At 36.6% G+C, this 72089-nt stretch overlaps 4 protein-coding genes and 1 pseudogene across 4 annotated transcripts; 3 read left to right on the top strand and 2 right to left on the bottom strand.

Moving 5' to 3' along the window:
• The first annotated feature begins 35649 nt into the window (after positions 1-35649).
• Positions 35650-38254, top strand: LOC140875390 (uncharacterized). Its single transcript, XM_073279055.1, has 3 exons — positions 35650-36235; positions 36806-37153; positions 37300-38254. The coding sequence occupies exons 1-3, from the start codon at positions 35807-35809 to the stop codon at positions 37939-37941; spliced, it is 1419 nt and encodes a 472-aa protein (XP_073135156.1). The 5' UTR covers positions 35650-35806; the 3' UTR covers positions 37942-38254.
• Positions 38255-40104: 1850 nt separating this feature from the next.
• LOC140865739 (uncharacterized) lies at positions 40105-42058 on the top strand. Its single transcript, XM_073270485.1, has 2 exons — positions 40105-41866; positions 41958-42058. The coding sequence occupies exons 1-2, from the start codon at positions 40105-40107 to the stop codon at positions 42056-42058; spliced, it is 1863 nt and encodes a 620-aa protein (XP_073126586.1).
• A 6745-nt stretch (positions 42059-48803) lies between these two features.
• Positions 48804-50025, bottom strand: LOC140865733 (glutathione S-transferase T2-like). Its single transcript, XM_073270476.1, has 2 exons — positions 49529-50025; positions 48804-49482 (listed from the first exon to the last, which is right to left on the bottom strand). Exons 1-2 carry the CDS (start codon positions 50023-50025, stop codon positions 48804-48806), a joined length of 1176 nt encoding a protein of 391 aa, XP_073126577.1.
• Positions 50026-50520: 495 nt separating this feature from the next.
• Positions 50521-51728, bottom strand: LOC140865726 (uncharacterized; annotated as a pseudogene).
• Positions 51729-53647: 1919 nt separating this feature from the next.
• On the top strand, positions 53648-54346 carry LOC140865720 (stellacyanin-like). Its single transcript, XM_073270453.1, has 2 exons — positions 53648-53825; positions 54069-54346. Exons 1-2 carry the CDS (start codon positions 53648-53650, stop codon positions 54344-54346), a joined length of 456 nt encoding a protein of 151 aa, XP_073126554.1.
• The last annotated feature ends 17743 nt before the right edge of the window (positions 54347-72089 follow it).

Genomic DNA, 72089 nt, shown 5'->3' with positions numbered 1-72089 from the left:
CTTCGTCCAACTCTCTGAAACGAACAATGCTGTTAACCCTGGGCTTGACAAACTTCAAACGAATCTGTTCAGATACAAATCAAAGATCAATAACCATGATCAACTTACAAGCCAAGTTCAACACTCAAAAACGGTTCGAAATCCCAAAACTCAAACCGACTGCATAACGGCTAAAAACTGAACAAACCGACAACGCAGACAGCAGTTCAATAGCGATATAATCTCATAACAATGCTAATACAACAACAACAAGGCAATCCCAACAAATCTCAAAACTCAAACTTTCGAAAATGGCTTCCAAAAATCACAACAAATCCGAACGTCGCTCGAATTCAAAACCGACAGATAATAAACGATCAGAACTCCGCCAAGAACAACATACTAGAATCTAGATCGATTCTAACAACCTCCAAAAAACAAAACATATCTGATCGGAGAAATACTTACGGTATAACAGAGCTCTCACTGCAGTGATCGATAATCGAGCTCGGGAGGAAATCTGGAAGATTGAAATCCAAAAGGGGCGCTTCAATGGAGTCTCTCGGTTGTGTGGAGGAGGAGGAAGACTTTAGAAATCAATTTCAAGTGTAGATAATATATAAAAATCAATATTTGCATTTTAGTCCTTGAAATTTCAAAAATTTGCAAAAAGGACCCTGATCAAAATCAAATCGGCTCGTGAACTCTGCAAACTCTGATTAACTCAAATAAACTCATTTAAGATAAAAACAGGGCGTTACAATTCTTTCCCACTAAGAAAAGATTTCGTCCTCGAAATCAACGAGAACCACAACTCATAAGATAGAAAAAAGAACTAAAGATAGTAAGAAGAACTCACGTCATCTGAATAACTCCGGAAAACGCTGGCTCATGCCAAACTCTGTCTCCCAAGTCGCTTCCTCGACGCCGTGATGGCTCCACTGCACTTTCACCAACGGAATCGACTTGGTCCTGAGTTGTTTCTCCTTCCGATCAAGGATCTGAATCGGTCGCTCAAAGTAGCTCAGAGTCTCGTCTAACTCGGCTTCGTCAGGCTGAAGGATATGTGAAGGATCTGGATGATACTTTCGCAGCATAGAGACGTGAAAAATGTCGTGAATACCAGATAAAGACGGAGGAAGTGCAAGCCTATAGGCAAGATCGCCTATCTTCTCGAGAATCTCGTACGGCCCGATGAATCTCGGAGATAATTTCCCTCTCTTACCGAATCTGACAGTGCCTTTGAACGGAGAAATCTTCAGAAAGACTCGGTCTCCCTGATCAAAACTCAGGTCTACGCCTGACATTTGCATACTTCGCCTGTCTATCTTGAGCTGACTTCATTCTGATCTGAATGATCTTAACCTGCTCTGCCATATCTCTAAGCATATCTGGTCCCAAATCTGGTGACTCGGACAAGTCATCCCAAAACAACGGAGATCGGCATTTCTTACCATACAAGGCCTCAAAAGGCGCCATACCGATACTCGCTTGGAAGCTGTTGTTGTAAGAAAAATCGACAAGAGGCAAAGAATCCTGCCAACTAGTGCCAAAGTCTAGCACTACCGCTCGCAGCATATCCTCTAATGTCTGGATAGTCCGCTCTGACTGTCCATCGGTCTGAGGATGATAAGCTGTACTCAGATGCAATCGAGTACCAAGTGCCCCCTGAAGACTATGCCAGAAGTGAGAAGTGAATCTAGGATCTCTGTCTGAAACAATCGACTTCGGCACACCATGCAATCTCACAACATTGCTAATATACAACTCAGCCATCTGATCATGACGATACGTCATCCTGTACGGAATAAAACACGCAGACTTCGTCAATCGGTCGATCACTACCCAAATAGCATCGCATCCTCGAACGGATCGTGGTAGCTTCGTGACGAAATCCATGGAAATGTGATCCCACTTCCATTCAGGAACAGATAGACTGTGCAACAGACCTCCTGGTCGCTTCCGTTCTGCTTTCACCTGTTGACAATTCAAACACCGAGATACAAACCTCGCTACGTCGCTCTTCATTCTCTTCCACCAGAACTGGTTCTTCAGATCATTGTACATCTTACGACCTCCAGGATGAATACTAAACCGACTGCAATGAGCCTCTCGGAGAATACGCTGTCTCAACTTCGAAATATCAGGCACAACAATACGGTTATTCACGAACAAAACATCATCTCTAACCTGGAATTCAGACTGATGACCCGATCTGACTTTCTCTACTGAAATCTGGATGCTCGGCTCAGACTTCTGTGCTTCTCTGATTGCAACAAACAACTCTGGCTCGGCTTGAATAACAAACACTTTGATAGTCTCCCTATCTGTTTCAAACTCTAAACCAGAAGTGCAACAATCATCGATCAACTGAGAAACACCGATAGTAGAAAGAGATAAAGAACAAAGCTTTCGGCTCAAGGCATCTGCCACTGCATTAGACTTCCTCGGATAGTACTTGATTTCACAGTCAAAATCCTTCAACAGATCTAACCATCTTCTCTGTCTCATATTTAGCTCTGCCTGTGAAAACAAGTACTTAAGGCTCTTATGGTCAGAAAAGATCTCGAAAGACTCACCATAAAGATAGTGACGCCAGATCTTCAGAGCAAAGACGATCGCAGCTAGTTCAAGATCATGAACCGGATAACGAGTCTCGTGCGGTTTCAGCTGCCTTGATGCATACGCTATCACATGCTTATGCTGCATAATAACACAACCCAAGCCTCGGTTAGAAGCATCACAATAGACTGTGAAACCTCCAGTACCCTTCGGAATAGAAAAAATTGGAGCACTGGTCAGTCTCCTCTTCAGATCAACAAAGCTAGCCTCACAATCTGGAGTCCAAACAAAAGGCGCATTCTTCTGAGTCAGCTGGGTAATAGGCTTGGCAATAGACGAGAAACCCTCGATGGAACGACGGTAATAACCAGCTAAACCCATGAAGCTTCGGATCTCCGGCACTGAAGTAGGTCTAGGCCAATTCATAACCGCTTCAATCTTGCTGGGATCGACAGAAATCCCATCTTCAGAAATAATATGATCGAGAAAGACAACTCGATCTAACCAAAATTCGCATTTCAACAGCTTGGCAAACAACTGCTCAACTCGCAAAATCTGCAATACGGTCCTCAAGTGCTCTGCATGGTCAGTACGGTTTTTTGAGTAGATAAGAATATCATCGATAAAGATAATGACGAACTCATCTAAATAACGCTGAAAGATACGGTTCATCAAACCCATAAAAACTGTTGGGGCGTTAGTCAAACCGAACGGCATGACTATAAACTCAAAGTGACCATACCTCGTCCTGAATGCGGTCTTAGGAACGTCTTCCTCTCGCACTCTCAACTGGTGATAACCTGACCTCAGATCAATCTTAGAGTAGACAGAAGAACCCTGCAGCTGATCAAACAAGTCATCTATTCGGGGTAAAGGATACATGTTCTTAACTGTAGCCTGATTCAATTGACGGTAGTCGATACAGAGCCGCATAGAACCATCCTTCTTCCGAACGAATAGAACAGGAGCACCCCAAGGAGATACACTAGGTCTGATGTATCCCTTGGCAATCAAATCCTCAAGCTGCTCCTTCAACTCTATCAATTCAACAAGTGCCATACGATAAGGAACTTTTGAAATAGGTTGAGTACCTGACACTAAGTCAATGCTGAATTCGATTTCTCGAATAGGCGGCAATCCAGGAACATCTTCCGGGAACACATCCGCAAATTCTCTAACCACCGGTAAATCTACCAAAGCTGGGCTAGATTTCAGTACATCAACTGCATACACCAAAAATCCTTCTGTACCTTTCTGTAGCAAACGAGTCATAGATAACACTAAAATCAAAGGAATTCTAGATTGAGAACCCTTACCAAAGAATTTCCACTCGTCTGCCATTTCCGGTCTGAACCTGAAAACTTTCTGGAAACAATCGACTGTCGCCCTGTACTTGGTTAAAGCATCTATCCCGACAATACAATCAAAATTTGACAGTCCAAGTACAATAAAGTCAAATTCTAACAATTTTCCTTCAAAACACAGTTCACAGTTCCTGAATAATCTGACAGAAACAATTCCTCCACCCAAAGGTGAAGTAACAGCTACTACTGTAGGCAACAATTCAGTTGGCAAAACATGCAATAATACGAATTTCTCAGAGATAAAAGAAGGGGAAACACCTGTATCTATCAAGACATGAGCAGAATAACCAAAAATTGAACAGTTACCTGCTATAACATCGTCAGGTGCTGCTTGAGCCTGATGCTCTGATCCTCTGTCAGAGCAAAGACTCGTGCTTGCTGTCTCGGAGGCTGATTTGCACTGGTACTACCTCCCTATCTGTTCTGCTGCTGAGGCTGGAAAGAGTGCACTGCAGAAGACTGCCTCTCAGGCTGAGCTGCAGGTCTAGATAAACTCCCACTCTGAGCTCTATCTCTGTTACGCTGTGGGCACACTTTAGAGAAGTGTCCCGGTTGCTGAAAGGTGTTACAATTGCCGAAGACTCCCACACACTGATCCGGTGAGTGTCTTCCTCCACACTTACTGCAGTACAAGGATGATGACCCAGAACTCGGTCCTGAACCGAATTGCTTCGAACCACTGGAACTGGACAAACTGTTCCCCTGCCTCTTGAACTGTTTACCTCTTGCCTTGTACTGATCCTTTCTGTTTCCCCCACTGTTACCACCTTCATACCTCTGCTGCTGGTTCTGATGCTGAGGTGGCTGATTTTGATACTGAGAGGGTTGGTTCTGATACTGCCTCTGCTGCTGAGATGCTACCTGATTACCTCTTTGCCTCCACAAGCCTGCTTTTGCTCCCTTTGCGTGATTCATGGCATCCGCAAAGTTGTCTGGCCTAGCAGTGTTCACCAAAGTGAAGATGTCAGGATTCAAGCCATTTATGAAATGATCTGCCTTAGCTTCTTCATCTCCGGCAATTAGTGGTGCAAAACGCAACAGACTATCAAACTTGGCAACGTACTCTTCGATGTTCAGATTCCCTTGTCTCAAATTGGCAAATTCTGCTCCCTTGTCGTTACGGTACGAGATAGGGAAAAACCGCTTATAGAATTCAGATTTAAAAAGAGTCCAAGTAACTTCCGTACCTCTATTTTCTATTGCTTTCTTTGTCATGATCCACCAGCTCTTAGCAACCCCACGTAGCTGATTAATGACTAACCTGATTCTGCGGTCATCTGTGTAATCAATGAAATTGAATAGCTGATTAATATCATCCAACCAACTCTCGCAGTCAACTGGATTTTCTGAACCCATCAATAATGGCGGATTGAACGACTGAAACCTCTTCAACAAGGTTTCCATAGGCGTTGCTGAAGCATCCAACTGATCAACTTCAGTGCTAGCTTGCTCAGTTGCAGGGATAACTGGCGGTGTGTTTCTGTTTATCACTCGATGAGGACCCATCTGATAATCAAAGGTTAGAACACGAGATATCTCAATCGCTACAATCAGTGCCCTTACAACCGCTTGGAATATCGGATACCAGTCGATAACAGAAACAGTTATATTTCAAGTAGATCATGCTTTATAAATTAAATCACATAACCATGTAATTCAATAATTCTCAATAATAAAGCATGCTCGCATGGAATTAAGCACACAGTTAAAATAATTCAAACACATGCGAGGAGCCAATACACGCAGACTCGATCTACCCGCTCACTCTAGTTCGACCAAGAATCTTAACTCTCTGATACCACTTAATGTGAGACCTCGGTTCTAAACAACAATTAAAGGAGTAATTCAATAAGTAAGCAATTAAAAGCCAAGAGCATTTTTTTTTAAAAGGGGACGCGCGGGCGCGCAGCTTGAGGCGCGGACGCGCATGGCGTCCTGCCCAAGCCCTCGCGCGGGCGCGCCACCCGAGGCGCGGGCGCGCTTGAAGCTCTGCCCAAAACTTCCAAAACGAAGTGTGGGACGCGCGGGCGCACCACCCGAGGCACGGGCGCAAATGGCCTGCTGAATTGGCTCAAAACAAGCCTCCAAAAGTGCAATAACATAACTAAAAGAACTCTAACATGATCCAACTAATATATATCCAACAACATAGCATTTAAATACATAAAAGTGAAAAACACGCATCTATGCTAGCTATTACAAGCCGAATACAGAATACAAGAGTTCTAACCACAAGCAAGACCACTTCCAATCCAAGTTCAAGTTCTTAACATGCTTCAAAATATAAGCTAGATTGTCATGCTAACAAGACTTCTAAACCGAGTCTCACTTCTACATCATTCCCTCAAAGCTAACCATGCCTCTTCAGACTTGATCCTGCCCCACCTGTTGCCAAGTACACATACAAAACAAAGCAACAACCGGATAACAGGTGGGAATGATAATCCCAGTAAAAGCAACATACAAGTAATACAACAACAAACATGCTTTCAAAACAACAACGAAATCAATAACAACGTAATGAAATGCATGTCTTTAAACCAGGATATCAAATCTGATAAACGAGGGATTTCTGCTATGCTTTTGGGATCCCGAGGATGAGATAACGTAACCACTCACCGACTCTCCCAATCGAGATGGTGCCACGTATCCCACTCCTCTAGACTTTGAGCAACTATAATGAGTATGCTAGCACTATGCGAAATGACTACGACCTAGGCCACTCAATTATAGTTCCCAAACGTCTAAACAAAAAGGGCGGTTCTGCCCGCTGAAAACAAGATTGGCTCAAGATGAATGCATAACAGAACATAAAACATAGCCATATAACAAAATCTCAATCAAAACAACAGAACACAAGTTCCTCATGCTAGAACGAGTGTAGATGCAAGTATGTGCTTTTAAGGGAAACTCGAGAACCAACTGTCCCGAGTATGCTATCCTGCTATCGATGTCTGCTTTTACCTTTCAATGTCGTAGATCCAACTCCGGACAAGCTACAACAAAATATTGTATCAACAACTATACAACCTAAACAACAAACAACGGTTCAAGGAAATCTCTTTACCGATCTTCGTCCAACTCTCTGAAACGAACAATGCTGTTAACCCTGGGCTTGACAAACTCCAAACGAATCTGTTCAGATACAAATCAAAGATCAATAACCATGATCAACTTACAAGCCAAGTTCAACACTCAAAAACGGTTCGAAATCCCAAAACTCAAACCGACGGCATAACGGCTAAAAACTGAACAAACCGACAACGCAGACAGCAGTTCAATAGCGATATAATATCATAACAATGCTAATACAACAACAACAAGGCAATCCCAACAAATCTCAAAACTCAAACTTTCGAAAATAGCTTCCAAAAATCACAACAAATCCGAACGTCGCTCTAATTCAAAACCGACAGATAATAAACGATCAGAACTCCGCCAAGAACAACATACTAGAATCTAGATCGATTCTAACAACCTCCGAAAAACAAAACATATCTGATCGGAGAAATACTTACGGTATAACAGAGCTCTCACTGCAGTGATCGATAATCTGCCTTCAGAAATAATTTCTAACGGCCGGATCGAGCTCGGGAGGAAATCTGGAAGCTTGAAATCCAAAAGGGGCGCTTCAATGGAGTCTCTCGGTTGTGTGGAGGAGGAGGAAGACTTTAGAAATCAATTTCAAGTGTAGATAATATATAAAAATCAATATTTGCATTTTAGTCCCTGAAATTTCCAAAATTTGCAAAAAGAACCCTGATCAAAATCAAATCGGATCGTGAACTCTGCAAACTCTGATTAACTCAAATAAACTCATTTAAGATAAAAACAGGGCGTTACAATTCTCCCCCACTAAGAAAAGATTTCGTCCTCGAAATCAACGAGAACCACAACTCATAAGATAGAAAGAAGAACTAAAGACAGTAAGAAGAACTCACGTCATCTGAATAACTTCGGAAAACGCTGGCTCATGCCAGACTCTGTCTCCCAAGTTGCTTCCTCGACGCCGTGACGGCTCCACTGCACTTTCACCAACGAAATCGACTTGGTCCTGAGTTGTTTCTCCTTCCGATCAAGGATCTGAATCGGTCGCTCAAAGTAGCTCAGAGTCTCGTCTAACTCGGCTTCGTCAGGCTGAAGGATATGTGAAGGATCTGGATGATACTTTGGCAGCATAGAGACGTGAAAAACGTCGTGAATACCAGATAAAGACGGAGGAAGTGCAAGCCTGTAGGCAAGATCGCCTATCTTCTCGAGAATCTCGGAGATAATTTCCCTCTCTTACCGAATCTGACAGTGCCTCTGAACGGAGAAATCTTCAGAAAGACTCGGTCTCCCTGATCAAAACTCAGGTCTACGCCTGACATTCGCATACTTCGCCTGTCTATCTTGAGCTGACTTCATTCTGATCTAAATGATCTTAACTTGCTCTGCCATATCTCTAAGCATATCCGGTCCCAAATCTGGTGACTCGGACAAGTCATCCCAAAACAACGGAGATCGGCATTTCTTACCATACAAGGCCTCAAAAGGCGCCATACCGATACTCGCTTGGAAGCTGTTGTTGTAAGAAAACTCGACAAGAGGCAAAGAATCTTGCCAACTAGTGCCAAAGTCTAGCACTATCGCTCGCAGCATATCCTCTAACATCTGGATAGTCCGCTCTGACTGTCCATCGGTCTGAGGATGATAAGCTGTACTCAGATGCAATCGAGTACCAAGTGCCCCCTGAAGACTGTGCCAGAAGTGAGAAGTGAATCTAGGATCTCTGTCTGAAACGATCGACTTCGGCACACCATGCAATCTCACAACATTGCTAATATACAACTCAGCCATCTGATCATGACGATACGTCATCCTGTACGGAATAAAACACGCAGACTTCGTCAATCGGTCGATCACTACCCAAATAGCATCGCATCCTCGAACGGATCGTGGTAGCTTCGTGACGAAATCCATGGAAATGTGATCCCACTTCCATTCAGGAACAGATAGACTGTGCAACAGACCTCCTGGTCGCTTCCGTTCTGCTTTCACCTGTTGACAATTCAAACACCGAGATACAAACCTCGCTACGTCGCTCTTCATTCTCTTCCACCAGAACTGGTTCTTCAGATCATTGTACATCTTACGACCTCCAGGATGAATACTAAACCGACTGCAATGAGCCTCTCGGAGAATACGCTGTCTCAACTTCGAAATATCAGGCACAACAATACGGTTATTCACGAACAAAACATCATCTCTAACCTGGAATTCAGACTGATGACCCGATCTGACTTTCTCTACTGAAATCTGGATGCTCGGCTCAGACTTCTGTGCTTCTCTGATTGCAACAAACAACTCTGGCTCGGCTTGAATAACAAACACTTTGATAGTCTCCCTATCTGTTTCAAACTCTAAACCAGAAGTGCAACAATCATCGATCAACTGAGAAACACCGATAGTAGAAAGAGATAAAGAACAAAGCTTTCGGCTCAAGGCATCTGCAACTGCATTAGACTTCCTCGGATAGTACTTGATTTCACAGTCGAAATCCTTCAACAGATCTAACCATCTTCTCTGTCTCATATTTAGCTCTGCCTGTGAAAACAAGTACTTAAGGCTCTTATGGTCAGAAAAGATCTCGAAAGACTCACCATAAAGATAGTGACGCCAGATCTTCAGAGCAAAGACGATCGCAGCTAGTTCAAGATCATGGACCGGATAACGAGTCTCGTGCGGTTTCAGCTGCCTCGATGCATACGCTATCACATGCTTATGCTGCATAAGAACACAACCCAAGCCTCGGTTAGAAGCATCACTATAGACTGTGAAACCTCCAGTACCCTTCGGAATAGAAAGAATTGGAGCACTGGTCAGTCTTCTCTTCAGATCAACAAAGCTAGCCTCACAATCTGGAGTCCAAACAAAAGGCGCATTCTTCTGAGTCAGCTGGGTAATAGGCTTGGCAATAGATGAGAAACTCTCGATGAAACTACGGTAATAACCAGCTAAACCCATGAAGCTTCGGATCTCCGGCACTGAAGTAGGTCTAGGCCATAAAAATAAAATGTATTATCATAAAAAATAATATTAGATAAATATATATATATTATCAAATTCGAATTTATGATATGAATAAATTTAAATCTGATGATATTGATACATTGCTATATATATATATATATATATATATATATATATATATATATATATATATATATATATATTATGTACGAAGAGTTTTATATAACATTTTCAAATGTATATGGACTTTAACAATTAATTGTAATTAAATAAAGTGATGACAAAAAATCAAATTTTGAACTAAAAATTAATATATTATTATATATATGTGAAATTAGTTATTATCTATTTTTTAACACAATTATTATCTATTTTTATTAGCATACATTTAATCAAATTATGAAAATCTTATTCAATAACGTTTCAAAATTTGAAATTTTTTTAGTGTAAAAATTACATGTGTTATGTATACATAGTAAATTAAAAATTACATATGTTTAGTATACATTTAATCAAATTATTTAAATAAAAATTATTACCATTTTTAACCTAAGTTTTTTGGCGAGATTTTACTATGTATAGTGAAAAATCCACTTTTATATATAATATATACTAGTATTTCACCCGTGCAATGCATGAGATATTATTTTAATAATTAAGGATACATATTAGTAAGTATTAAAATTTTAAAAAATAAATAAAATGAAAATTAGTTAAATGGATTATATATTATACAATTAGAAAACAAAATCTTCCCACAAAGTATATGGTAACTTATTATTATTGACAAAAAATAAATATATATAAAAATAACTCACAACCAATAAAATGAGAAAGATAAGAAAAATGAAATTTAAACTAAATCTTCAATGAAGAAATTAACAATTTTCTTACAACGACATTAAATTCTCTATTTTGGAGAGAATTTGTTGATATCATTTTGTCAATGTCTAGAAAAAAAATTAAAATAATAAAAAATGTGTTAGATTAATAAAACTTAAGTAAAAAATTACAGCTAATAAAAAACTAAAAAATAAACAAAAAAATTATATATAATGTGATATATTCATAAAGCAAGAAGACAAAAACGTAACAAAAAGTTTTTTTTCATCGATGACATCCATGTTCTTCAAATCTATAATGCGTGTATATGGATGTGTGCATCCCTTTTTATCATTAATATTGGGCAACTTGACATCGTCCAAATATTTTAATTCTCATGTGTTGTTTTTTAACGACAAATTCTTGAAAAATCCCTAATGCCAAAGATTTAGTTGCTGACAGTCCCTTTGTCAGCAATTTTGATTTTTTAGTCTCTGAGCCATCTCATTTATGTGTTTTAGCTATACATGTCAAAACGGGCCGATGGGGCGGGCCGGCCTGCCATTTGGGCGGGCCTCCAAATGCTCAGCCCAACCCAACCCGTCTTGGGCCGCGGGTTGGGCGGGCCGGCCCGCCTAATTTTTTATTAATTTTTTTTATAAAATAAATGTTAATTTTTAAATTCAAAAAAAAAATTAAAAACACTTTAAATGGTAAGAAAATGAAAAATAAAGTTTAATCAAATAGTTTAATCAATATTAAAAAGTATTACTATTAAAATTTAATACTATATAAAATTAATTAGTAAAAAAATATGAAAAAAATTTAAAAATACTACATAGTTTATTATCATCAAAATTCATTCAAAATAAGTTAAATAAAACTAAAAAATATGTATAAAAAACACTAAAAAAAATACAATTTTGCAAAAAAAAAAATAAAAAATATTTGGCGGGCCAGCCCAACCCACGGCCGGCCAGCCCACCCTAACCCGCGGCCCGCGCGGGCTCAGCCCGTTTGGCCCGCCTCCAAACGGGCTGAGATTTGGCCAACCCAACCCAACCCAACCCAACCCAACCCATTTCCATGGCCCGACGGGCCTAGCCCAATTTGACAAGTCTAGTTTTAGCTCCTAATGACCCTAAATTACCAATATACCCTTCAATTTATTTTTAAAATATATTTGCATATTCTATTGGATATTTGTTGCTCTCATATTCGACAAGTTCCTGGACCATCTTCTCCAACTCTTTTCCCCTATTCATTAGACACCCTATCTTATCTCATATCAGAAGCTCAAACGATAAATAATTCTTCTCTACCCAAAAAGGCGAAAAAAATTCGGGAGTTGATCATAAGCAGAAGCTTTCGATGAAAGCTCTTACGGATCCGAAATCGAAAAAATCAATTCACAGCGTAATGTTCTTGTGAATTTGAACCCACTTAAGGAATTCTTTTGAGTTCTTCTTTGTTATTTGTGTGTTGTTGAGTTTATTTTCTTATCTCATATTCTAACAAATTTATCCCCATATTCTAGGTTATGTTTTTGTTGATGTCGTAATTTGTTCGTTTTTGTTCTATTTTTGCTATTAAAATGATTATTTCTTATTTTTGATGAAGTTTAGAAATGAAGTTGTATAGTGCTCTGTTTTTACCCAGTTATTTCCAATTTCTAGGGTATTTATGTTGATATGAGAATTCAAAATTTTAAATTGCTCGTCTATTAGCTTTGTCTAATCTTATTAGTGATACGACGACTGGTCATGTTAAGAATGCACTCAAAATTACTTGCTCAGTCGAGAATTTGAATTATGCTGCATGATTTAACTTAACATCTGTATAGGTTCTCATCATCGAATTTTATTTTGAAGGAAAGCCATTTGCGGCTTTGAATATTGTGTGTGTCAGCGTTAGGGGTGTAAACGAGCCAAGCTACTCGTGAGTAGCTCGTGAGTAGTTCGGTCAAAACTCGACTCGAGCTCGATTTGACCGAGCTCGAGCTCGAGCTCAAGAACATACAATCGAGCTCGAGCTCGAGCTCGAAATATATGTGTTCGAGTAGCTCGCGAGCTACTCGATAACACATATAAATATAAAATATAATATAAATATATATAGAAATATAATGTATATAATATTTTATTTATTTATTTATTCATATAATTATTTATTTATATATAATTATATATAATTATATATAATTTTCGAGTTCGAGCTCGAGTAGCTCGAGATATAGACGAGCTCGAGTATGAAATTAACTACTCGATCGAGCTCGAGCTCGAGCTCGAGTAGTTAAATATGAGTCGAGCTCGAGTAGTGTGCTACTCGACTCGGCTCGACTCGATTACACCCCTAGTCAGCGTATGCGGGTGTGTTGATGTATATTGATGATTTTAGTTAAAGGACTCTAATTTGGCATATAATATGAGATATTATATTATAATTAAGGGGAGACGATTTTGGTCTTTGTATACACATGTTACACTATAATAACAATATATAATGCTCAATTTTAATGGTTTAATTCTATAAAATATTTGTGCAAGGTGTAATTTTTTTGTTTATCAAACTTCTGGTTATCGAGCAATTTTCGCAAGTTTATGTGTATTTGTTTTGTATTTTTGCTGTAATATATTTGTGCTGGTTTGTTTGTTCAATTTTTTGATGTAGTTTATTGTGCGATTTTTACAAGTTTCTATTTGATTATGTTGATCTCATGGAATCTTGTTTGATGATATCTTTTAACTTTTTTCCGATATATACCTCTACGTCACTTGAAATTGCAAGAGCATATGTCAATGCTCATTTAATCTCAAATATGTTGTTGATATATTTAAATTATCGTAGTTGATATCTTTAACTTTTTCCAATATATGCGTCTACGTCACTAGGAACTGCAAGGTCATATGTAAGTAAGTACTCAAATACTCATTTAATCTTAAATACATTGTTGATAATTTTAAAATGATCGTTGGTTTCCATTAGGCAAAATTTTTAGTTGGGTATATGAAGATTATGCTCGGTTATGACATGGAGAAGCTGTGAATCGAGTTTTCTGTAGACAACAAGTTGCAGAGATTGTGGTGTTTACACATATTTATGGACATATTGTTATGCTCGTGAGTATGACGGAGAGTGGATCTCTGAAAGAGATTTCAGAGCATGTATCGCAACAACAATTTATCAGACAATAATGGGGTGTTCGGTAAATAGTCATGTGGATTTAAATTTATTTTATGTTTAAGTTGACAGTGTTTTGTTTTTTAAATATATAAATGATGGTAAGAAGTTATTTTTCCAAGTATTACGCATTAATTCGATAAAAGAGTTCAAAAGAATATCGCATTGTTCTCCGAATTTTATATGCTTGGTTTTCTAAATCCTACATTTTGTACATATATATTGTTCTATGAAGTTTATATGTTTGGTTTGCTATGTTTTGTACCTCTTTAAGTACTATTTATACCGAATTCAGACTATTCTGTACCAAAAACAAGTTATTTTGTGTCAATAATTAAGTTGACAATTTTTGTTCTTGATAGATAAATTTTTTTTTTCTAAGTCTTATGCATTAATTTGACTGGTCTTATGCATTAATTTACCTAGTACTTGAGGCATACGCGTTGCGTATGTAATATAATAAAAAAATATCATATATGACATAAATGTCATGTATTTATATTTTTAAAGCGTTTTCATATAAATAATGTTTAAGATTGAAGTCTAAAAATCCAAAAATATTATATTTTTGTAAAACTCTTAGATTTTGTATCAAAATAAAAATGTTAAAAATTATTTTTTGTAAATTTTCCATATTTCTCATTTTATCAATTAAATAATTGAAATAACGTGCATATTTAAGTACATTAAGTATACAAATATTACAATAGGATACACATTTGGGACATTAGAGAACATATGTATCAAATATGAGTAGCCAATCACTCCAGATATACTAATGCCAAATTGATAAAATGAGAAATAAATAATCAATTACTTGAAATCAAGTACAACTTGAAGTATATCCAGTACAAACATGTTAAAATAAGGTACACATTGAGGACAATAAAGTACATGCATATGTATCAAATATGAGTGCTGAGAATTTTTTACCCAACCCACGCGGATGTGTATATGCGCATGGGTCTCATATGAGTTTTAAGAAATTTTCTGCCCAATCCACGCGAACGTGGGGATGCGCGTGAAGGTGATTAGTTATTTTAAATATTGAATTATTAATGAGATTTTCACACAAGAACATATATTAAGATTAGCAAACATGTGATCAACTTCTTGGTAAGTGGTTCATGAATGTCTATGGAATGTTTGTATGCTATAGTTTCAACTAGAGATCACCAATATCCCAATTTTCAACCATTAATGGGGCGTATATATATATATATATATATATATATATGTTTGAGATACTAAAATCATATAATAACTACTCAAAAAAGTTTCACTTATATCAATTGTCAAATATAATCTAAAGATTTAATTACTCACTTCAAGATGGTACCTTTTCAAGTAAATAAGGTACAATAACATTAAAATAAGGTACATAACGAGGTGAATATAGCACATATTTCTTCAATTTGAGTATTACACAAAAAACTACACTAATGTCAATTGATAAGTATAAAATAAAATAGTTAAACAAGGTACATATGTAAGTAAACTAGGTACATCAAAGTACAAATATGATACATATTGGGGTTAATAGAGCACATTGTTATCCAATTTGAGTATTCGGTGGAAAGGTTGTTGTATCCACCGAACGTGAATGTGATTAGTTATTTTAAATATTGAATTATTAATGAGATTTTCACACAATAAGATTAGCAAACATGTGATCAACTTCTTGGTAAGTGGTTCATGAATGTCTATGGAATGTTTGTACGCTATAGCTTCAACTAAAGATCACCAATATCTCAATTCTCAACCATTAGTGGTGCGTCTAGATATATGTTTGAGATACTAAAACCATATAATAAATACTCAAAAAAATTTCACTTATATCAATTGTCGAGTATAATATAAAGATTTAATTACTCGATTCAAGATGGTACCTTTTCAAGTAAATAAGGTACAATAGCATTAAAATAAGGTACATAACGAGGTGAATATAGCACATATTTCTTCAATTTGAGTATATTACACAAAAAACTACACTTATGTCAATTGATAAGTAAAAAATAAAATAGTTAAACAAGGTACATATGTAAGTAAACTAGGTACATCAAAGTACAAATATGGAAATATTGGAGTTAATAGAGCACATTGTTATCCAATTTGAGTATTCGGTGGGAAGATTGTTATATCCACCGAACGTGAATGTGATTAGTTATTTTAAGGGTAATTTATAATTCAGTCCCTAGATCTAAACTTAAATTGGTAATCAGTCCCTGTCAGAAAAAAACTTTGTTTAAACTCCCTGGGCCCACATGTTTTGTTTCGGATGAAATTTGGTACAAAACACGAAAAATATGGTACAAATACATGATATTTGAGTATCAAATATGTTAGATCTAGTATAAATATATGATTTTAGAGTACTAAAAAATATTGATATTAATAACACATTTATCTTATTTGGATAAAAATCGATACAAAACATTGAAAATATGGTACGCATATGTGATTTTTGAGTACCCAATGTGTTAGATCTGGTACAAATATATGATTTTTGAGTACTCAAACACATGTTGCAAGTTCACATTAATAAAGATGTTTAGATTTTATACTCAAAATTATATTTTTTGTACTCGATCTTGAACAATTAGTGCTCAAATATCTTGTATTTGTACCATATTTTCAATGTTTTGTATTTAATTTTATCCGAAAAAAATAATGTGGGCCCAGGGAGTGCAAACAAATTTTTTCTGACAAGAGACTGATTCTTAATTTGTTTTTGGATTTAGGGACTGAACACCAATTCACCCTTATTTTAAATGTTGAATTATTAATGAGATTTTCACACAAGAACATATATTAAGATTAGCAAACATGTGATCAACTTCTTGGTAAGTGGTTCATGAATTTCTATGGAATGTTTATACGCTATAGCTTAAATTAGAGATTACCAATATCCCAATTTCCAACCATTAGTGGTGCTTATAGATATATGTTTAAGATATTAAAATCATAGGGCTAATTGCATCCACACCCCCTATGAAAAGTCTAAAAGACATAAAACCCCTTAAGAAATATTAATAGGCTAATGCATCCCTCAGTTTTTTAAAATGTAGTACATTTCACCCCTATGTTATACAAACCCGGACACATTTATACCCTCTCATAGGGGTTTTTATGCTAATTTTTTAAAACATAGGGTCTAACATGCTATTAATTTTACACAGGGGGTTTTATGCCTTTTAGACTTTTCACAGGGGGCATGGATGCAATTAGCCCTAAAACCATATAATAACTACTCCAAAAGGGTTTTACTTATATCAATTGTCAAGTATAATCTAAATATTTAATTACTCACTTCAAGATGGTACCTTTTCAAGTAAATAATGTACAATAACATTAAAATAAGGTACATAACGAGGTGAATATAACACATATTTCTCCAATTTGAGTATTACACAAAAAAAACTACACTAATGTAAATTGATAAGTAAAAAATAAAATAGTTAAATAATGTACATATGTAAGTAAACTAGATATATCAAAGTACAAATATGGTACATATTGGAGTTAATAGAGCACATCGTTATCCAATTTGAGTATTCGGTGGAAAGATTGTTGTAACCACCGAACGTGAAGATGATTAGTTATTTTAAATATTGAATTATTAATGAGATTTTCACACAAGAACATATATTAAGATTAGCAAACATGTGATCAAATTCTTAGTAATTGGTTCATGAATGTCTATGGAATATTTGTATGTTATGACTTCAACCAGAGATCACAAATATCCCAAGTTTCAACCATTAGTGGTGCGTATAGATATATGTTTGAGATACTAAAACCATATAATAACTACTCAAAAAAGTTTCACTTATATCAATTGTCAAGTATATTCTAAAGATTTAATTACTCACTTCAAGATGGTACATTTCCAAGTAAATAAGGTACAATAATATTAAAATAAGGTACATAATGAGGTGAATATAACACATATTTTTCCAATTTGAGTATTTACACAAAAAACTACATTAATATCAATTGACATATTAATAATGAAAAAACTAAATTAGGTACATATGTAAGTAAATCGGGTACATCTAGATACAAATAGGGTACATATAGGAGCCAATCGAGCACATCATCTGGTAAATTTGTTCCAACATAAGGTACATACTTTACTAAATCATGTACATTATAGTTCAATAAGGTACATATAAGAGCCAATCAAGCACAACTATTGTAACGCCCCGTTTTTATCTTAAATGAGTTTATTTGAGTTAATCGGAGATTTCAGAGTTCACGAGCCGACTTGATTTTGATCAGGGTCCTTTTTGCAAATTTTGGAAATTTCAGGGACTAAAATGCAATTATTGATTTTAATATATTATCTACAACTTGATTGGCTTGGGAGTAGTCTTCTTCACCTCCCTTCATCTCTCCCAACCGTGTACCACCATTAAAGGCGCCCCAAAACCTCTTCCAAGCTTTGTGATTTTGATTTTCGGTCGATCCGTCCGTTGGAAATTATTTCTGAAGGCAGATTAGCGATCACTGCAGCGAGAGCTCCGTTATATCGTAAGTTTTTCTACGATCAGATACATTTTAGTTTTTGGACTTTGTTAGAATCGTTCTAGATTCAAGTATGTTGTTCTCGACAGAGTTCTGATCGTTTATTATCTATCGGTTTTAAAATAGAGCGACGTTCGGAATTGTAATGATTTTTGGAAGCCATTTTCGAAAATGTGGGTTTTGAGATTTGTTGGGTTTGCCTTGTTTTGGTTGTTTTGGCTTTGATATGAGTTGATATCAGTATTGAACTGCTGTCTGCATTTCCGGTTTGTTCAGTTTATAGCCGTTATGCCGTCGGTTTGAGTTTTGGGGATTTCGAAATGTTTTTGAGTTGTGATCTTGGCTTGTAAGTTGATCGTGGTTATTGATCATTTATTGGTATCTGAACAGATTCGTTTGGAGCTTGTCAAGCCCAAGATTAACAACATTTGTTCGTTTCAGAGATTTGGACGAAGAACGGTATAGAGAATTACCTTGAGCCTTGTTGTTGTTTAGATTGGTTAGACTTTGATACAATTTTTGTTGTAGCTTTCCAGAAGTTGAAACTACTGCCTTGAAAGGTAAAAGCAGTCATCGTAGCGGGATAGCATATTCGGACTGTTGGTTCTCGAGTTTCCCTTTTTAAATCACATATTGCATCGATACTTGTTCTAGCATGTGGAACTTGTATTTTGTTGATTGATTGAGTTTTGTTATGTGGCTTATGTTTATGTTTCTGTTATGAATTCATCTTGAGCCTACTTTGATTTCAGCGGGCAGAACCGCCCTTTTTGTTTAGACGTTTGAAAACTATGATTGAGTGGCCTAGGTTGTAGTATTTCGCCTAGTGCTAGCATACTCATTATGGTTGCTCAAAGTCTAGAGGAGTGGGATACGTGGCACCACCTCGATTGGGAGAGTCGGTGAGTCGTTACATGATCTCATCCTCGGGATCCCAAAAGCAGAGCAGCACTCCCTTGTTTATCAGAATTGATATCCTGGTTTTAAAGACATGCATATCATTAGCTTCGACTTGAATATGTTGTTTTGATAGCATGTTGTATATTCATTACTTGTTATGTTGTTTTTACTGGGAATGTCATTCTCACCGGTTATCCGGCTGTTGCTTTGTTTTGTATGTGTACCTGGCAACAAGTGGGGCAGGACCAAGTCAGCGTAGGCCTGGCTAGCAGCAAGAGGGAGAGTTAGTAGTGAGACTCGGTTTAGAAGTCGTGTCAGCATGTCTAGATAGTTGTATTTGAACATGTTTAGATATCGAACTTCATTATGTTATTGTATTGTTTATGCGAGCTGTGTTGAAAGTTTGTCGTTACAAATCCAATACTTTTGAGCGGTTGTGTAACCCTAGAATTTCAGATATTAGTTGGAGAACTTGTGATTGTAATGCATGATAAAATGTTGTTGGTTTTGGACTCAAGTTTCTAGCATGAATTCTGCTGTTTTTGGCTCTGTTTCTGTCACCGCTTGATCCGCAAGATCTTGCGGATCGAGCGAGGGCAAGCTGTGCAGTCCTTTGTTTCAAATTTTTGTGGCTCGCTCGATCTGCAAGATCTTGCGGATCGAGCGAGGGCTGGGTTTTCCGGGCAGTAGCTTTGGAAAAAGTTGCTCGCTCGATCCGCAAGATCATGCGGATCGAGCGAGGCACTATTTCAAAAAAAAAAAAAAATCTTATTGCTTTTAACCTTTGGTTATTGTATACCTTATTGTTGTTTAATCCCGAGATTAGTTGTTTGGAATCGAGGTCTCACAACTATAGTAGTTCTGGTACATTAAAATTTAAATGGGGGTACATATAGGAGTCAATCAAACACAATATCTCCTAAATTAGTACGAACATAAGGTACATACTTTAGTAAACTGGTATAAATTAAATTTGAAATAAAGTACGTAATTTAGTAGTTCAAGTACATTAAAATTGAAATATGATATGTATGGAATCAGTCGAGCGCATAATCTATAAGATACTTACTCTAGTAAATCAGGTACATTAAAGTTAAAATAAGGTACACAATTTAGTAGTTCTCGTACATTAAAGTTGAGATAGGGTACGTATAGGAGTCAATCGAGCACAACATCCGATAAATTTAATTGTTACAACATAAAGTACATATTTTAGTAAATTATGTACATTACAGTTGCAATAAGGTACATTTAAGAGTCAATCAAGAACAATTAGATCCAATTTGAGTAATTGGTTGAATGATTGTGGTTGACATCGAATATGAACTTGATTGAGTACACAACACGATTACCAATACTTGATTTATTATTGAATTAATGATAGGAAATTCAGACAAGCACTTGCGTTAAGATTATCAAGCATGAGATAAACGTTTTTGTAAGTAGTGGACGAATGACTATGGAATGAACATTTGCATAACATGACTTCATCTAGAGATCAACAATATCCAAACCACAAGGGTATCTGTGGAGATATATACGAGATATACAAATCTCAACATATTTAGTATAACAAGCTTCACTCATATCATATCATATCACAAGTATAATCTAATATTCAACTAATTGTTACTTAATGATACAAATTCAAGTAAATCCGGTACATTAAATTTGTAATCGGATACGCATAGGAGTCAATCGAGCACATGATCCAGTAAATTAATACCAATATAAGGTACATAATTTAGTAAATCCGGTAAATTAAATTTAAAATAAGGTACATGATTTAGTAGTTTAGGTACACAAATATGGTATATATAGGTGTTGATCGAGCACATCATCTACTAAATTAGTACCAACATAAGGTGCATAATTTGTAAATATGGTATATTACAGTTAAAATAAAGTGCATAATTTAGTAGTTCCGGTACATTAAAATTGAAATATACTACACATATGAGTCAATCGAGCACATAAATTGAAGGCCCAGACCCCGTGCAAGGTCTGTACGAGAAAAAAATGGAAAGACCCTGGAATTACATTTGTGCCATATCCGTGCGTCGACCGATAATTTTTTAAAAAATTATGAAGGCGTCAACGAACCCTGTACCGGACGTGTAGATTAAATATACCTGATTTCTTAGTATATGTACTTATTTTCTGTCAAAAATCCGACATGTAATTTTCATTATAAAACTAACCATATGCACACAAAAATAATGATAATAACATCATCAGTGTTAATGTCTCCAATACATCAAATAACAACACCATATATGTTAAATGTATAACAAGTATAACAATAAGTTGTACTCTATACAAATACTACATATGAACATAATATACCAAACAAAAGTTAACACAAGTTTGGGCTTAAAAACAAAAGATAAACAGATTTGTTGTAAATTGTATTTTCTGATCCCAAATATGTTATCTGAAAATGAGTGTCATATAGCAACATAATAATTTTTAATATATGTCTTAATTTTTGCAGCATCCTTGAATGTTTACCCCACCGACAGATGCAATGAAACCAAGAATCCAGGGAGTTTTTTTACAGCGGCCTTTTCAAGCTCGTCATCAACTTTGGATTGTCTGTCATCTTCCACATCCCTTAATAATTTCATAAACATAATTTCAAAATTAACATGTCACGACTATGGTTTTGTATATAAATATAATCAAAACTTTTAATGATGTACAAATAATTTAATACACATCGTCGTAGCTCACAAAGAACTAATCAATCAAATAAAGTAATAACTTCATGACAAATAGACAATGATATACGTAATATGTATATCATATCACAAAAAAAACATCAGCAAAGTGTCACTAAATATAAACTTTAAAACACAGTTCAAGACTATGCATCTTTCACTAAAGATGATAACTTTTTGTTTTTTTTTAATCAAAATCATCTGCAAAGTCATTGTAAAATAAAATTAAGGATCAAATGAATTTTATCCCTCAGTATTTAAACCTCCAAGAATATGCTTTTTTTTTCTCTCGGTTCTCAATTCAATCATAGTAAACCTCATACACATGTGTAGATATATCATATTACAGACGTCATCGTCATTGTTGAAGATAACGAACATCTAGTACTGTGGAGTTATGTATTGTAATGACATAGATTGAGGATTAATTTGTTCATATTTGCTCAACAAACTTTGAAATATATCATCCAAATATATTTGCTCGTAATTGAAATTACAAAATGTCAGTCACTGCACTTGCAACAATCCAAAAATGCAAGTTGGAACAAGACCCGACTAAAGAGTCCATTCTACACCAATGAGTGCTGTTTTGATAAATAAACAAGTTACAAAAAGAAATACAATATACATATGGTGCTAGAAGATTTTTTTCTCCCCTATTCGAGAATTTAACTTACAGCTTCAAGGTTCTTTAATTGTAGTTCTTCGGAGTAGAAAAGAGATGTTTTGATACACGGCTTGAAAATACAAGGCTTTCAATAGCTTCAATCTTCACCGACAAAGCTCCCAACGGATTCGGCTATGGATAATTTAGCTTCAAAGCAGGTTTCGATTCTCAAAGAAAAAACTTCCAATAACTTCGATTTTTGTTAATTTTGACTCTAAGAGGGTTTATATTCTCACAGGAAAAGTTTCTGACGCCTTCCACTTGATAATTATGCTTCAAGTATTACAATTTCAGATAAGGGTTTTGAACAATTTCTATGGGAGGAGAAGGAAAAAAGAAACTGAGAAAGAGAGCTCAATCACGTGTTGTTTTGGAGGGCAAATTAGTAAAATTGGTTCAGTTGGGGAGCTCAAACTAATAAATATATGGGACAGGGACTGATAAATGAAATGGTCTGACATAGGTACTGAAACCTAAACCAAGTTTGGGTTTGGGGATATATGAGCAATTCACCCTTGTTTTAACTCTACAATGTATTATATATCGTTTAAATCTCGATATTCAAAAATACATATTTTTAACACACTTTCTAATTTATTTGGAATAAATAATTATTTTAATTTAACATCTCAATAATTATTCTAATTATGCCAAATTACTGAATAATTAACTTCAGGGTCTTACAGATTAATAAAGATTCAATTATATAGTTGAACTGCTGGATTTCACACGGTATCACTGTGAGGCCCAGACCCTTGAGCCCAGTTACCACCCCATACCAAATCCCTATCCCTACTAAATATTTAAAACTAATTCTTCCAGCACTCTCAAGAGATTGGGCATAAAAAAAAATATATATATAATCATCTCTCAAAACATGCTTTCTCACGCTCTCTCTCCATGGAACGTGAAAAGACTCTTTTTTATCTCCCTACGAATAAGAACGTGAACATGAAGTAACATTTGGAAGTGTGAACGTGAAGTACCATCTGGAAGGATTTCAGCTCTATTGCAGTCAACATAGAATTCAACACTAGTAGAAGATGGTGAGTGTAATGTTTGTTTTTTTTTTATACTTTTATATTATTTAATCTCATGGTGTATTTATTTTGTATAAATATTTGTTATATTGTTTGATGATCGTTTTCTACAATTATTTTGTTTGAGCCGATCTTGCCTATGACTTTGTCTAGTAGGGTTAAACTAGACATCTATGATCTAATCTGGAGAGTTAAGTCAGATACCTATGATGCAAATCTGGGGAGTTAAGCCAGATATTTATGATCCAGTCTGGATAGTTAAGCCAGACACCTATGATCCAGTCTGGGGAGTTAAGCCAGATATTTATGATCCATTCTAGGGATTTGAGCCAGACAATATGATCCATTCTGGGGAGTTAAGCGAGATATTTTCATATTTAAGATGTTCGAAATTTTAAAATTGTGTGTAACTTTGATATTGTGATTTATAAAATGATATTGTCATAAGAATATATTGAGTTTTGGGGTTGGTGAATTGACTTGGGGTTGAACGTGTTGATGTTTTCTCCTTGTTTTAGTTTGGAACTATTTATTTTAAATTCTGAACATGTTGATGTTTTCTCTTTGTTTTATTTTGGAACTGTTTATTTTAAATTCTGGATAATTAATTTGTTTTTTTATTGTTTTTGGAATAAATATCATTTATTTTAGGCTTAGTGTTCTCTTAGAAATAAGTTTAAATTATAGTGACCCGTAACCAAAATGAGAAATTAACTTGGTAATCATAATTAAATTGGGTAAAAATTGATTAAAAGATTTTCAAATGGGTCTAAGAAGTTCAAAAATGGATTCAGAACGCTTGAAAATGGCCCGAAAGGTCCTGAGCATTCAGGCAGTTAGGATGCTTCGAACTAGAACGGAAGCTCCGAACCCGGATCGGACATTTCGATCCAGGTGTCCCGAATGATGTAAGCTTGATGACGTCATGGGGGGTGGTCGGACGTTCTGAACTTGAGATCGGATGTTCCAAAATGCTGGCAGGGACGCTTGTCAAGAGCTCATTACACATGGCGGACATGCAGGTTCGGACGATCCGAGCCTGAGATCGGACCATCCAAACCTGTGCCTATAAAATGGGGTCAATGGGAGCCATTCTTGCTCACTTCCAATCCCTTCCCTTTCCATTCTTGAGGCTTTTTAGGGGCTTTTTAGCCATATTACTCGAGGGTTGGACTTGAGGAAGGCGTTCCGGGGCCGTAGCGGAGTTGTGTCCAAGTTGTGGGGCAGTCGCCATCAGCAGGCTGACGACGTACACAAGTATAGTTTTGGATCCCTAAAAATATTAGGGAGTATCTATTAGCGTACTTAAGGATTTTAGAGCTTTGTAAGTGACTTGGATAATATTGACTAGTAGGCTTGGAATCTAGGGCGGTGTTACTAGGATTTTGCCTACTATGTGATAGAGGTACATAATTACTGAACGAGATAGACGACATGATATATACACTTCTATGTTTTATTGTATGTGCCATGATTTATTGTTTTACTGTTTTAGCACATGCATGATTTCTCTAGACTGCATCTCGTTAGAGGTGGGTCATGTGAGGGGAGGCTCAGCCCCGTATTGTTTTGTCTATCACCGAGAGACGTCGCGATGATGGAGACTGACGCTACGGTGATAGGGCGAGTTTGTGGATGTACCCCGCGGATTCGCTCTCCAGCCAGTAATGCATATTCGATTAGCGCCCCTGAGCAGACTGAGTTTTACTGGATTTTAAATCATTCGTGCATCATACTTGTTTATATATAATTGCTTTCGTATTGAGCGTAGTCGCTCACGTCCAGTATTTTTGTATTTTCTGGACATCCTATTCGACAGGGCAGATCTCAGATTGGATGAAAATCACACCCCTTGATCACTGCAAAACACTGCTGCAGTTTTTTTCGGGGGCAATTTATTGACAATACTTTATTTCTTGTGCTGTCGTAGTGTTGTTCATGTACTGACGAAGACGGTTTGGACTTTTGATCTGAAGTCCAAAACGGCATAACCGATCCCAGCCCAATTCTGAGACCCATTAATGTTTACCCTTTAGCCCATTAATAAAACAACATATATATAATTTCCACACCCATATAAATTTAAAAATTAAGATATTATAACTTTTGACTGCTGCAACTTCTCTCTCGTTCCCATCTAGGGTTTCGATGAGAGCTTACCTCCTATCTTCGTATATGGCTCTTTCTCCTTAATCTTTTATTTGGGAGCAGATTCTACCATGGATTCAGAAGAAATAACAAGAAGAGTAGACAATTTAAAACTCTTTTCTCATAATATTGGTGAACCGGTGGTTATCTCGATGGTATTGGCTTCTGAGGGAGTACAACGCCTGGAATCATGTCTCATAGCTAAAATTTTCTCTTCTAAGACAGTGAAATGGGAGACTTTCATAATTCAGATTTCCAAGATAATTCAAGCAAAAAAAGAGGTAAAAATTGAAGTTATTGGAGAAAAAAGTTTTTATGTTGGATTTCAATTCAACTCTTGACAGGCGCAATACCTTGTACGGAGGACCATGGACTTTTTTCAAGGAACTGGTGATCTTCAAACAACTAGTAGGGTTGAGGAGGTAGCTATATGGGTTCAATGCCATAACATACCTTTCGCCTTTATGCACGACCCAATCATCCGAAGCTTGGGTGAGTGATGGATTATTAACCAATTTGACTTTATCTCGGGCCCAAGCCCATTGAATCAATTTATTTGGGTCCCATATTATTTTGTTATTTATTTGGACATTTTTATCAAGTCCCATAAATTCTTAAAAGCTCATAAGAGGCTCAAGCCCATGAAACTTTCCGACTATCTATAAATAGCTCAAGTTCTCTTGTTATTAAGGTACGCACTCTATAGTCACATGCTCTAGTTCTCTAGAACTTTTATTGGGCAAATATTGACTTGAGCGTCGGAGTGTTTTCGCCGGGCAACCCCCGACGCCACTCACTTTGCTTTGTGATGCAGGTGACAACCCACGAAGTTCATCTTTGAAACAGTTCGAATATGAATCCGACTATCCAGATCTCCATAAATTACCCAGATTCTCTCTAATCGGGTAATATCAATTTTTTGCTACATCAGCTTGGCGCCGTCTGTGGGAACTTGTTCACTGCATCATTGAGAATGCATACTCTACCAAAAACATCTCAAGAAAATAATCGCAATGGAGACCTACCTACAATCTCCAAACCACCGCTTAGATTTAGTTTCACACAAGAAACATTGACAGCCTTAATGAAATGAACAGCTACATGCGCAGCGACTGAAGCGGTTGCTCAATTTGTGGAATCCCGTCAACGCCAAAGCACCGACAAGAGAGCTCATAGAAGAGGGCTCTCATCTCTAAGTTTAAAGTTAATGACAAAGATCCTGAGGAGAACAAGAAAAGTACTACTCATAATGAGAGTAAAACAAGTGCTCAATAGTTCACGATATCTCTGACGAAAACAAAACCACTAATCCAACCCGTGGATATGGATCTCACACATATGTTGTAAGGTCCAAAAATCCACTAAATCGCTCATGATGATTTTAAGATGATTTTTATGATGTTGTGAGTTTAAATTATTTTTAAGTTATGAATTATGAATATGATTTCATGTCTACATATATTTTATTTTAATAATTTTGAGTAAGTTTACGGTTTCAGGGTGAGTTTGATTTTGAACTCATGGGACGAGGCTAACCAATGAACGAGGTGATAAAGTACATTTTTATGAGAGTTTTAAGTATAATATTGATATGCTTATTATGTATGAGTCGGGGGATAGTATTTTTATCAGACGAGTCGGGACGGGTGAGTGAATGCATTTTAGAGATGAACACACATTACGTGTTGAATGATCATTATCCTATCTATCTACCCGGTTCCCCACCCCATTACTTCCCATGTCCCCTTGTTCCCTTGACTCTCACTTCTTCCCTATCCTCTACACGATTCCTTCCCCCTTCTCTCCATTCTATCATTTTCTCCTTCTTGTTTCTTTATTGAACCTTCACGGTTCTTCAAGATAGTCACAAGCCAAAGTTCCAAATCTCGTTCTTGGTGTGGTTAACTCGTTGCCAAGAATCTAAATCAACTCCGTCTTCATTTCAAGGCAAGTACATATTTAAAAGATTTTGAAACCCATTCAAGCTATTATGTATTTTTATATGAATTGATGTATGTTGAGATATGTATGCATGATTTTCATGAATTTCAAGAGCATGAAGTTATGATTTTACGAGATCGTGAAGCGTAGGTTGTTCTTGTCAAGTTCTTGAGTTGATTCAAGAGATTCATGTTCTTTTAAGATTTTAGTGTTTTGAAGTTTGTTAATTCATGTTCAACTACAATAAAATGAGTTTTGATGATTTATGTAGTTAGGATTTTGGGTAAAATAAGTTTATGTTTGAAGTTTGAAGTTTGAAGTGTTGAAGTTGTGTTCGGTGGCACCGAATTACCGAAACTTGTTATGATTTTAAGGATAAAAATTAGTTACTGATCCAAATGATATGAGGCTAACTTTATTTGAAAATTAACTTTTTTATCCACAACTTTCATGTTTTGAATTTTGTCAAAATCATTTTGGAAGATTGGTCAAAATTGCCCCGAATTGTGTCGAGTGTTTTGAATTCCCGACAGTGACATATCTAGGGAGAATGAACATAACTTCTTACTGAAAACTCCAATTTAGGTTAGGTTTTAGGAATTAGAAATCCAAGATCAAGAGCTACAACTTCCATATTTACCTCCTTTTCAAATTCCGAATGAAAAATAGAGTTTCAGAGCGAGCAAGCAGACCATCTGCGCAGGGCATCCGCGCCCGCGCCCGCGCCCGAGAAGTTGAGCGGCTGGGCATGACCTTCGAATTTCAAGTTTTGTTTATGTTATTTTAGGGTCCTAATTTCATGGTTATGATCTTTTAAGGTTTCTAAAATATTTTAAGAGTTCTTATGCAAAACTTTCTAGTTTTAAGGTCAAGAAAGGAGAGAACGTCTTATGTGGACCGATTGTGTTATGTGATGTGATTCATGTACATGTTTAAGTTTCATTCATGAAACCTATGTTCAATATGAAATATGATTTTTAATCATTTATGACATGCATAAAGTTATTGAGTAAAGGTTTATGTTCATGAAGTTAAAGTTATGATGGAAATTACGATGAAACAATGATGCTTCATAAAGAATGAAATGATATGATGTATGAGAAGTTATGATGAAATGAATGATGTATGATGAAGCATAAAGAATTTTGATGTCTTATGTGTTTTTGTGGCGGAAAATACGGGATTGGTACTTCGGGATGGGCGCTGGAGGGACCTTTCCAAATCTACGGGACTGACACTTCGGGATAAGCTTCGGAGGGGCCTTTCCAATTATGAGTTAAGCGATGAAAAGACACGGGACTGGCACTTTGGGATAAGCTCTGAAGGGGCCTTTCCAATTACTTGTTGATCAACATGAATGATGAGAACAGGCCTATCAGACGGTTGCCACAAATTTCACATAATTTGTCAATTAAGAATGAGTTTATGTTTATGTTCATGTTTATATTACGTCATATTATATTCAAAAGAAATTTTAAAACTCATGATTTTTATTGCATATTCTTGTTGAGTCATTAGACTCACTATGCTTGAATGGTGCAGGTAATGAGGATGACAACTATGCATACGTCGATGAGTTTGATGTCGGACATGAGGAGGAGCCAAGAGTCGAGCCGGCGGGAGATGCATGAGTGTGTTTGTGTTGAAGTTTAATAAAACTAAATGTTGTTATGTTTGAGTGAATAAACCAAGTTTATGTTTTAAATTGTCGTGATTTGGTTTGTAAAATATTTGAAATGATTTAACCGAGGCTTGATGTATGCATACATCTTTCAAAAATGCTCTTTTTCGCGTTTATATTAAGGTCATATTAGTCGAGTAATGTCCTCATCGGTTGAGGGCGTTACATATGTAACTGGAGAGAATTCTTCAGCAATCTTGCCTGCACGTCGGAACCCGTTCACTAACGCCATTTTATCTGAAACATTGCCTAAAAGAGTCAAAATCCCCAGCCTACCTGAGTTTGATGGAACTAGTGATCCTCAAGATCATATTAACAAATTCTACGCAAAAGCAGATTTGTATGACATCACAGATGCTGCTTATTACAAGATATTCCGAACAACGTTATCAAGGCGAGCTCTCACATGGTTCAATAAGCTGCCGTCTGGATCTATTGCCAACTTGGAGCAACTTACCGAGTGCTTCATTTAACAATTCTCAATTAACAAGAAATACCCAAAAACAGCAGCGTATATGTTCACAATCGTTCAGAAAGAAGAAGAAAGCTTGAGAGAATATGTTCGACGATTTACTCACGCAGTTCACAAAGTCCTACACGTGAACCACAATTTGCTGGCTGGAATAATGCAGAAAAACTTGCGTCCTGGAAGGTTCAAAAAATCTATAGCAGAAAAATCCCCGAATACCTTGGAGGAGCTATTGTCTAGAGCCAAAAAATACATACGCATTGAGGAAACTGATGAGTTGCACTCCTCGCGAAAAAGAAAACGAAGAAAAATACGACGAAATATAACGCAAGACGGAGAGTCATGCCAATTTACAGAAACTCTACACTCATAGGGAAAATACGTGCAAGCTAAAATAGATTGCTTGCTGCTACTTTATTTGCCTTACAGATATTTTTTTTCATTTATTTTATGTTTAATAATAAACTTATATTTATTTGTTTACTTTCTATTTAATTATATAGGAAGGAACCCAGCTCCGTCAACGAATGCTTAACTCATACGTCACGACCCATGCAATCAATAAGGCTACTCATCCATCAGAGGCTTGGCCAGCCCTGTAGGACTACCTAAGCCACGATGCTGTAAGAGGTCAAGACGACAAAAATACAGTCCCGGGATACCTCACCACTTAGCAAATAGAGTGGGTTCAGGACTTCCCCATGAGACAAAATCTTAGGAACTTGATCCAATCCTAAGTACTCCATGTTAAGCACTACGTTATTTCTCCTAGAGCACAACAAAAAGTTATAGTGCCTATAAACAATTCAAAAAAGTCATAGCGACTATAAACAATTCAAAAAAGTCATAGCGACTATAAATAATTTAAAAATTTATAGTGACTATAAATAATTCATCAAGTCATAGCGACTATAAAATTTTTTTCAGAAGAAGTCATAGTGACTATAAATAATTCATGAAGTCATAGTGACTATAAAAAAAATTTCAGAAGAAGTCATAGCGAATATAAAATAAATTTTTAGAAAAAATTCATAGCGACTATAAATAATTTATCAAGTCGTAATGACTATAAAAAAATATATCAAGTCATACTGACTATATAAAAAAATCCAACAAGTCATGATGACTATAAAAAAAATTTCTCCAAGTCCTAGAGACTTTAAAGAATCATAAACTCATGGGGTTGCATCGAATGCATCAACCCAAAAGGTTACATGAAATACACTAACTCAAGGGTTTTGATCGAAGATACTACTCCAAGAGATTGCAGAAGATTCAGTCCTTAAAGAGATTGCATGAAGACAAAAATCTCCAGGGCTTTAGAAAAACTCTCCGTCGAAAATATTACAAGTGGCGGTCCTAACGCATCCACCGAAATAGCAGTTGCGGTTCGGCTCCCGTATGTGGGCAAAAGCGATTGTAGTAACCCGTATACAGTTTTAAGTTAATTAATAACTGTGATCAAGGGTTACTAAGTACGCGATCAAGGGATTAAATAAGATTAAAAATAATTGAGTTGTCTGTTAAAAATATGTATTAGTAAATATCGTGTGATAAACGATATTAAAATACATGTCATTTTTATAACACACTGAAATTAAAATAATTCAAATCAGGTCAAGATTTAATTCCAAAAAAATAAGAGAGTATACACATGTAAATACATGTACACAATTACACCGTTAATAACATTGTCACATCACTATTCATCGTCCTCACCATTCCCCATTCTCGAATCGTTTTCTCTCTCTTCACCACCTCCACGTTTCGCCGCCGTTCAGCCGCCTCCGATGGTCAAAATTCAAAATTAAATATACGGTTGGACTCCTCGCGACAAGAGCTAGCCATTGACTCCCATTTTGAATATTTTTAGAGCGACTGGGAGAAACCCGAATTCCATCGGCCGCCACCTTCTTGCCGTCGTTTGGCCGCCTCCGGTCGATGAAACGCAAAACCAAATATACCGTTGAAATCGTCTCGACGAGAGATATCTATTGATACCAATTTTGAGAAGTTTTATTGAGATTTGCAGAAACCCATTTTCCAGCCGTCGTCGCCGCCGCGTCGCCTGTTGTCGCCGATCGTCGGCCAGTGTTGGGTTGATTTGGTTTAGTTGTTGGGACTTGTTTTGAAGTTTTGGGATATAATTTCGACCACACAGTTTCGACATCAACGGGCTAACTACGGACGAAGGCATGTAATCTAAGTCTTGACGTAGACTCGAACTAATACGTAGAAGGTTCCGCTAGATCAACAAACATGTTAGTATTTCGCTTTAACCCCAAAAAGGACAATATCTTATCATGGAACGGACACCCCACCAAATATATATATTTTAAAAATATATATCTAATACACCATTTTCATTACCATTCAATGTAAATAACCAAGTCATAATATTTTTAAAATATTAGACAAAAGTTGTAAAATTGAGACAATTAAAATTCTTACGGTTTTATGGTGAAGCAGACCATGCATTTAAACATAAATAAAAAAATTATTATCAACAACAAATAATATGTGTATATATGCATATGCGTGTATATACATGCATCTATCCATCCCTTTCACGGCCCAAGGAATTCATCGTCGCTTCGTCGTCGCGCCATTGTCGTCGCACTATCATCGCCGCCGCCGCGCCGCAACCACCACGCCCAGATCGAGCCAGGAAATGGAGCATCCACTGGCGGTGGATGTTCCATGCTGGAATTTGACTCCGGGCACTGTTTTTTCTTCATCTTCTTGCGCGGCCATGCTCCTCACACAGAAATGTCACGAACGATGCCGCCTCCGTCGAGCCAGATCAGGAAAGCTTGAAAGCTACTCCATGGTTGGAAATCGACGGGACCCCATCGCCACCTTTTCATCGCGTCACCAACGACCCTCCTCGAGCAGCATCGATCGAGACAAATCTGGACACATCCACCGACAGTGGATGCTCCATGGCTGGAAGTCGATCTCCGAGAGCTGCCGCATCTTATTTTCCTATCACAACCATCGCTTGTCAATGTTGTCGCCTCCGATTTAGCCGTCCGTCGATGATCCTTTGTGATGGTGGAGAGATGATAGATTGAGATTTACACACATAGATACACGTCGTATACAAAACATTGGGAGAGGTGCCAAGAGAGAGGAGAGTGGATATTATTCATCTACTATAAAAATTAAAGCTATGTGTGAAGGGAAATTTTTTTACCTTCTATGTGGATTACTCCTACTATCTTTGGTCTATTAATTTTCCAACACACGAATGCTGCAATAAAAAAAATTCAGACACAATATTACGTTAGTAAGTTGTGATGAAAACACTACGATGTTGAATTTATAATGGTAATTCATCCAAAGTTCTACTGAGTTTCTATAATTATTATTCTGTCAGAACTTTGATTTCTATCCTATTACACCACAATTCTATTGTAATTCTACGATCATTATTCAGACAGAACTGTGAATCCAACAATTTTCAATTTAACTAGGACTTTTCTTCCTACTATCTACATTATAATTGTAACACATTCCTACTACAATTACTTCATAACGGTATCTCCAAATTTTATACTCTCGGTCATCCCGAAGCATGCGACATGCCCGAGAGTGAGGGGCTTATGATGGGTAACGACCCAAATTTTACTATTTCCTGGAACAAGATTATTTGACTTCTACTACAAGTCTCCTACAGGATTACTCCGAAAACTCATACTCTCGATCATCTCGCTAACAAAACATGCCCGAGAGTGGGGGGCTTATGATGGGTTATTACCCAATTTGACTTTATCTCGGGCCCAAGCCCATTGACTCAATTCATTTGGGTCCCATATTATTTTGTTATTTATTTGGATATTTTATCAAGTCCATAAATTCCTAAAAGCCCATAAGAGGCTCAAGCCCATGAAACTCTCCGACTATCTATAAATAGCTCAAGTTCTCTTGTTATTAAGGTATGCATTCTATACTCAAATGCTCCAGTTCTCTAGAATTTTTATTGGGCAAATACTGACTTGAGCGTCGAAGTGTTTTCGCCGGGCAACCTCCAGCGCCACTCACTTTGCTTTGTGATGCAGGTGACAACCCACGAAGTTCTTCTTTGGAACAGTTCGAATATTAATCCGGCTATCCAGATCTCCACAAATTACCCAAATTCTCTCTAATAAAAAAATATCAATTTTTTGTTGCATCAGTAAGCGTATTGGTAGTTCTGGAAGTGGATAGTGGGGAAGATGGTAACTGCACTGGCAAATTTGTTAGGATATGCATTATGTTGGATATCACCAAGCCCCTCCGGCAGGGTCTGGGCTAAAAACTTAAAATGAAGAAGAAGAGATCTGTATCCTTTTATTATACGAACGCTTACCCAAATTTTGTTACCTATGTGGGAAGATAGAACATTTTTTAACGGAGTGCGAAGATCAAAATATTGGGGATTCAGAACCATCATTTGGTAATTGGCTCAGAGCTTCATCGATTATGGGAGATAAAAAAGCGAAGGCTTACAAATCTACTTGCTCTCCTTCAAATGAATCTCCAAGATTCCATATACAGGGTGTTGAGGTAGGATCAGAGGAGAATATAGGGGAAGTTCCATCCCCGATGAATACAAAACATAGCCAGGATGCATTCGAGAAGATCTCTTCTGATGAGAACATTGAATTTGATGCTGGATCATCCGACTGGTTCAATTCCTAATCCAGAAGCCGAGTTATGTGTGAAGGGGGTTGATCATGAGATGGAGGCTGACCAGGAATTGGAAGCTGGATTATTAAAAATAAAGAGACAAGCAAACAAAATGAAATGGAAACGAATGAAAAGGTAACTCAATTATTGAATCACGTACAATTAATAAGAAAAGTTAAAAATGGACATAAATAAATTCCTATAATAGTGTATGTACACTTCAAAAAATAAATTATTTTACACTTATAGTTTTAAATATACAGTAAAAAATAAATTTTATAAATAGTGTATGCATATATATATATAATAAAATACAGACATATATATATATATATATACATAAATTGCGACGCTTTTAAAAAAACTGTTGCAATTTGCGACGGTTGTAAAAAACCATCACATATATATAAAATTGCTACGCTTTTATAAAAATCGTCACAATTTGCTACGCTTTTTTAAAAGCGTTGTATATTGTGACGGTTTTGAAGATATCGTCGCAATGTAATGCGTATAGAATATTTTATCATATTTTACCGTTGCATTTTTCAACGGGTTTGAAAAAATTGTTGTTTTGCGACAATATTTAGAAACCATCGTATTATTTTAATATTTTAATACTCAACTAAGTTTCCAATCGAAAATTTTGCTACGGTTTTTAATAAACTGTTATAAAACTACCGTTTTTTTGTGCTGCAATCGTTGACATACAATGATATAGTGTGATATTTTTTTATGTTGGGTCACGTGTCATGTTACCTGAAAATTAAGATGTGATTTATATATAACAAACAGCTCTAAGTTATAATCCGATAATATGCCAATTTCTATATAAAAATATAATTAATACCATACAAAGACAAAATTTCCAAAAACAAAAGGGGAAAAAAAAAATAAAACTAGTATAATACGAATGCTCAACATGGTAATAAAAGTGGATCGCTTCTTGTTCTAACGTCAGATGCCCTTTCTCTTTCCCTATTTCTGCATTTGCCGAGTGTACACCAACAACACACACTGTTGCCTGCTCTTCTTACTTGTTTTTATCAATCACTGCTATTTCTCTACTCCATTAATTGTCCCCCCCCTGCATTTTTCACTTCGGAACTGTGAGATTGTATCCGCTATGGAGCGAAAGCAGGGATTTTTCTCGGCTTTGAGGGGAGAAGTGGTTCGTGGTCTGTCACCAGGCCGGTCGAGGACGGTTCGGAGCCCGTCGCCTTCCGGGTCGGGTCTTCTCAGGAGGAGGAGAAGCAGCAGCAATGGGCGCCCGCCTGAAATGTTCATATCGAGATCGAGGAGTTCGAGGCCTGGGGTCGACACGCTTTCGCCTCTAAGGGAGGGTCCGGATACGAACGGGTCGGATTCCGGTGAACAAAGGAGTGACAGATGGGCACATTGGCTCTGTCGGGCTCCTTCCGTTCCTTTGGCCGGGCCGGGTTTCTCGAGGTCCGATCTGCGGTTGCTACTCGGCGTGCTGGGTGCGCCGCTTGCTCCTGTGCACGTTAGCAATAACGACCCTTTGCCTCACCTCTGTATTAAAGACACCCCCATTGTTAGTCACCTCTCTTGCTCACCCCATTTAATCATCTTTAATTTAATTTAATTTTTATTACTTTTATATTTGTGGGATTTCCCTTTTCTGCTGTTCTAAGAATAAATAAGTAGAATATATATATATTTGTAGGTATAATTATTTAATCCATGTTTTTCAAAGTTTTACGTTTGTCTTGTGATAATACAATAATTGATCTTGAAGAAGCCCCTTTTCTAATTGGAGAAATCTGTGTATATTATTAATCTACTATTATAAGTTTGCTTTCACTGCCTATCAGTTGTTATTTATGCTAATATATTCAAATGAGGGATGTTTTTAGGGAGGAAGAAACAAATAAAAAATAATGTGAATCTTGAATTGATAAAATGATGTCATGTGGTGTGGAGGTGGTGCTGTGGACCATTTCTTTTTAATATGTTCATTTACTCTTTATACATGTTAGGATGGAAAAACAAAATAAATAGCTTGTGTTGCTAAGGTTGGTCCTTGTTGGGTTGTCATTGTGGTTTTGTGGGGTGTAAATGTTATTAGAATAGAAATTAATTGTCTGTGGAATAATTATTACAGGAAACTTCTTCTGCCCAGTACATATTGCAGCAGTATTTAGCAGCATCTGGAGGGCAGAAGGTTCAAAACTCTGTTCAGAATGCCTATGCAATGGGAAAGGTCAAAATGATGGCATCTGATTTAGAGACTGCGACGAAGGTCATCAAGAGCAGGAACTCTGCAAAGGCGGCTGAGTCCGGGGGATTTGTGCTTTGGCAGATGAATCCGGACATGTGGTATGTGGAGCTTGCTCTTGGTGGCAGCAAGGTTCATGCAGGTTGTAATGGGAAGCTCGTGTGGCGACACACTCCGTGGCTTGGTGCGCATGCGGCTAAAGGGCCTGTAAGACCTCTGCGGCGAGCTCTTCAGGTAAATTTGCCCTGTCACATGAGAATCTGGATTTTATCATTGTGGGTTGAGATGAAAAAAGGCGAATAGAGAACAAAGATGCATTTTTTAAGTTCTATTTCTCGACTATGTGTAGTAATTTGTGTTGAGTTGAATTTAACTTGTAGGGTTTGGATCCAAGGACGACAGCAAACATGTTTGCCGATGCAAGATGCACAGGAGAGAAGAAAATCAACGGCGAGGATTGCTTCATTCTCAAACTCTCTGCTGATCCCCATACATTGAAAGCAAGGAGTGAAGGACCTGCAGAGATCATTAGGCATGTTTTGTTTGGCTACTTCAGCCAAAAGACGGGTCTCCTTGTGCACTTAGAAGACTCTCATCTGACCCGTATTCAAACCAACGGAAGCGACGCAGTTTATTGGGAGACTACTATAAATTCTTTTCTCGATGACTATAGGCCTGTTGATGGAATCATGATCTCTCACTCAGGTCGATCTGTAGTTACGCTTTTCAGGTTCGGAGAAACGGCAATGAGCCACACAAAGACTAGAATGGAAGAAGCATGGACTATTGAAGAGGTGGCATTCAACGTGCCAGGGTTATCCTTAGACTGTTTCATTCCTCCTGCTGAACTGAGATTAAGTTCCGTCGGCGAACTTCCTCGTGAAGGTAAAGTTAAGACCGCCTTAGCTGCAGCATACCGATCAAAAGTTTCTGCATCGGGGAAATCCAGTGATGGCAATAACGTTGTGGCAAGGATGAACCTAAGAAAAGAGGCAGGAGTTCGAAATATTCAGACACTCTAGTTCAGTTCCGCAGTACAAATAGACTGACAAACTGAGGCGAAGTAGTAAATTCGGAACTCTGGTAAATTAGTTTATCCGAATCTGTATATATGTCTCAAGAAGTCTAGCTCTCTAGTTCCGAGTTCGTTCGATAATAGTCTCGGTTTTTGCAACTAAAGATAGTACAAGATCCAATATAGCAGAGGATCTGGTGGGAGTCTTCCGCAGTGAATGAACTTCCGAATGTATAATTTCAAGAATCATGTAAAATTTCAATTCAATCTTTGCAAAGATCGTAACTTTTTTATGATGGGTGTAATATTTAGTTGTTAAATCTGCCCCTACGGAATCAATAAATCATTTGGTTTGAATTGTTTATTCTAAACTTGAATCATTTGTTTAAAACTTGAAATGATTCAAGGTCGACGCTCGTGGCTTGTGAGCGTGGTGTTTGGTTATGATTATTGTATTGACAGCTAGCTCTCAGTTTGAATTAATTTTTAATTCTCAAGCCCCATTATAACAAATCTTTTACATATGGCTCAACCATGGGTGATTAATTATGTTTAAATTATATATACATATAATATTTCTTGGTATCGAGTAATTTTTACGTGAAAAGTTGGATATGAATTAAATTTGAAGAATAAGAAATGATAGCTCCCCCATACATTTCAAGTTCAACCGAATGAGTTGGCTTTTATCTTACTTTTACCGTAGTATTTAGGGACAAAAATGTGACGTATAATTTAATTTTTCCCAAATAATCATCTCCCTCTATTTTGTTAGTTTATGTCTTTCTGAGTCAATAAAAAAGTTGGATGATAGAGAGTATTTGGATAATTTTTTTTCCTTTTCAAATATTTCTACGCTATAAAAAAAGCAAACATGAACATCTTCAATAACCCAAGAAACTCTCCTCAATGCCATTCCAATGGAATCACATGAATATCTTAGATGTTTGAATCATAAATATCATTATATAAACATCTGCTTTTGATGCAATTTTTTCACATATATGATATACCTACACTGTGGCTGTATATTCGTGAGACCATCACCATTGTTCTTCGCTGATTATTGAAGACAATCAATGACTGTAGAATCTAGGAATTGAAAGGGTACATGTACAAACTTCACTTGAAAAATCGCTGAGTTTCTACTACCTACAATAATGCCCTTCTGCATGTTGCACTCAACCCAGTAGGCTCTTCTTGCAGGAATAATGATCCTGTATGCCTCATCATGATCAAGGATAAAATAATGTGTACATATTATACGCCGCGGCTAAACAAATGTGCTTTAAGACTGGATTTTCAACATGCCGAGACAAATGCAGGCAACCATCAGGTAATTACGTGCACCTAGAACACCAGGTTCATGAGGTCAAGAATGGTAGAACTTCTTTTTAGGCCTTTCACTAATCGGTTAGTCGTGTATCTAGCAGCCGTATTTTCTTGAGAACTTCCCAATCTGTGCTTAATAATACTGCACAAACGTGATAATCAAGGTTGGTAAAACTTCTTTTTAGGCGTTTCACTAACTTAATGCCGGTATGTATTGTAGGCGAATTTTCTTGAGACCATCCCCATCTGTACTTGACACTGCATAAAAAATACTGTCATTTGCTTAAAAAAGTTGATGGATTATTAGAAAATGGAGATTAAGAAGGAAAAAGTTACAAGGGACCACTATACCACTTGTAATTTCAAGAGGCAATTAACAGATATTAAGCCTTTTGTCTAAGTGGGCATTCTTGTTCTTGATAAATTAATGTGATCCCTTTTTCACATGAGACAAGAACTTTCCATTTGAGGGACAGACAAATGAGGAAGATTCATAGATTGAGTCGAGGTTAAACCTTTGTTTATCCAAGAAAAGAAAGTATAAAGTTAAGGTAACAGCAAAACTTAGGCAAGATCCAACTCTTAACAGTCTGATGTGTTAAGCACTGACATAATTTAATGTTATAGTAAGTACCACTTTATCTCTGATCATGTTTAATAATGGTTAATTAATCGGTAAGTGATGCATTCAATCATACAAATTGTATTTGATATTGTTAAATTTGCACAAAAGTCTTCACATGCGCCGCTTGCTGTCACCACTTGGCCTAATCAACATGCTAATTAAACGTCTATTTTTCCAAACCCTTCAACTGTAAACTCAGAAGAAAAGGAAAAAATGCCAACTTGCAGCAATGGTATATTTAGAAATATGCCTACTGAACAATCTTGCACCAAATCTAGTTGCTTGTTTTGCATCATGAAGGAGCAAGATTCAACAATCAGAAGAGCTGCAATAAAAGAATACATTAAAGGAATACCTTTTCTTGATTCCGAAGCACTTATTCTTGTTGTAAGCTCGCTATGGAACGTCGCTATGACTCGGCCAAATGATCAAGAGCTTCCCTCTCTTGGTGTCTTTGAATGCATGGCTGGTTTGATTAAAAAAGCCCTCCATGATAGAACGTGGCTACTTACACATCAGAATATATACATCCCATATTACGCAGCTCATATTATCGGTTCATATACTATGAATGAAGTCGAATCCGCAGTAAGAGCTGTAGACTCAGGAGTCATCCCAGCATTGTTAGAGCTCTTGAGAGGAAAAATGAGTTGGGTAGAGCAAAGGGTTGCTGTTCGAGCTCTCGGTCATCTTGCTAGCTACGAAATGACGTTTGAAGCCATTAAGGCATACGGAGATGAAATGGTTAAATTAGCCATGCATTTAGCTTCAACCTGCCTGGAAGGAGTCTACAACATGTTTGTTGGAGTGAAGGCAAGGAAAAGGAGGGCGAGGTATCACGTTAACTTACTTACAAGAGGTGTTGGAGGGGTCGAAATGGAGAACCAGAAGGCGGAGGAGTGGGCCAGCCAACTTCAGTGTTGGAGTATACATCTTTTGAACTGTTTTGCAATAAAGGGAAGGTCTATAAATATCATTTGCAAGCCAGAGTTCTTGAAGGATTTGTGTGAAATGTGGGGTGGATTAGTAAACCAATCATCACCTGCTGGAGTTGGACTGATAAGAATTCTGTGTTACAATGAACTTGGAAGAGGGAGCGTATCAGAATCTAGACATGTTATCGAGAATTTATGTCACCTTTCAAGATCTTCTTATGATTGGCAGTACATGGGAATTGATTGTCTTCTGTTACTCCTTAAAGATCCAAATACAAGGCATAAAGTCTTTGACATTGCTGCATCGTATCTTGTCGACTTGATTGAGCTTAGGAATCTTGGAAACAGGTCAAATGTTGGCGAAGCAATCACAAGGGCACTTGTCAACAACTTTAAACACCATCAAAACTCAGAAATGAAGAATCCTAGAGTCCAAAAAGCCATAAAAGAGTTGTGGATTTTGAAGGTAGATAAGAGAAAACGAGAGCAGACCATGTCTAGTGAGAATCTTGAACAAAAAAGGGTGATGGTAAACGCATTAAAACAAGACGGAAACCACATGTTTTTCGTTGGACAGATCGAGGAAGCCAAGTTGAAATACACCGAGGCTCTAGAATTATGCCGATTAATGCATAGAAATGAAAGAGTTGCATTGCATAGCAGTCGGGCACAATGCCATTTGCTGCTAAGAAATCCAGATTCCGCCATAAGCGATGCAACTCGAGCTCTTTGCCTTTGTAGCCCTCCGAACAATCATGCCAAAAGCCTTTGGTATAGATCACAAGCCTATGACATGAAAGGGATGGCCAAAGAGAGCTTGTTAGATTGCATCACATTCATCAACCTTTGCATCAATATGAACACAGAAAATCGCTTAAAAATTCCATATTATGCAGTTCGAATGATCAGCAAGCAGATGGACTCGACGTGGATCTTTAGAGCTGCTCGGCTCAAGGCATTGAGCACTTGCCCTCGTGTTAGAGAGCGAGAAAACAGGGGAAAAACCGGCATTCGGAAACGAAACAAGAGCTACATATCAGGTAAGTTTATGGTTTATATCTGTTATATGATCATATATACACCATGATCTGAAAGTTGAAATTGATGCTGTCACCTTGTGTTGATTTGAAGGCCTGACAACTATTTTAGAAGAGCCATTTCCTGGAAAAGATGGCTGTGAAAGGAAAAAGATTGAAAAGGCTAAAGGAAGAAACAAACTGATATCTGGCTAGGATGATCAAGTACTCAAATCAGTATAGCGAATCATTCCATTTAGCAAGAACAGTAGTTTAATTTGTGGCATGTTAGTTACTTGATATGTATACATCTAATCTACGAGTAAATCTTGAATCTTCTGATAGATTGATTTATCATCAAGGTAGTGTTTCTAAACACTACCAGATAAAGGATAGATATTGGTGTACGCACACCAGAGCTATAGAGGATAAAACCAACCCGAATTTGTTGGAGCTATTTAATTTTGTCTCATTTGTTTCTTGTAACAATATTAGATTTGATTCCATAGTCTTAGATTTTATTAAGTGTATATAAGACCATTGTATGCAAAGCGATAGGTCAAGATATGAATACGAATCTCGAGTCTCATTCTTGATTTCTAACTTGGTATCCAGAGCCAATGGCTGACGCCACTTCCAGCTTTGGAATCTCCAGGTTTTAGCTGGGATTCGTGGTCTTGGTTTAGATCCATACATTCTAGAGCATCCTCCTATTCCTCAGACTGTTGTCTCGAAATGGTTAACCCCATCTTTATTGCCTGGTGTAGGCAAAACCAGTTGCTTTTTTCATTTTTGTTTGCTTCAATGTTCGAGGGTGTTCAAGCTCAGATGATCAGTTGCATGTGAGAACTCTAGGCAACTCTAGACAAGGGTCTCCCGGTTGTTTGCCACTCGATCTAAAGCTCAGCTCGGGTATCAAACCAGAAGAAAGGAAGTTTAAGCATGAGGGAATACCTCTCTAAAATGAAAGGATATGTTGCCGCTTGTGGGCATGCGATCTCTAAGGAGGATCAAATCCTCCATGTGCTCGGTGGTATAGGATTCGGTGGTGTTTGAGTTGTGTGTTCCACATATCATTAAGAGCATCCACGGCTCTTTTATTAATACAATAATCTTTTCACATCATTAAAAGTCGCGAGTCCCGTTGTTAATAACACATACCTCTTTTCACCCACAATCTTATTAACTCATAATTTATGGGTCTCACATTCCACTCAATAATAAAAAAATATTTTATATTAAATAAATATATATTTTATATATTTTAAAATATTTAAATTATAATTCATTTTCGAAATAATAATATTAATTTTTTAGCTTTAATTTTATTAATTTAAAAAATAATAATAAAATTATTTTAACATATTATTTAATTCAAATATAAAAAAATTTAAATTACAATTAAATATATAATAAATATTCAAAATCAATCCATTGAAAAAAAAAACTTGTACACATTTCATAAAATAATATTATTAAAAAAACAAAAAAAAAATGGCCAATAATGGAAAGAGGCTGTTAAATGGGTGTTATGAATTCCTTGGCACCGTTTGGTTTGAGTGATAGGATAAGTTATCCATAGATAAGTAATATAATGTAAATTAAAAATAAATAAGAAAAAATAGTTAATACATTATTTGATTTGATGGATAGATTATAATTTATTTGATTTAATTGATGTAAAATTATTAATTAATAAATAGATAAATAATATGACGAAAATAAGACGAAATTGATTGGAATAAGTTATATATTGATTAATAATATATCAAACCAAACAATGCCTATTGCTGTTAGCAAATTCACACTTGATAATCATGTGTTTTTTTAATTTCACCCACATTTTTGGGATCAAGTCACCCAACCTGTGTTTCTCAAAGGGAATTTGCATGATGACTTGTATAAATTCAATCTTGGCAAACCAACTTCAATTCCAGCTTCTCCAGCTACCTGTTTCAACACGGTTCTTACCCAACATGCACCTCTCACAGCGTGTCTTCTTCTTCTTTTTCTTCTTCTTTTTTTTTCAACAACATCAAAAATGTCATCACACATTTTAGATTTTTGGAATCTTAGATTAGGACATCCTATTTTATCTATTTTTAAGAATGTTTCCTCGAGATGCAGGGGCGGACCCACCATAGGGCGAAGGTGGGCCACGGCCCCCAAAAAAATTTTGAACTTTTTTTATATATATATATATATATATATACATATATATTAATTTATGAAAACGTATTATATAAATACTTTGGCCCCCAAAGTGAGTGAATATACGGTGTGGTTTATGGGGTAGACCTTGTTTTAAACTTGAAAGACTCAAGTTCGAATCTTGTACCTACTTTCTTTTTCCCTTTTCCCTATTTTGTTAAAATATGTAAATTATTGTTTAATATATATATATATATATATATATATAATAAAAAATTACAAACTAATTTAAAAAATGGTTATTCATCTTCATGAAAAGTAAAAACCCCATTCTTATAATACAAATTATTTATTTATTTAAATATTTAAAAATTTTCCTCTAAAATTATATAAAATTAAAAATTACAAAATAATAAAAAGAAAAAGAAAGGGGTTATTAATCATGAAAAGTGAAAACCCCTATTCTTCTATTTTTCTTCTTCTAAATTTCCTCTAAAATTATATAAAATAAGAGATTTCAAAATAATAAAAATAAAAAGTGAAAAATGAAAACTCATATGCTTTCCTCTAAAATGAATGATAATTTTCTCTCGAATGCATTGATGATATTTTTTGAAAGAGACATTTCCAAAAAAAATTGTTTGATGATATCATTGAAGATTTTAAAATTTTTATAGAACTTCGAATTTACTTTAGCTAAAAATATATTTATTAAAAACAGTGTAATTCTTATCTTTTATCTTTTAATCTTTCGTTTATATTTTGTAAGCGGCCCCCCAAAGCCGAAACTCTAGATCCGCCCCTGTCGATATGTAATTTTAGGTTTCAAAGAAATGAATATATGAGTATTTGTGCAGCATGTGAATTAGGAAAAAGTCACCATCGACCTTCCCCCTTTTCCCAAACTGTTTTTTCAGAACCCTTAGAACTAATATATTCTGATTTATGGGGTCCGGCTAATTCTATATCTAGAAATGGATTCCGATATTATGTTTCCTTTATTGATGCATACAGTATGTATACTTGGAGATACTTTCTAAAACTTAAATCTGAAGTATATATATCAATCCTTTCTGCACTTCAAAACTCATGTTGAAATACATCTTGCAGTATTGATCCGTCTCGAAATCACTAACTAATCAAAGTTTAAGCATGCAAAATAACTTAAACACATTAATTAATTAAACTACTGGAAACTTAAATAACTCAACTACAACTACCAGCAAGAATACAACCGGCCCCAAAACAAATATTGATAAATTTTATCTAACCCCATTGAAATTAATACTAAATTCCTCAAATGAAAACCTGGTACAGTACAATCTACCCTGCTGCATCTCAACGACCACTACCTCCCAGTCCGTCCAACCTAAGTCATGACCCATAGAATGGGGTGTCTAGAACCAAAATCGAGGACGTGAGCTAACAATGCTCAGTACGAAGTATGAGTATACACATGCTATGAATGATAAATGCAAATGAAATGGTACCAGAATTCTATCACGGTAGAAATTATTGCAAAACAAATGGCGCCATGATATGTAGGATACTGGGTTGTCGCATCAGGAGGTACTCCCATACCATAGGAAATACGTGGAATATCCGGACCCAAATCCATGGAATCCATCCATAAAACTTCGGGGCTGAGCAACCCTTCTACTGATAATATCAAGGTGTAGGCTCAACGTGATAATGCATGCAACATAATAACTGTGACATAATAAATGCACATAATATAAGTCATGCAAACATAGAACATGATTACTCAACTAGAGTATCTCGGATAGTACGTCCATACCTCGGAATAAGCAACCTAGAATTACTGGCTCTCTAGTCCAAGACTATAAACAGACAATCACTCTATCACTAAACGTCTACTAAAAGTATTAACTAGACTATTAGCTACTCGCTGAAGCTAATCAGAGTCTAGCGATATACATGCGTATGTAGTCAACCATTTGATGACGATTTCCCTAAACTCAAGGAACAACACTGCTACGATCCCGGTAGCACTTTGTCACTGCCTAGCCCTCGAATACGACACCTGAAAACCCTCAAGACTAGATAAGAACGATAGAGATGTTGTAGGAATGAGTGAAGAAAGTGAGGCTCTTGACCCCTATATATAGACCTCGGTCGGAACGTTCGATCTCTCGTTCGGAGCTTTCAAACGCACTTCGGAACATCCGATTGTCCTTTCGAACTCCCTCTATCGAACGCGTGTGTCTGATTGGACAACACACTGCTGTCGACACAACTCGGATCTACCGAACTCTCTCAAGTCTAATCACCAAATCAAAACCTATACCCTGTCTGATTGACCCGAGATCGGAGCTTTCGATCTGTATTTTGGTGCTTCCGAACTGCTCAGTACTTCCGATCACCAACTCTGGCTTCCGAACCAGTTCGGTGCTTCCGAACTGCTCTTCGGAGCTTCCGAACTGTCCCAACACTTGAAACCCTTGGAACCATTATTGGTCGTCCTGAATCCGACTTACAACTCCTTAAACCCAAATGAGAACGTCTTAATCAAGTTTAGGTAGTAGATTAACTTAATTAGGAGTCGGGCTACTACATTCTCCCCAACTTAAGAGATTTTGTCATCAAAATCCAACCTAGGATAATCAGAACAATAACACTGAAACAACCTTATTAAAATACCGCAGTTTCAAATACAATTATTGCTCAAGAAAACAAAATACAATCAAAATAACTCCGGATGCTCGGAACGCATACGACTTTCTAACTAAGCCGCTTCCTCGGTGCCTTGGCGCGGCCATTGAAACATATATAACTAGAGAAATGCGTTTATTCCGAAGTACCTTGTCCTTACTATCGTGAATTCTAAGCAGTCTCTCCACGTACGAAAAATCGTGCTCTAGCTGGGCATGTGTCAGATGCAGAATGTACGACTCATCTGCAATATATTGACGGAGTAACGATATGTGGAACACATTGTGAATGCTAGAGAGATACGGTTGTAACGCCAAACGGTATGCCACATCTGGCCAACCTTTTCTAGTGTCTCGAATGGTCCAATGAATCTAGGCGCTAACTTGATCTTTAGACCGAATCTCATCACCTTTCGGAAAGATGATACTCGCAGGAAAACGTGTTCTCCTGCCTCAAAATGCAATGGTCTGCGCTTGATGTTATCATAACTGTTCAGTCTGTCTTGCACGGTCTTGATCTTTTTCTTGATCAACTCAACTTTGTCCACGATCTTCTGGATCAATTTCGATCATTCAAAGGGTTTACTTTTGAAATATTTACCTGTGATTCGAGAGTAGGCACATGCGGTGGCATGGGTTCAATAAATTCAGTGGAGGCGAAATTAAGAATGAAATATCTCATGTTAGAAATGATAGACGATGGTATCTGAAGGAACCAAAAAGAACCAAAAAGGAACCTAAAGGAACCAAGGAACGAAAGTGGGAGGAGAACCAAACACTCGATGCACCATGATGTAAAGTTCTTTCGGATCTAAAACGATCAGAGATGTCTGTTCATGACATCCGTAGTTTTGGCAGTTTCTGATGTTTCAAACGAATGAACATCATCAGAAAACATGTCTTATCATAGGAAATGATTCAATCATTATAGATACCGCATCAATCATCATTCCAATAATATACAAACACAGTCAATTGAGAAATTATGAGGGTGAGAATATTCTGCACAGTGGTTCCTAAACCTTTTCAGTAGAAAATATTTTAATCAAAATACTTGTGGTTGGATATCTATATTCTATATAAAAATGGAGTTTTTACTATATATAGTAAGATCTCGCCAAAAAATTTAGGTTAAAAAAGGTAAAAATTTCCATTTACTACTATATATACATAATATATGTAATTTATACACTAAAAAACATTTCAAAATTTGAAACGTTTAAAATTTGAATCAAATTTTCATAAATTTTATTAAATTTATATATAGCAATGTACTAATGTCATTAGTTTTAAATTTACCCAGATGATCACAAATTCGAATTTGATAATAAATAGATTTATCTACTATTATTTATTTATGACAAGAAATAATATTTTTTTCCTTTCTAATTTTACACTCCACTATTTTATTTCTCTAAGCACTTTTTTTCCTTCTAATTTTAATCATTTCTCATCGGAACATTGACATGACATCATATTGCATCCCATCAGCAAATTGGGATAACATGTCAGTTTTTTCTGTTGGCAATGCTATTATTTTTCCGTGTCCGTCGGCACTCCCATAAAAAATATTAAAGCTGAAAAAAGTGCAAATTGATGAGCTTAGGGCATCCACAATGGTAACACCCCTATCACCATTCTTTTGTGGTCCTCACTCCGCCACATTAAAAACCAAAAATGTCATTCAACTCTCCACTATAACAAAAAACTCAAACAACTTTTTTATGGACCCCACACTCAATTCAAATATATCAACAATCAATTTATTTTACATATTTATATATACATAATTTATATAAATAGTTTAATTTTATTAATGAACTTGTGAATTTTTTTATAGTTAAAGAAAATAAATATATATTTTTTATAAATATTTAATAATTTAATTAATAAAAAAATAAATATAATTTAAATTCAATTTCAAAATTTTGTAACGTTACATACAGATTTTTATGTTAAAAAAATAACTAGCAATTTATTTTATATATTTATTTATTACAAATAGTTCATAATATTCCATACATGATAGTGAAAATATTCAACATTAATTAATAATTAAAATTTAGATTACGTAATGCTTCAGTAGATAATAAGAGATACATAAATTAGAACCAAGATTAAAAATAACTAAAATACATCTACTCTATTCCATGCTTCTTTTTAAGCTTTGCACATATTTTGAGATGTATGTTAAGTTGTTCCGGTGTCATGTCATTAGTATCTTTCATAAGGATTTCATAATCCTTATGAAGTGTCTCAGCCTCTCGAGTCGCCACTTCATTTTTTTGAAGTTCTATTTTCTCCATGTGAAGTTCTTCCAACTTTTGCCACCTAAGGTCCATTTTCTCTTCCCATTTTTTGGCATTTACAGCTTTCATTTTGCCCTTCCTTTTTGCAGCTTTCTGTCCCATTGGACGAAGACGAACTTCACAGTCATCTACGTCAACGCTCGTATCCGGATTGGATGAGGTTGTATGTCCCTCTGACTCAGAGGTTCGAGCCTTCTTATTAGCATGACGATGTTGTGGAGCATATTTTTCACACTCTCTAAGAATTCTCCATACATGTTCATATTTGAAAGGCTTACTGTTATGATTTGTCTTCCAAATTTCATGAGCTTTGACAAGTACATCCTCATCGCTCCATCCACTCGGACGATTATTGTATAAATTATTGTATACACCAGAAAACTCATTCACCAAAGGATGAAATAAATAGAAATGTGATTTTACCTTCTTCCAGTCTCTCTCCTTAGATCCGGTAGCGCGATGTTTGTTGTAGTAGTTTGTAATTCGTTTTCCAGAATGCATGATCTTTCTGGTCATTACCGATAATTGAGTCGGTGCTAATAGTGACACATGACCTTGCAAGGAGCTTGTCTTCATAAACTGACCAAGGTGCTCGTTTTCCATCCATTTCATGTTCTTTATCGAAAACAATGTTGTCGAGTCCTAGTTGTGTTGAAAAATTAGGAAATTGAGAACCTGGAATCGAGGATGGTGTTGCGGGTTCTTTGTATGTATCTGTATTCCTTGATTCATTTGAAGGTATGACCGGTGGTTGTTGTGGAGAAAATGAATAAGTAGGGGCTGACATTGCAAATTGACTACACATGGCTTGCCAATATTCAGGTGGATACGCATAAAATGGAGCTTGAGGGCGAACATTGCTCGGAAAATTAGGCAAACTTTGAGAACTTTGAAAATTAAGCGGATATTGTGAAATATTTTGAATATTGTGACAGTATTGTGATGGAGCAATAAATTGGCTATTAGGACGACTCTGATAATTTTCTGATGTATTTTTTTCGGCATCAGAATTCACAGAGTTTCCGAAAGACCCAAAAAAATTTGCATCCATTTCCGATAAATTGATGGAGTGATTCTAGTGATTTTGTGTGTTATAGAATTGTATGACAATGTTCTGTGTATTTATAGGAAAATTTTATCGACAAATCAATTTTATATATTTTTTAACTATACATGCAGATTATAAAAACAAAAGAAACAAAATGTAGCACATGTGTCTGCATAACGTATATATATAATATTAAATAATATAAAATATATTATCTCAAAAAAAAAAAAGTCACAGACACAATAATTGACACAAAAAAAGACAAAAACAAAAGAAGAAGAAAGAAACGGTGGGAAAGTGTATGTGCAATATATAATATATAATAACATATATTTAACGTTAATAATAATAATTAAAATTTCGTTTACATAATATACCAATAGATACTACGACATGTGAAAATTAAAAAAATATTAAAAACAACCAAAACATACATAATATATGCTTGTTTTACGGATTGATATCGTGGTGTGCCCAGATATGCTCAACCAAGTCCGCTCAAAGTTGATGATGCACTTGGCTATCACGTAACTTGCTATTTCTTCGAAGGTATTCTTGAAATTCTTGGGTAGATCCTTGAAATATCTGTGCTGGTGGATTTCCTTCATCGTCTAACCAATTGAGTGTTGCATCTCCTTCATCTTCAATAATCATATTGTGCAATATCATGCATGTATATATTATATCTCTCAAGTTATTCTTGTACCAAAATCGTCCCGGACCTCTGATCATTGCCCAACGAGATTGGAGCAGTCCAAATGCTCGTTCAACATCTTTTCTTGCAGATTCCTGTCTTTCTTTGAACATCTTTCTTTTGGGATCCTCAGGACATGGAAAACTCTTGACAAAAGTTGCCCATTCGGGATAAATCCCATCGGTTAGATAGTATCCTTTTGTATATTGTGACTCATTCACCATGAAATTTACATGTGGTGCATTTCCCTGTAAGACAGTATTGAACAAAGGTGATTCGTTAAGCACATTGATATCATTACGCGAACCTGCGATCCCAAAAAATGCATGTCATATCCACAAGTCCGCCGATGCAACCGCTTCAAGCACAATTGTTGGAACGCCATGATCGCCTCGAGTAAACTGGCCTTTCCACGCCACTGGACAATTTCTCCATTCCCAATGCATACAATCAAGACTACCCAACATTCCAGGGAAACCATGTCTTTGTTCGTGCATTTCAAGCAAACGTTGGATATCACTATTGTTGGGTCTTCTCAAATATGTGTCCCCAAATACTTCAATCACACATCGACAGAAGTTGAACAAACATTCTATGGCAGTTGTTTCGGCAACCTGTAGATACTCATCATAATGATCGGCATGGGCTCCATAGGCCAATTGACGGATAGCTGTGGTACATTTTTGAAGTGGCGACAAACCTTTTCTTCCCGTTGCATCTCTCCTCAATTGAAAATATTCTGAATGATTTTGCAAAGCATTGACTATGCGAAGAAATAATTCTCTTCGCATTCGGAATCGGCGTCGAAATATATCATCGGGATATACTGGCTCATCAGAGAAGTAATCATGGAAGAGGCGATCGTGTCCGCTTTCACGTTCTCGGTTGAAATACCTTCTCCTTTGTGTTCAACTGGAAGAACTTTCATGTAGCTGAAGCATCATTTCTTCATGCTCGAGTAGCATCAATGTCATTTGATCTAATTCATCTTTCTCATTTACTTGTAATTCATTTTTCCAGAAACTATGCAAAATAGATCTGCTAGAGGAATTTGGATTTTGAGACATTCTAAATAAATGTAAATACAAAAAAGAATTATAAGATGAGTGAGAATTAGAAGACTTCATGTGTATTTATAGGAAATACTTCAACGGCTAATTTAATTAAAATATTATAAAAAAATTAACAAAAATTCAACAATAAAAACAAAAAAACAACGGTCTAAAAATTAAAAAAAAAAGACAAGACAAGACAAACAAACAAATAAATAAATATATGTATATGTATATACATATTAACGGTAATAATATATATTATTAAATAATTAATAAAAAAAAAGAGTAAAATGCAAAGGTGTTCAGAGTGCCCTTTGTTTGACAATTGAAAAAGCTTCTCCCACTATGGGAGAAGCTTTTTCAATTGCTCCACGTGGGATAGTGAGAGCTCGAAAGAGCTCCCACTGCGGATGCCCTTAGAGTCTTAGAACGTAAATTAGAAAAAATATTATTCTCCCAAAATTAAAATACTATATATATATATATATAGGGATAAAAATATTTTTAGTTCTGTTATTGTATTTTTTTCACTTTTTGTCTTTATCAATGGTGAATTTGTATTTTCAACCATGTAAGTTACATTTTTTTTTATTTTTTTGTCATGTTACAATGAATTTTTATTTGTAGTCATATAACTTTTTTTTAATCATTTAACTTGCATTTTCGTTCACTTTCGGTCATTTTATGATTGATAAAAAAAAGATGAAAAACGAAAATAAATACAAGTTGTGCGGGGATTAGTCATATCAACTGAGGTGCTGATAGTGTGGCTCATCAACTTGCTCGTTTTGTTTTTTCTTCCCAGTTACTTTTTATTTGGGTAAATAGGAATTTCCAGCTTGGTTGGGTGGTTTTGTAATGAATGATTATTCTCATTAATATTACAAGATGTCCTTAAAAAAAAAAAAAGAATTACAACTATAAACACTGCATCACTATTATTATATACATATTTGCCTTTGATATCAGAATCAAATGCTATGTAATGATGGTGTTAACTAATGTTAAACTATATGACTTCTGACCTTTCCAGAGCACTTGGCTCTTATCTAAGCAAGCCCAATATTCTTTATTAATTCACGTGTTTATCGATTCCTGTTGAGATATCTCGGATTAATGTGACGAATCTGATAAAAAATGGAATCACTACAATATTTTATTTTATTTTAATTAAAAAAACAAATTTCAGGTACAAAAAACTCCTTAAAAATATATGACTAGGACCTAGAATAAAGGATGGAACATGGCTATTTTCTAAAACCATGTTAATTAATTAATTAATACTTGTCTAGTTGTCTTATTTGTGTGTGCGCGCGCAGCTGCGCACGAGACAGTTTATGGGCGTACATGTGATATTGTATGCATGATACATGTGTATAAAATAATACACAAAAATTCTTGTGAGTCGGTCTGAAGAATCAATTTTGTGATACAAATCTCTTAATTATTTTGGTCACACATGGAAAAAATTAATTTTTTATGACAAAATATTATTTTAAATTTGTAAATATGGGTACGTATTATTATGTAATGTATATTTATTTCTTAAATAATTAATTTAGTTATGAGCTAACATGATAGATAAACAAATCGAGAAATTATTATCCTTAGAGAAATTAGTTGAGAATAAGTGGAACAAATTGATGAAATATACTAAAATTACTGATAAATACGTCGAAGTAAAATTGAAAAAAAAATAAATAAATAAGTCAACTATTATATTATATATAGAAATAGTATATATGTCAATTAATTAATCTTGCACACATCTTCACAAAGCATATTATATATATATATAGCAATGAAATCTTGCACGCATCTTCCCAAATCAACAACAAATTTTATCGGATCAAACCGACGACTTAAACAACAATCAATGGCAAATTTTGGTCGTCGGATTTTAAATTTGATTGTTTTGATGGTGATTAGCAGTTCAGTTCCTAGAATTCCGGCGACGAGATATTTGGTCGGAGATTCGCCGAACGGATGGTCACTTGAAGTCTATTATGAAAGCTGGACTAGTGGCAAGAACTTTACGGTTGGTGACACCCTTGGTAAGTTCATACACACACGAGACGTGATCGATCATGTAAGATATTATAATACAAGATCGTTTGGTACATGAGACGATGCATATGTAGTAACATAAGTATGACTATGTTTTGATTGGGACATAAAGGAATTATGACATTAATTCTCTATGCGACATTGGGAGTATGTACTTTTTTTTTTTTTTGTTTTCAGTTTAGGTATTCATATGATAGACAAAGCTTAAACCAACACTTGTATGGTTGCAGTTTTCATGTACGACCACCTTTACCACAGCGTGAGCCTAGTGAGAGCAGAAGACTACGAGAAATGCACTTCTGCAAAAGCTATAGCTAGTGATAACAGCGGTGTTACCGAAATCAACCTCTATAAACCCGGTCCATTTTACTTCATCAGTAGCACGCGCTTATTTTGTAACGCCGGAATGAGGTTCTCGGTGGATGTGGTGGCGGAATCCTGGGGCACTGATTCATCATCCACACCATCACCTCCTCAACTTCCACCTGCACGCTGCTCCGCTAGATGACGTCCGTTTTTCCGCCATCCACGATTTTCTGTAACATTAATTGATCAAGTCTTTTCTGTAACATCGACTTGTTCATGATAGAGGCAGTTGAGACTATGCTTTCAATTCTCCAAGATTTTATGATTTGGATAATTTTTCGCTTGATTCCTTTTTAATGTATAGTTTATAGGGAAAATAATGACTTATTTGGTTCACTATTTTTTTTTCTTATTTTGTGTTTCAGTTTACCAAGTTTTCAAAGTTTGGTTTAATCCACCAACTCCGATTTTTTTTTTTTTTTGGGGTTATTGGATTCCACACTTTTGACATGTTTCGTCACTAGTACTATATATAAAGGATCGGGATCGAGGTTCTTGTTTTGTCAAAAAAAATAGCCCTAAACTTACTACATAATCATAGGATAACTTTCCTGTACTTGCTCGCATAGTTGATCAAAATATATATGAATCAACGTCTGTAAAAGCATGAATTACTATATTTTGTAAATGAAAAAGAATTTGGCAAAGTGATATAATAATTTGTTAAGTCGAAGCAAGAGTCCAGCTCTTTGTCTTAAAATGATATTATCTTTCTATCTCTTTCTATATTATTAAACTTCAGCTTATAATACAGTTAATACTAACTGGTCGTGCGTTGGCATGACTACTTAATTTCTTACTTAATTTACAAAAACTGACACTTTTTTTTCCTTAAAATTAAAATTAATAATGCTCCTCTTTTTTCTCCCCATTTCTCTCCGATTGCCCACGTTCCCTCTCTTCCATGTGAGTGTATTTTAAAATTTTAGAACTCTATTATCTCCTTTAAATTTTTCAATATTCAGTTTCTATCGGTTTCTTACAACTCATTTTCTGATGTACTATTGCTCATTATTTTCTTTTATCTCAATGTAGAGTTTTGTATGCTTTGCATATGTGCACAAAATATTCTGATTGATTTCCTGATGTGCTCGAAATATTGCAACTGTCGATGAGGGTACGTAATATGACATTTTCTCTTATCTGAGTCTTGTCTATTAGTAAACCACATACACCAATTGTTTGACAAACTGGAAAAAAATTCAAAATTTTTTTTTGTTTATATGTGTATCGTAATTTTATTGTATGAATATTTGGAAGGATTCGTAAAATTAAATGCAAACGGTACTTTGGAAGGGTTCATAAACCATTTAAAATCATCATTTTCTTTTGGTGTAGGAATTTACCTTTTCTGTTTTTCTATTTTTTGGATATTTAATTTTCTTCGTTTTGTTGCAAAGGAATTCGAGGCGTCTCCTCAAACAAGTGCTTAATTTCATCGCAAACAGTAGTTTTGTTTTAGTTTTATTCATCTTCTCCTTTTGTTTTATTCTTTTGATTTCGATTCCCTTTCTTTTATTCTTCTGATTTTGATTTTTTATGGATTCTAGAGTTAAATCGTAAATGGGTTACTGTCAAGTCCTTTATAAGAAATTTCTCTATATGGTTGCAGGTCTCCTTTCCACTATAAGTTGAAGGTATGCGCCGAAAATGTTTTGCTGTTTTTTGCTTCCATATATTCACATGCATACTCGAATCTGTATGCGAAGGTGCACTGAATTTTTATGATAATTTATTAACTCTCTAATTATTTATAAGATTCCTATGAAAATGGTGAAAGATGATCAGAATTATGGTTTCTAAATTTTTTTATTATTTTCAATGCAGGCTGAGCAAAAACTATGTGTTGTATTAGTAGTCATGCCGTCATGACCGAATGTTTCTTGGGTTTGTATAATACATTACATTAATCTTTTTTTATTTGTACGTAGTTAGATCTCCAATTTTATTTATTGTTATCTTCTTAAATTTTATGTGAGTTTTTTTAATTGTTATTACGCGATCAATTTTGATTTTCAAATTTTATGTGATTTCTCATGAACACAGTTACACAAAGATTGAGAACGGGTTGGAATGGACGGATTTAGCAAAAAAACTAACACTTAATTAATTTTGTCACGTCCCGAAACCGAGACGCGGCACCGACATTATTAAACAATTTAATGTTGCAACAATAAATCTCGTAGTTCATCAAAAGACCATAAAGTCAGTCTATTATATAAAATGGAATTGTCTTTTACAACTCAAAATAAGAATGCGGAAGCGATAACATAAGGAAAACCAACTAAAGACAAATCCAGAAATCTTCTTGTATTGAAACTTGATCACCAACCTCAAAATATGTTTTGTTCATCTTCATCCATTAGTCTTCACTCTTATATGGGGAGAGAAGTAAGGGGTGAGTGTCTGGGGAAACATTCAGCAAGTAAGGGACGTTCGTATACCCAAATAATAGGACATATAGACACAAAATGGTTCTAGACATGACGTTTCTCAGAGCATGTCATGACATGGGTCAAGATTGATCAAGACATGATAGATATAGACATATAGTAATCAAAGTTTCAAACGAATCATTGACACATACCAGGGGTGAAACATAAACATATAAATATGATAATGGAACTCATATAGATGTACATAATACGAATATGCATTTAAACATGATACTGAATGTGACATGTCTCAGGACGTGTCACTACATGGGTCAAAACATGACAGAAACAAAATTAAAAATGGAACATCAAATCATGTCAGAAACAGAACATAAACATATAGATGGCACTGAAACTTCATTTTATTATTCATGGCTCGTTTTTTTGTCCCTTATATGTTACTCTTCTAAGAGACGAGACCATTGTTTCGGTTTTATACCCACCGAAGGGGGACATATATAAGTATGATTTTATACCCATAGTACAGGGCTATAGGTACAAATTTATACCCAACGTACATGGCCATAACATATCATATTTTTTTCCACTTCAAAATCAATTCATAACAGTGTCATTTCGAAATCTCAAAGCATAACAAACGAATAACAAGAGTTTTCGAACATATACAAATCAGAGTACTCGAAACACATGATGTACGATCGAATTTGCAAAACTGAATGATTATTTTTCAAAGCACAAACAAATCCAATTGAGAAATCTGAGAGAATATGAAAGGTTCCATAAAGAATAGGATGAATTTATAGATATCAAAATATGAACGAGGTGGTGTACGATCATATTTTAAAGCAATGTGTTACCCCGAAAAAATATTTCAACCCGAGCCCGTTTATAATAGGTTAACCCGATATGGCCTAACATGTCAAGGTCCAGCCCAGTTTGGGCTATGTTGGACTTTGATCAAGGCTGGTCATTATGGGCCGAACTAGACTGTTTCTAATGGGCCGCAAGTATTTTTTTCGAGTTCAAGTAGGACTCTGATATATATGAGATAAGCTTGAATCTTTTCAAATATTCATAAGATAGAGATAAACTTAAGAAGGATCCAATGGATGAAGAGTCCTAGTACAGGACATGTTAGAATTCGACTAGGTAATTTATACTATTTTTTCCTATAAATACAGGTATTGTTATGGTTGTATTCATTATTCATTACTCACTATTCATCATTCATCACACATTCACTCTCACTTTTACATTCACGCACTCATATCTCTCAGTTTTCGCATTAATCATACTCTCTTCCTTCAAGACACTGACTTAGGAATCAGAGGGGTCACGCCGAAAACACCTTCGACGCCCCTTGACCTAGCTGTTGCTTGTGAAGAGTTTATTGGTACCCGACCCGACCTGCTTTATAAAGGAGTTGGAGGATCCATTCTACCAGACCGAACCCGAGGTAAAAAATCGACATCATTAATTGGCGCCGTCCGTGGGAACGACATCTATTTCCATGATTATATTCTCTACGGTTGAAAGACATCCCCACGGTTGAAAGAATAAAAAAAAAAACCTCAATCCTCTTGGTCGAGCACCATCCTTGCCCCATACTTTGGGTTCTTGGTTGCATGGTTGTAAACATGCAATTGGCCAAATATCTAAGCCACAATCGTCGTACCAGTCACCTTGTCGGAACCCAAAACCAAATTTCAAATTACAAAATATTAAGCCCAGTTTTATGAGATTACGTGAAGAAAAAATATGAGGATTGAGATCGACTTTGAAGATTTCATACCTTCGAAATCCCCAAACCAAGTTCAAAATATTTCAGCCCTTCTACATAACATAAGAGAACCTTAACATCAAGAGATGGAATAGTCGAGCTCCAAACCACGATAGCGAGGGGTTGATCTTTAATGGGGTCTTGTCCGCTTAAGCCTAACTTGAAGCCACGTCACTCGAGGGTCCTCATCGCTATGAATTTTTAGATGGCAATAGACGAAAAAACGGACTTAGCATAAGCTTCAAAACAAAGATAAGTCTATGCTTTGTTATAGTTTATCATACTATCTGATTTTACATCGACGTATTAATTTCTCTTGAGAATTATTATCTTGATTCCTTTGCTATATTTTTGTTCGGTCATGCTTATGATTGTATTATTGAATTGTATGTGTGACTTATTGGTTCAAGCTCAGTCGTTAATTTGGTTTGTGTGTTTTGATGGGGCTCGATTGTTCCCATGCTCTGGACACCTTAGTCTCGTTTTCTAATGCACTTTAAATGTTCGATGAATTGATTGAGCAGTGGACTCTTTGCCTTCGGTAATTCCTCATTCATAGAATCATTGAGCGCAAAAGATTTTCTTTGGCTATCATGAATCCATCAAATCAGCGCGCATCACCGACATCATCCCGAGAAATATGGTGATATAATTTTAATCTTTATCTTACTATTTCTCTGGCCATGTTTCCTAGATACGAAAATTTTTTTACATCTAATTTTTATCTTTACTATTATTTTGTTTTTTAAGTTCAAGAGTGACACACAACTCATGGGCTATTTTATGCATAGCTTCTGGTAATAAAACATAAAGACTATATGGGTAGACCTTGATGGAATATTAACTCAAGATTAGAAACATTGTGCAATTTGTAGTTGTGTGGGCTGGGATGTTTATCACAGTTGCATTCCTGCATGATGCTCTAGGCATTCTTTCCATGGCTTATTATTGAATTGGCTCCTCTGGAAATTGCACTTCTATGCATTACATGATCAACAAAAGAGTAATCTCTTGGTTCATAAAAATAAACAAGGCTACAATAATCTATTGCATGGTGGACATCGGAGATCACAAATCTTACTTCAAGTTCCTAAATTTCTGCTTAATGATCAAGATTCCCGAGGAGCCTTATTTTGGGAGAAAATATAATTTGCTTAGTGCATTTTGTTATATGCGGTCCATGTTGGTTGTGTTGCCCAACGCCTTCCATTCTTAGTGGGGCACCACGAGGATATCATTTTATGCTTAAACACTTGGATCATATTCGACTAGTGGATTATGTTTTTGAAGGAAACCCTGACAAATTTTAATGGCACAATTTATTATGCTCGGTGTTTCTTAATTTCTCGAGCCAGATTATATCATCTTTATTGCTGGGATATCTCGGTATATGGTTCAATATCTTGCTGTCCTGTGTTCTCGGTTCATTAATACCTGATTTGGCACAGCTTCGTGAAAATTGCATGTCGATGGGTTATTTAAAAATGACAGCAAAAGGACAATGTTTTATGGAGTTGTGATGAGCTTCTTAAGATTTGGATATTTTATATGTTAAATACTTATATCTCGCATTTGCAGGCCGAGTTCCAAGGAATCGAAATTTTATTGTTTTAGGATTTGGCATCCTACATTATGCATTCCAGTTGTGAGATATTATCATCTTGGATTTTTCTGCCTTGATCTTGTGTTTTCTTGCAGTGTCGTGCAATCTAGCAGTAAGCCCCGCCAGATCTACATATCAGGCATGCAATAAGCCCCGCCAGATCTACATATCAGGCATGCAATCTCGCTGTAAGGCCCAATTATATCACATCAGGCATGTAATCTCGCAGTAAGACCCAATTATATCATATCGGGCGTGCAATCTCGCAGTAAGGCCCAATTATATCATATCGGGCATGATATCTCGCTATAAGGCTCAATTATATCACATCGGACATGTCATCTCGCTATAAGGCCCAATTATATCACCTTGGGCATGCAATCTCGCAGTAAGGCCCAATTATATCATATCGGGCATTCTATCTCGCTATAAGGCTCAATTATATCACATCGAACATGTCATCTCGCTATAAGGCCCAATTATATCACATTGGGCAGGCAATCTCGTTGTAAGGCCCAATATATGGTTCAAAATTTTAAAATCTCGGGCAGGTCCGGCATCAAAAGCCCACTTCAGTGGCCCACATCAGTGGTATTCAAAGCTCAGGCAGGTCTGGCATTCAAGGACCACATCGGTGGAACTCAAAGCCCAGACAGGTCTGGCATTCAAGGACCACATAGGTGGAACTCAAAGCCCAGGCAGGTCTGGCATTCAAGGACCACATCGGTGGAACTCAAAGCCCAGGCAGGTCTGGCATTCAAGGACCACATCGATGGAACTCAAAGCCCAGGCAGGTCTGGCATTCAAGGACCACATCGGTAGAACTCAAAGCCCAGGCAGGTCTGGCACTCAAGGACCACATCAGTGGAACTCAAAGTCCACTTCAGTGACCTATATCAGTGGTCTCAAAAGCCCAGGCAAGTCCGGCATCAAAAGCCCACATCAGTGGCATAAAAAAGTCCACATCAGTGGCATCATAAATCCACGTCAGTGGTATTATCCAAAGCCCGACCAAGCTCGGCATCATGTAATCCCATGCGACTCGTGGTTATCTTAAAAGCTCGATCCGCTCGGCAACATCAATTGTTATCTACAACTCTTTATTTGAGTTTGGTTTCATCAGGTTGTCGTCTATTGCTCTTTATTCGAGATCGGTTCTAATCAGACTTTCATCTAGACCGTTCGTTGAAAACACATCATGCGGATTCAAATCTGGGCTGTCCAAGGAGACACATGTAGTTCGGGGTCCGGTCTACATTCTTGGTCTAAACTCATTCTTCTTTTAGACTAGTTAGGGAGGTACTATTGTTACCCCGAGAAAATATTTCAACCCGAGCCCGTTTATAATGGGTCAACCCGATATGGCCCAATATGTCAAGGTCCAGCCCAGTTTGGGCTATGTTGGACTTTGATCAAGGCTGGTCATTATGGGCCGAACTAGACTGTTTCTAATGGGCCGCAAGTATTCTTTTCGAGTTCAAGTAGGACTCTGATATATATGAGATAAGCTTGAATCTTTTCAAATATTCACAAGATATAGATAAACTTAAGAAGGATCCAATGGATGAAGAGTCCTAGTACAGGACATGTTAGAATTCGACTAGGTAACTTATTCTATTTTTCCCTATAAATACAGGTATTGTTATGGTTGTATTCATTATTTATTATTCATTACTCACTATTCATCATTCATCACACATTCACTCTCACTTTTACATTCACGCACTCATATCTCTCAGTTTTCGCATTAATCATACCCTCTGCCTTCAAAACACTGACTTAGGCATCGGAGGGGTCACGCCGAAAACACCTTCGGCGCCCCTTGACCTAGCTGTTGCTTGTGCAGAGTTTATTGGTACCCGACCCGACCTGCTTTATAAAGGAGTTGGAGGATCCATTCTACCAGACCGAACCCGAGGTAAAAAAATCGACATCATCACAATGCATAAAATTTTAAAACATATCATGTAAGCCCACTTACTATTACTGTTCTCGAAAATAAACGAGACAAAGCCCTTGCTTTTGAGACTTGATCACGCGCTCCTTGTCTCCGGTGGATGGCTCGACTTGCATAGAATTTCAGCTTCAATTTGGGCAGAGTGACGCCTTGAGAATTTTAGAAAAATTAGCAGCCTTGGGTTTGAAATTTGGGAGTGTGAGATGATGGATTTGGTGTGTTTGTTGTACAGAAATCGCACGCAAATATAGGCTGATGGGGAGGTGAATCTGCAGCCTGTTTCGGGACTGAAATCAGCCTTGATCATTTCGTTCAATAAGAGAGAAAATATTTGCAAGATTTTGTCTTGATTTATCTCCTGATTATGTGCTGATTTTGGGTCCATATTTTCGACCATCACATACCCTAAAATGGCAAGAATAAAGCTTCGAGTTTGAGAGCTTTTGCCTTCAATTTGAGTTTTCTTGGAGGGTCAAGTTTCGAATATTGGGTTCTCACAAATTCTATGTTAGAAGTCGGCAACATTTAAAGACATTAAAATATTGTTATAGTTTTATTGTATAATCTCACCATTTTCATTTTTGAAAACTTCTAGATCTTCAATATATATATATATATATATATATATATATATATATATATATAGAGAGAGAGAAAAAAATTTTCAGCTGCCCAAACCATTTTTCTTCACTTGGTCCGCGACCACTAAAACCCGGTAGTGGGTTTTAGTGGTTTTTTGTTTTTCGCATCACTAAAACCCACTGGTCGCGGACCAAGTGAGGAAACATGGTTGGGCAGCTGAAAATTCTTATATATATATATATATTTATATATATTATTTCCGCGTCAATGGTAAAATCTTGAAGTTTCTAAAAAATGTGAGCTTTGGAAACAAGAATGTTAGCTGCTGCATTTTCTTCCTGATAAATTGATAACTATATATGGACCTGAATTAGTACAATCTCTTTTAAACAAAACATATTATTTCTTTAAATTGTCAAAAAAGAATAATAATAAAATTATATTAAAAAATTCCACGAAAAATATCCTCTGCTGTTGTAGTAACCCAGAACTCATTTTAAGATAATAATATGTTAAACATGATTAAGGGTTGGTAATTAACCAATTCCGAGATTTAATCGGACTTCAGAAGCAAGAAATAAAATTTCATTGTCTGAGCCAGTTCGGACGATCCGAAGAGGACTTCGGATGGCCCGAACTTGACCACCGAGGGCTCCAAAGGTGAGTTTGTTGACTTCGGAGTTAAGGCTGGTTCGGACGATCCGAACTCAAGTTCGGACGGCCCGAACTCCCTTGTGCCAAGCAAGCAGGATTACTCAGCATGGTGTTTTGACAAGTGTCGGATTTAGGCCACTTCGGATTACCCGAAGATACGTTCGAACGGTCCGAACTCGACGTGTCTCGCATGCAGACAGTGAGTTGGAACGGACGATCCGAACTCAGCTTCGGAGGATCCGAACTCGTCCGGAAATTTTCCTATAAATAGGGCTCGTTCGATTTCATTTTGAAATACGAATTTCCGAGTTTCTTTCTTCAGTTATATAGTGTGAGATATACACTTGAGGGCCCTATCGGTTATAATAGAGGTTCTGGAATAACCAAGGTGTGGTTATAGTCATCCGGGACTAGCGACTCCAAAGGGCTAACTACGGACGAAGGTATGGTCCGGGAATCTATTTAAGTTTTGGGAGTACTTATTAGCTTAGTTAAGGCTTATAGAATTTATGTAATGATACGGTGAACTTTTGAATATAGGCTTGGAACCTAGGATCTTACTATACTTGAACTAGCCTAGAGGTATGTACACATTGACTGAGATTGCCAGCGAGTATACATGTTTATATGTTGCATTTATTTGGCATTTTTATATGGCATGAGATATGATTTACCGTTTTCTATATTCATATATCATGTGCATATACACGTTGAGCCTATATCTTGTTATACCTGACTATAGAGCCGCTCAGCTCTATACTCGATAGTCTGTCACTGAGAGTACTGCGACGAAGGAGGAATTTATGTCTGTCTACTCTGGTGTACTAGACGAGTGTGGTTGAACCCAGAGGTTGATCCGTGCGGTGGCAGCACTCATGTGGCACCGGTTCTGAGCATGATTTTTCAGATGACCCTGTACCAGTCATCATATATTTACGTGTACTCATGTTTATGTACTGGGCATTAGCGCTCACATCCTAGTTGTTATCTTGGACACCCTATTCCATGGGGCAGGTCGCAGGATGGACGGAGCTGGTAGTTCAAGGCAGGACTAGGGAGCAGGAGCCTTGAGGATTTTATTATACAGCAGAATTCGATATAGCTGTATAATGTTTACTGTTTAAGTTTTCGATTTGGTTGTATCACTACAGATTTAAGCCTGGATTATGTTACTAAGCTGATATGTAAATTATGGTTTTGTTTCCGCACGTTTTACTCTGTTAAATTATTTTGTTGTATTAAGTTTAATGCATGCTATTAGTTGCCAGTTAGTAGGTGATACCATGCAGGGTCACTACATTTTTGGTATCAGAGCCATGCTTAGATTTTGGGATTAGTACTTGGGATTTAGTCTTGAGTAATTCTTGCGCATTGGGATTTTAATGTGCAATTCTTTTCAGGATATGGCTGACGAGAGTCACGGTAGTGTTGGTCAGGGAGGTGGTCATCATCATCGTCGCCATCATCATCATGATGATCATCATCGTCATCATAAGGGTAGACGTCGCTACTCTATCAATAAGTTCATGCAAGTAGGACCGAAACCTTTGGTGGGAGGCGAGAATCCTGAACAAGCTAGAAGTTGGATGTCTAAACTCGAGAGTAATTTTCGTGCTTTCGATTGTACTGAGGATCAGAAATTGGAAGTTCTAGAATTTGTTCTAGAGGATCGAGCACGTTTTTGGTGGGATGCCAAGGCTGCTCAGGCACGTACTGAGAGAGGAGGTGACTTGGGGGAATTTCTGTCGGGAGTTCCAGAAATTGTATTTTCCTCCAGCTGTTCGCCAAGCACGATCTATGGAGTTGCTTACTCTGAGGCAAGGTCAATGACTATTGATCAATATCAGCAACAATTTCTTGATCTGCTACCTTTCAGTCCTCATATTAATGAGAGTGATGCATCGAAGTATGATATCTTTCTACAAGGTTTGAACCAAGATATTTACTCACAGGTTGTTGTCTGTGATGACCCGATATCTTTTGAGACTTTGGTGAACCGTTGCCGTCTTGTGAAGACTAGCAACAGGCGGGCACAGTTGATGATGTCAGCACAGCCTAGTGGATCTTTTGAGCCTCGAGCTCAATCTGTTGTGCAATCTGGACCTACGTCTTCTTCTACTCCTACTACTTCATCTGGATCTCGTGGTTCACAAGGTATGTTCCGTTTTGGAAAAAAGAAAAAGAAGGAGGAGTTTTGTAGTCATTGTGGAGGGAAGCATCCTGCAACTTCATGTCGGAGAGCTACTGGTGCTTGTTATATTTGCGGTCAGCAGGGACATCTGCGGAGAGATTGTCCTCAGCGCATGGTTTCTGCTAGTGGATCGGGATCACAGGTTGGATCTCAGGCTTCTATTGTTCCACGTCAGCAGCCAGCACCACAGAGTTCTTCTGGTTATCATCCCCAGACTCAAGGGCAGGTGTTTGCTCTGTCTCAGGAGCAGGCTACAGAGGGAAGCGATCGCATGTTGGCATGTACCTTCCTGTTATGTGATATTCCTGCACTTGTATTAATTGATACTGGAGCATCGCATTCCTTTATTTCTAGTCGCTTTGTTAAGAGACATAGATTACCTTATGTATCATTAGATATGAATTTAGTTGTATCTACTCCGTTGGAGCAAGGGATAGTAACTAAGCGTCTAGTGATGGGTTGCCTTCTGGAGTTTGAGGGTAATGTGTTAGCAGCTAATTTGATGATATTAGCGATGGCAGATTTTGAGTGTATCTTGGGAATAGATATGCTGACTTTGTATCATGCTACTGTGGATTGTTATCAGCGTCTGGTACAGTTTCATCCTGCTGAGGGTGATAGCTGGTATTTTTATGGTGAGGGTGCGCGACCTTCGATGCCACTTGTTTCGGCTCTAAAGGCATGTCATGTCTTGGAGTCAGGTGGGGAGGGCTACCTTATCTATGCAGTTGATATGTCCACGAGTAGTACAGATATTGATCAGTTACCGGTTGTCAGCGAGTTTTCTGATGTATTCCCTGATGAGATTCCTGGTTTTCCTCCGGTGCGAGAGGTTGAATTTGGTATTGATTTAGTACCAGGAACTACGCCTATATCCCGAGCACCTTATCGTCTGGCACCTTCAGAGATGAGGGAATTGAAACAGCAGTTACAGGATTTGCTTGATAAGGGATATATTCGTCCGAGTGTTTCTCTGTGGAGAGCACCTGTTTTATTTGTCAAGAAGAAAGATGGATCGATGCGATTATGTATTGATTACAGGCAGTTGAATCGTGTCACCATCAAGAATAAGTATCCTTTGCCGCGGATTGATGATCTGTTCGATCAATTACAGGGTACTTCTGTTTACTCCAAAATAGATCTGAGATCTGGATACCACCAGATGCGGGTACGAGACTCGAATATATCTACGACTGCTTTTAGGACCAGATACGGGCATTATGAATTTCTGGTTATGTCATTCGGTTTGACGAATGCACCGGCAGTCTTTATGATTCTGATGAATCAGATATTTCGAGAGTATCTGGATAGATTTGTCATCGTCTTCATTGATGATATTCTTGTCTATTCTCATGACAAGGATGAGCATGCACAGCATCTAAGGATTGTTTTACAGACGTTACGAGATAAGCAGTTGTATGCAAAATTGAGCAAGTGTGAATTTTGGCTTGATCGGGTAGTGTTTCTCGGTCATGTGATTTCTAATGAAGGGATATCTGTTGATCCTAGTAAGATAGAGGCAGTGCTGAACTGGTCTCGTCCGACGACGGTTGCTGAGATTCGTAGTTTCTTGGGTCTAGCTGGATATTACCGTCGGTTCATCGAGAATTTTGCACAGTTGGCAAGGCCTTTGACTCAGCTTACTCGGAAAGATGTTTCCTTCATATGGTCCTCGGATTGTGAGGAGTCATTTCACGAGCTGCGTGGACGTCTTACTACTGCACCTGTGCTAGCTCTACCTTCTGGATCAGGAGGTTATGTTGTTTATACTGATGCCTCTGGTCAGGGGTTAGGATGTGTTCTGACACAGCATGGACATGTTATTGCCTATGCTTCTTGACAGTTGAAGACGCATGAGAGTAATTATCCAGTACATGATCTCGAGTTAGCCGCCATTGTATTTGCGCTCAAGATTTGGAGGCATTATCTTTATGGCGAGAAATTTGAGATATTTACGGATCATAAGAGTTTGAAGTATTTATTCACTCAGGCGGAGTTGAATATGCGACAGAGACGCTGGATGGATCTTCTGAAAGATTATGATTGTGAAATCAAATATCATCCAGGTTCTGCCAATCTTACTGTTGATGCTTTGAGTCGGCAGGTGAGACTTTCTGCACTTCAGACTAGTGAAGTATCTCATATGATTCAAGAGTGTTGTTCATTGAGTTTTACGCTCAAGCACAAGAAAGGGAGGAATGGAATTCGATTGTATACTATTTTATCTGAGCCAGCATTGTATTCTCGAATCAGAGATGCTTAGATATCTGATGTTAAGACTCAGCGTTTGGCACGTTTAGCCAATGGAGTTAATACATCTGGATTCCATTTTCAGGCAGATGGTTTATTGTGCTTATCTAATCGAGTGGTTGTACCTAATGTTGCGGAGCTCAGGAACGATATTCTTTCTCAAGCTCATAGGAGTCGATTATCAGTCCATCCTGGAAGCATGAAAATGTATAAGGACTTGCGAACTAGATTCTGGTGGAAAGGGATCAAGAGGAGTGTGTATCAATTTGTTTCGAGATGTTTGATTTGTCAACAGGTCAAGGCTGAACATCGACGGCCAGGTGGATTACTGCAGAATCTTGAGATTCCCGAATGGAAGTGGGAGCACGTGACTATGGATTTTGTTACCCACTTGCCTATGACGTCACGTCAGTGTGATGCTATCTGGGTCGTTGTTGACCATTTGACGAAATCAGCACACTTTATTCCTTATAACCGGGAGTATTCTTATGATCGCATGGCACGTTTATACATCCAGGAGATAGTGCGATTACATGGGATTCCAGTGAGCATAGTCAGTGATAGAGACCCGCGATTTACCTCACGTTTTTGGGATAGTTTTCAGGAGGCGTTGGGTAACACTCTGATTTTGAGCACTGCATATCATCCGGAGACTGACGGACAGTCAGAGCGGACGATTCGTACATTGGAGGATATGCTACGTTCTTCTGTCATGGATTTTGGCTTATCTTGGCAGGATCAGTTACCTTTGATCGAATTTGCCTACAATAACAGTTATCATCGTAGTATCAATATGGCACCTTTCGAGGCATTGTACGGTCGACGGTGTCGTACTCCGTTATTCTGGGATGAAGTCGGGAAACGACAAGTCGAGGGTCCTGGATTGGTGCAGCAGATTGTAGACAAGGTAGATTTGATCAAGCATAGGATCAAAGTTGCTCAAGATAGACAAGTCAGTTATGCTAATATTCGTCGCAGGCCACTTCAGTTTGAGCCTGGTGAATATGTGTTCCTTCGAGTATCACCTTTCAGGAAGGTGATGAGATTCGGCGTGAAAGGAAAGTTGTCTCCTCGTTTCATTGGGCCTTTCCAGATACTGGAAAAGATCGAAGATGTTGCATATCGTTTGGCTTTACCGCCAAATCTTTCCAGTATACATAACGTTTTTCATGTGTCGTTACTTCGACAGTATATAGCTGTATAATGTTTACTGTTTAAGTTTTCAATTTAGTTGTATCACTACAGATTTAAGCCTGGATTATGTTACTAAGCTGATATGTAAATTATGGTTTTGTTTCCGCACGTTTTACTCTGTTAAGTTATTTTGCTGTATTAAGTTTAATGCATGCTATTAGTTGCCAGTTAGTAGGTGATACCATGCAGGGTCACTACAGCTGTGGAGAGAGAAACAACATAGGATACTGTGCATTGAAATGTGCATGATTTCAATATTCCATGTGTGTAATTAATTAATTAATTATTTATTTAATCATGTGATATGAATTACAGAATACTATTTAATGCACAGTATCTTGTGCTGTTTCTCTCTCCACAACAGAGGATCTGGATCCAAATTAAACTAAAGCAAGGGAACATCATATTTGTATAATCCTATAGCTATATAATTTGGACATGTATATTAAAAGAAATGATTGTGGTCCATTTTGTTTGGAGCAATAATTGCTTCTATTGTAGAGATTAGTTGAATATGATATCTATGTGGGTGTAGTGTTTAAAATATTTAAGTTGAACTTATCGTCAGCTACAATATTTTGTAAATTAAGCTCTCAATTCTACGCATTTTCTAACATCAAAATCTGCTCAATATCACCAACGTTAAATTGGATTATTATTATAATTTCTTTAAAAAAAAACCCTAAATCATATGTTCAATTTACAAATATATTTTCTCATAACTAGGTAATAGAAAAAACGCAAGATGACTTAGACATGTGCATGCACGATTTGTTTGATTATTAGGTTTATACAGCATTGAACGATGTGGCTACTATGCAAAAGTAGACTGATTTAAGATGCGCAATTGGCTGAGGGATGCAAGGGGTAGAAAATCAATATTGTTTCATAGTTGAATAATTCTGACGTTTAAAATTAAATTAAAAGCTAATCTAAAATACAAAAAAAATTTAATCGGGACTAGATTGGCATTTATCAAATGGGGAAAAAAATTTGAAACACATGCATTATGGAAGCACGCAAGTTTTGACCTCGTGATATAGATTCTTTCTCGGTAAAATCCAAAATTTGTAATTTTTGTTAGGAAAAATAATTTTTTTGATCCATTAACATTTTTAATTTTGGGTATAAGTCCACTAATTTTTGAAAGTTTGGTTTCAGTAAATTCAATTTCAATTTTTGGCTATTTTGGTCCAATTGTGGACTAACGTAACACAAAATTATGATGACGTACGTAACTTTGAAAAATATTGTCTTTTCAAGCTGTCGCGTCAAAAATTGTACCAAAATAGTCAAAAACTAAAAGTTAGTATACAAAAATTAAACATTAAAAAATTAATGGACCAAAACTAAATATAATAACAAGCTGATAATAAAATATATATGTATATGTATAAAACTAAAAATAATAACAAGCTGATAATAAAATATATATATATATATATATATATATATATATACTTCTCCCTTTTCATTATGTGTTGCAGTGCAATAAGTTTTCTTGTTAGATAAAACGATCGAACAATGATGTTTGGGCTGCTGTGCAGTTTAAAAAGATTTGAGTTGCACCATTACCACCAGCTATAGTTTTTTGGTTGCAAGAAGTACGATTAATATCAGAGTCAATGTCATGATGGGTACGATTTTCATTGATTGCAAAGAGTATAATTATTGGGATGAAGATTGTTGTGGTGCAATAATTATTACTGCTGGGTAAAGCTATATCAAACCATGCATGGTCCTTGGGTTGCTGTGAAGTTTAAAAAGATTTGAGTTGCACCAATACCATCAGCTATAACTTTTGGATAAGCAACGAACGTCGGTCCTACATTATGTTTTCGATTGGTTATTTTGGAATAATCTTATAAGATGACAAATAAACTATTGATTAATATGTGAAAACAAATCGTTTAACATATAAGCTGTTTTAAAATTCATAAGATCTTAATATGTCTTTAGCTAAAATACAACAGTATAGAGCCGTTAAAAAGCCCGTCTCCCGCGCACTCATCGATTGTACTATTTCAGGAGATTTGTCAGAAACATGTGACACAAGATGCCATTGTTTGCAACTGACATTGTACGATCCAAATAGTCATTTAAATTTGAACGGTTGATTATATATCTCTTATAAATAGAAATATTTGAACTTAAAAAGTCTATTTTAGTGTAAGCTTTCAAAACTATACTATGTCGATTTTAGCAAACCTTACCAAGTGAAACTAAGCCGAATTATCAAATCATGCCTCTTATTTGTTGTATTTGATCATTTTGAGGATCACAGCGTGTGTTAGAATTCATTCAAATATACTTTTAATTGTGAGAAGCAGTCTTCTACAAAAAAATGTGTTGGTGTTATAGACTAGAAGTTCCTCCGGTTAGCAAGTGTTATAAGTCCACGCTGAAGTTGGGTTGTTGTAAATTGTTTGTAATTACCAAAGTTTTCTTAGTGAAAATCCTTCTGAAAACAAAAAAAATAGAAAAAACATAGAAGGATTACTGTTGAAAATTGTATTATTGAATGAATTGCAATTGAAATGGGCTTGAAAGGTTTTGAATTGATTAACCCAAATTGTTTGTAAAAGTCTTGTCCAAAGTATTACAAAATTCAAAATTTTGGTGACATAAATTGGAGGGAAATGGGGAAATGGTAGTCCCACATTGGAACAACTCCAATTTATTGTTCACCTTAATTAGTCCAACATTGGACTATGGGATTAGGCCCTTAGGGCACCGGATGTTTTGTAAAGGGGCAAGACGCTAGTTGATGCAACAAACACACACGCGCGCGTGCGGCCGGCCGGCTCGGCTCGGCTCGGTGTGGTGTGGTGTGGCAGTGTGTTGGCTTAAAGTTGGGCGCTCGCGCGGTAGAAAATTACCGCCCGAGCGCACCTTCTGCAGAATGAACAGTCACGACTGTTTCTGGCATTTTTTTGTCATGGATTGCATCCTTACGCCTTCAAACGTGTTGTTTCATGTATAAGACTATATATATGGTGGTTATAACACAGAAAACATATACAGAAACATCTAATAACGTAGATTTCAGATTTTTGATTTCTCAAAATCTCTCCCTCACTTTCTCAAAAGAAAAGTTAAAGCATATTTTCGTTCGTTGAAGTTCGTGATATTTGCAGTGCTGCTATATCACGATCGAAAGTCGTTGTATCTTAGAGACGATTGCCGCTAACGTTTAGCACTTGGAACGGGCAATTTCGTCTTGCGGATAGAGAGTTTCTCTCGCCTCGACTGTGTTGATCATTTTCGTTGCTGTTGAT

This window comes from Henckelia pumila, chromosome 1 (genome assembly GCF_033568475.1).
Source record: "Henckelia pumila isolate YLH828 chromosome 1, ASM3356847v2, whole genome shotgun sequence".
Lineage (NCBI taxonomy): Eukaryota > Viridiplantae > Streptophyta > Magnoliopsida > Lamiales > Gesneriaceae > Henckelia > Henckelia pumila.
The sequence above is the reverse complement of the archived record's forward strand: the minus strand, read 5'-3'. Positions and strand labels throughout refer to the sequence as shown.

Bases quoted from the DNA above. Each gene is read 5' to 3' on its own strand.
- LOC140875390 (XM_073279055.1), top strand. From the start codon at position 35,807: ATGGAGCGAAAGCAGGGATTTTTCTCGGCTTTGAGGGGAGAAGTGGTT. The intron at 36,236-36,805 runs GTTAGTCACCTC...TAATTATTACAG, and splicing joins GTATTAAAGACACCCCCATT to GAAACTTCTTCTGCCCAGTA. The intron at 37,154-37,299 runs GTAAATTTGCCC...TTTAACTTGTAG, and splicing joins CTCTGCGGCGAGCTCTTCAG to GGTTTGGATCCAAGGACGAC.
- LOC140865739 (XM_073270485.1), top strand. From the start codon at position 40,105: ATGCCAACTTGCAGCAATGGTATATTTAGAAATATGCCTACTGAACAA. The intron at 41,867-41,957 runs GTAAGTTTATGG...GTTGATTTGAAG, and splicing joins AAACAAGAGCTACATATCAG to GCCTGACAACTATTTTAGAA.
- LOC140865733 (XM_073270476.1), bottom strand. From the start codon at position 50,025: ATGGATGCAAATTTTTTTGGGTCTTTCGGAAACTCTGTGAATTCTGAT. The intron at 49,483-49,528 runs GTCATGTGTCAC...GGTAATGACCAG, and splicing joins GAAGACAAGCTCCTTGCAAG to AAAGATCATGCATTCTGGAA.
- LOC140865720 (XM_073270453.1), top strand. From the start codon at position 53,648: ATGGCAAATTTTGGTCGTCGGATTTTAAATTTGATTGTTTTGATGGTG. The intron at 53,826-54,068 runs GTAAGTTCATAC...GTATGGTTGCAG, and splicing joins TACGGTTGGTGACACCCTTG to TTTTCATGTACGACCACCTT.